We start from the raw sequence: 69,757 nt of genomic DNA on the forward strand, positions 1-69,757 counted from the left end.
GATGGAGAAAGTCAATGGAGATCAGCATCAGCAAACAGGCAAACAGGAATTTGCCAGTGTTGTGTCCAGCCGTCCTTCCTGCGCAGTGGCCGCAGAGGGGCAGGGAGGGCCGCTGCACGGAAGATAACTGCTTGAATTAAGCAAATAAATCCTCGTGCAAACCTGGATCAGAGTCCTAATGCTATGTCTTGGTGCAGTAAATTGTTTCCCAGCCCACTCCATACATGCGTCTCTTTCTTTCACATACACATGCAGATAATTGCCAGACTGGAGTCTCTGACGGCCTTGTCCTTTACCTGGACCTCACACACTGATGTTTCCCCTCCTTCCTTAGGAGTAAGAAAAGGCCTAAACAGAGAGGATCAGTGACAATGGCTATTTTCTCCTTTTCTCTTCTGCCAGCATCCTTTAAGAAGCCCAGAAGGCTACTGGGACTCTTAAAATACCTCCACTCCATTTGCCAAGGCAAGAACTTAAGCCGAGTCTTCCTCTGTGCTTTTCTCATATATATGGGCATTCATGGCAATAACTTAAGTTAGGTGTGTGTGTATGACACTCAAAGCCCTCTGTAGAAAGCATGCTGACAACAAATAAATCAATTCACTACCAGAACAACTAGGAAACTTCATTCCTCCTTTCTGCTCTCTTCAGGTTCAGGTAGGCCAGTTATCCTGTGGTCATTTCTTCAGGCTTTCTGCTCAACTGTGAGCTCTAGAAATAAATTACTGTAAGGGAAAGGTGGAATATGGACAATATCACACCACTGCAGGCAATCTTATTCTAGTCCAGAGCTGCTCAAACAGTGAACTATAGTTAGGACCTCAGCAAAATTGAGCATGGAGAGCAAAAATGAAAGGAGAAGCATGTTGCCTTTGAGGGGCTTGCCAAATAGTCCTCTGGTTCAACCTGAAAGGGAGGATGTTGCTGTGTAGGGGCTGGATACGGAAAGCACTGCACATGCACGTGTGCAGGTTTTTACCTGTGCAGGCAGCTGCAGCACCTTAGTGTGTGCAGCACAGGTGGGAGGATGACATTCAGAAGCCTTCCCCTGTGCTCGAAACAGCAGCGCTGCCTTTGCCCCAACCCCATCCTGCCCATCCCTGCTCATTCGGAAACCACTGTGCTAGGAAGCTACTTCTTCCTAGCCGAGATCCTCATACGATAATGTCCATCTAAGGATTGTTGCTTGTGGTATAGGTCAGTAGTAATGACTCAGACCAGCCCTTCACTTTCCTTCCTCTTGTTGGCTAGACACAAAATCCAGCCCACAAACAAATTAATCTGTCCCATGCACCAATAAAGATGATTCCCTGTTAATTAACATATTGCACACAAAGGTCCCTGGCTTGTATTAAGAGACTTTTGAATGGCTGTGAAATCAAGCACTTCAAAGTTCAGAAATTCAGAATTCTCCCTGCGACCTGGATGTAGGGTTTGGGGGTTTTGTTTTGGCTTTTTTGGTGGATATAATTACGCATAATAGTGTAACTTTTAATGAGATAAACATAGTAATTTTTCATCAGCTTAGTTTTTGCAGAGGAGGACAAACAAAGCTGAAATGTGCCCTCCTCCACGTTCAGTGTCTTTGCATGAGACAAGTCCTCGAGGTGGATATCCAAGGCTCTATATGTAATAACGTAGTGCCCCCTGTTGGGAAGCTGTTCCTGATGCTGACTCCTGGTCCAGGTGAGACAACATTAACACAAATACCATACTGTTATACATGCTCCTGTACATCGGTGAAGTCTGTACACTGTCACACCAGCAGGTTTAAAAAATCAACTTACCTTTTCCTCCCTCAGATTTTTTTTATTAGGCTCGGGCAAGCAGTTGCACTGGATTACTATTAAGGCTTTCTGTGAGAGTGTTCAGGAAAGATCTACCGTTTTATGATAGTTTCAGCTTTTTAAAAATAAAATCTCTTGTGATTTTAGCCACAGAAGGAAAGAAGAACCCCTCAGTCATCTCAAAGCACACGAGTCAAGCTGGCTCACGTCAGCAGGGGGACAGGTGGGGCTGCAGACTGGCTGCTTACTCCAGGTCTATAGATGGTGATCTATCAGCTTTAGCCCAAAGAAACAGTTTCTAGTCTTTGCCCACACAAAGAGGGGTTGTTGGGTACAGGAAGCAAATCCTACTGCCTGGGATACCCTCTCCTGTAGTGCAACAGTTATTTCTCCCATTCCTGACAGCAACAGGAGAAACCCCTCTCCTCTGGGCTTTGCATGATCCCTCTTCCTCCTCTACCCTGCAGCGGCAGGGCCAAGGTTGGCCTTTTACCTCCCACCCCATCCTGCCATCCTCAACATCCAATCCTAACCATACATCAATGAACCCTCACCCTAATTCAAAAACTGCAATGAGATTAATGCTATGGTTCTCCAAAACACCTGCACTGTGTTGGCCCAGGATAACGTAACTTGGCAGGGTCTACTCAGAGAGCACAGCCCTGGTCACAGACATCTTCTGTGGGACCAAACCCTTGCTGTAACCCAACTCTCACCTAGTTTCTGATCCTTAATATCAGTGACCTTGTTAGGTCTTGAAAATGCATGTTCTCTTCTGGCCCATGGTAACACAAGACCAAAACCCAGCTAGGCCACCCATGGTGGCTTTCCTGAAGGCCCTAAACTTAACATGAATCCTATAATGGCCCACAAATTTAATAACAGAAAAGTGAGCACATGTTCCTGAAATCACCTCCGCAATGTTGACCTGTTTTTATACCAGGAGAGGATTCCCCATGCCCATCACTCCCCTCAGTCATGGAAAATGAAGCCTTTCTCATATGATGGGTTGTAAAGATGGATGTGAGCTTGCATAGAAATATGACCATCCACACGGGGGGGGGAAGTATTGTTTGTCTGGAGCTATGATGCTATTGTTGGAAGGGCGGACTGAAGCAGGATTGTTCTGTATGAGCAAAGGCACATTTCTCATGAAGTAAGCTTTTGTCCTTAACACACAAAAAAGGCCTTTTTTGTGATTCACACTGTGTGATATTTTTAGTTTTCTTTGCATTTAATTAAGAATGGCACAAGAATAATACTGCAAGTAAAACATAAAAGCAGACTGACCCTATAAAAAGAGTGTCCTTTCTACCTTAGAAAAAAACCTTGCTACATTACATTGGAGGCTTAGATTGTAAACTGGCTGAGGTAGGGACCACATCCTTGTCCTGTGCTCGCAGTGCATTTGTCACAGTGAGAGTCTCTTCTGTCTCTTCTGAAATTTTCACATATCCTGGGAGAGGTGAGTTGTAGTCCCCAAAGCATCTGAGAGAATGAAGAAACAAAGACCAAAAAGTTGTTTAAAGGTTAGCTTGTTACAACTGTAAGACGGTGGATATAAGATCTAGATGTTTGACTTCTGTCAAGGGACAGAAGGTGAGGGAAACAAACCCTGTAAGGTCTTGCATAGTCTAGGATCTGAAGTACTTACAGTCTACAGCTAACAGTGACTAATGAAGTGTAAATAATGATTCATAATAACTCTAGAATACATTGTACTATGCTTTCTCAGAACAGAACAAGGATAAAGTTACCTTCTTTCTGTTTTGGGCAGGTGCTCCAGGTGCCCAAGTTAACTACCAACCCAGCATCCAGATAGCTCTCCTAACACCCCAAAGATGCCATTTGCTGTCCTGCTGACTCCACTCACCCTGCTTCTTTTTTTGCCTCTTCTTTTTCTCTCTCACCACTTCAAGGTTCCCCCTTCCCTGGACCTCCTCCTCCCTCATTAGTGATTCCCACAAAAACAACATGACCTCCCAAGGCCCATCATCTTAGTAGGGTACTCGCATCCAACCACTGTTACCCCACTGCACTAGAGCATTGTCAGATTGTTCTCTGTAGTGTTTGGGGTTGTGCCTCATATTCCCTGCAAGATTCCCAACAGTGTCTTGGATATCTTTGCCTTTATCCCATCTCTGGTGCAGGAGTGAATGCCTGCCCTGCAGGACTCACAGTGACCATAGTCCATTCAGATGTTGATTTCTTGCTGAGGTGGATTCAGTGATGCTGAGTAAGGGATAAATCCTGGCTCCAGCTCTTCCCACAAGGAGCACAGAGATAAGGCTTCTCTCTGGTGTGAACCAGCTGATGCTGAGTCAGGTCAGAATTCCCACCAAAACCCTTTCCACGCTCATAGCATCTAAAGGGTTTCTTTCCCATCTGGGCTCTCTGTTGCTGAATATAAAGGTCAAAGTGTGTTAATTTTCATACGAATTTTTAGATGATGGGTCTCCTTATTTTCAGCTGGGGCAACATCATCATCAGCTGGAATAGACAGGGGAAAAAAGTCATTAGATATGATTACTCCCCCAAACACCACATGAAGAACACCATTTATGAGAGCGAAAGCCATGAACTGGTTCTTCAGATGAAGGGTTCTGGGGTCAAGAGCTTGCAGCCTGGCATCCATGGGTTCTCATCTTCCATCTGCCACCAGTTCTCTTATAGCCTTCATCATTATATCTCTCTTTTATATAGTGCCTCTTACCACCAGGTGCATGCCACAGTTATACAAGTGGAGAAAACCGAGATGAGGAAGACGGTGGTGGGTGAAGAGACTTGCACAAAGTAGCCCATCAGGCCAGAAGCAGAGCTAAGAACTGGACACATGCTTCCAGAGTCCTTGACCAGTGTGCTTGCCTCTTTCTAGGCTGGTATGTTCATCATAAAACAATGATAAATCTTACTCCCCAGTCTATTTTGCAAAGGTGTGATGTAGATAATAGCTGTATGTGACTTTGACCACTCAAAGTTCTCTTTCAGTGCTGATGAAATGAGCTACCTCAAATGCCTCTAGGTAGTTTATCCAGTTTGTGGATATGCTATCCCTGAAGTTCAGAGGTACCAGAGTTGACTCTGAGAAGGCCCATCTTGTCCTGATAGGAATTATGAGTAGGAATATGTCTAGACTGTTTCAGAGTCAGCTTGGGTCTGGAAGCACATGGTGAAGAGCCCATGCTAATGTGCCCTGATAGAGCCAGAAGTTTTGGGGAACAACTGCAGAGGCACCTGAATGGCTCCCCACAGAGTCAGATCAGACTCGGCAAGGCTTATAAACTGTGGCTCAGCATTGTCACTGCTGACCCTGTGCTGGTCATGAGGGTGGAGCCTCATAGCATTAGCTGGTTGGCTGCCCAAGCTTATCAGCATTATTGGTAGTGGGACCATTTGGTGGTGAAAGGCTGGACTGAACTCAGCATCTGATTAGATGATTAACATTAGACACCCATGCAGTATCTCAGGAAAACCTCCCTAACTCTGTGTCCTTTAGGTAACGGAGTTAAGATGTCCTGATGGACTTAATGTCCCCTGATTGACTGGGAAGGTCTGCATGCCTCAGTATACTCTGTATGTTGGGAGTATTCTGCTCTACGGTGGGTCCCAAAACAACCAGACGATCTGTTTTTTTCCAGTGCCTTGAGGTATCCTATGGTCCCATAACCTCAGATGGTGGAGAGATGACTGTATAATCTTGCTGTGAGATTGGCCCAGCCCGCAAGCATTTCGATAGGAAAAAAAGTGCCCCAAAGAACACAGAAGTGGCCAGCACTTCTCTGCAGGACACAGCCCTGCAGGTCACTACGTGGGAGCTGGAGATAACAGAGGAGAAAGGTTGGTAGCAGGAAGGAGGGGCGATGAGGTAACTTGTATGACAGAAATAGTGCTAAAAGATCTTGTCAGCATTTACCTGCTCAAGAACTGCAAGGCAATTTCTTTGAGAGGAAAGATCAAAGTTTGCTATCATCTAAATGATATTTTGAATTTAAATGCTTGCATTTAATTAAGATTTGTAAAACTATAGTAGTTTTTTCATCCAAATGCTAAACTTTTTATTTATCACTCCCACATTTAACGACCCATATGATATGTATGGATTTTTTCTATTTTATTTTTGAAAAGGTTAGATGGACCTTTACTTTCCAAAGGCTGAGAAATAGCATGGCAGTCCACCCTCTACTGAGAGAGCACGGTGACATTTGCGTAACTTCTTACAGCTTCCAGTGAAGTGGGTTTCACAACCTCCTTAAGTAATCTATTCCAGTGCTGCCTTACTCAGGGAAAGTTTTTGCAACATCTAGAGTTTTTCATTTTTCCTTTCTTTTCTTTCCTGAAAATTAAGCCGATTAGATCTTATCTTTGTCCTTCCAGCAACGTAATCGCTGCCTGTCTTAATAACAACCTCTCATGCACTGCAACTGCGTTATCATGTCCTGCCTTACTTCCAGCCTTGTCCTCTAGACTCAACAAACCCAGTTCCCCTGCTTCTCCCCAGAGACTGTTTTCCAAACCTCTTATTGCTGCATGCGTGCCCATACTCCCTGCCTGGACCAGCCAGGCTGCTTGCTGTTCCCCTGTGTAGCTTCAGTGGTGGCTTCTCGCTTCTCTCCAGCTGCGTGCTGCCGCCCCGCAGCTCCCAGCCTGGGCACCCCCTTCCCCAGCCCCGGCAGCTCGCCTGCGGTGGGGGTTGGCTGGGATGCTTGCCGGGGCCGAGCGAGGGTGCTGCGTGGGCGTGGGGGGCCCTGCTGGGCCAGGTGCTGGGAGCACGGGTGCCAAGCCCCCGGGCCCTGCTGAGCGCAGGAACCGGCATGTGCAGTTCATTCCTCTCACCTCCCAGCCCTGCCAGGAAACTGGCGTCCTTGCTTTTTGGGGTTTGTCCTGAATTCCCAGGTTCAGGAAAATCACCGACTCTCTCCTCAGGTGCTCTCAGATCATAGGATCACAGAATGGTTTGGATCGGAAGGGACCTTCAAAGATCATCTAGTCCAACCCCCCTGCCATGGGCAGGGACATCTACCACTAGATCAGGTTGCTCAAAGCCCCATCCAACCTGACCCTGAACACTGCCAATGATGGGGCATCCACAGCTTCTCTGGGCAACCTGCTCCAGTGTCTCACAACCCTCATCTAACAAATTTCTTCCTTATGTCCAATCTAAATCTACCCTCTTTCAGTTTAAAACCGTTGTCCCTTGTCCTGTCACTACAGGCCTTGGTAAAAAGTCTCTCTCTGTCTTTCTTATATAAGCCCCCTTTAAGTACTGAAAGGCTGCAATAAGGTCTCCCCAGAGCCTTCTCATCTCCAGGCTGAACAACCCCAACTCTCTCAGCCTTTCTTCATAGAAGAAGTTAATTAATTTCCGATTAATTTCTGGTAATCTGCTTTGGAAATTCTCTTAGGAGGCAGAGGTCCCCATGCTCTATGGAATGCGAGCATTTCAGGAACTCCTAGAGAGCAAGGGCTACCAAAAAGCAGGGGTAAATCCTCTCCATCATTTTAGGAGCACCAGCTTCCAGGCTCAGTTCGGGTAATCTAGCCCAATATTTGGCTCTTGACAGTCCTTGTAACAGCTGCTTCAGTGGATGGTGATGGAAATCCTGGTTGTCTGCAGTGTTACAGAACCAAATCCTTAAAGTCTAAATCAAGATCCTGAAAAGCATATAGTTAGCTCATTATTACCAATATTCCCATTAATACTTTACTACAAAAGTGGCACATTCTGCTGTTGGTTATTTCAGCCTGAAGAAAAGAAGCTTATTGGCACGCCCTCTTCCCAGCAGCCCTCTCCCCCCAAATCATCCTTATGTCCCTCCCACATTCCCAACAGATTCAGGGTCCCTAAGCCAAATATTTTGACCTGCAGCCTGGACAAGATATTACATAAACTGCCAAACAACATGGATAAGGGCCGGTCTCTCCCTGCTCATCCTCCCATGGGCATGCCAGTAACAGCTCTCTGTTGTACCCAGCCGCTGATCTCTGGCTACAGGAGCATGATCATCTCTGATTTCTCTACATGCATGTTAAATTTGATTGAAATGAGCCAGTTGGTTCCTAAGTGAAGTCCCAATGGGGGACTTACAGTGTGATTAAAAAAAGTCTTATTTCCTCAAGAAACTACAGAAAAACCTCCCATGAACCTGTCAGAAATATATCAAGAAATTGATCCCTAAATCTGAAAATAATAGTTTTAATAAAGATCACTTAGAGCTTTTGAACTGTCTTCTGATTTTGAAACTTCTGTCCCATTCTGAATATATCTAAGTGGAAAGAAAATTTAGGATGAGCAGACTGACCCTGTATTCACAGGAAAGAGGGGGTAGGAAAACACTTTTTAGTTCTCTTTTCCTGCTTCATCCAAAACCTCTCAGTTCTTGAGGGGAGAAGTGGGAGAGAAGAGCTCTGCCCGCCTGCTGCAGCAGCTCTCATTGAACGCTTTTCTTGAGAAAGCTGGAAAAGGGCAGACAAGCAACCAAAGGCACCAGGCAGAGCTTTTGCTCCCCTTCCAACAAGGGCCTGCTTCTGCGGGGTAGTTCCTGCAGAAGTTGGGGTACATTTGAGGCAGGCAGTCTGGGGGAAGACTGGGGCTGGTGTTTGTCTGCCCGCATCTCAATAGCCACAATATGGGTGTCTCCATCTGAGTTATGGTCTGGGCTCCCTTCACAGTCACTGGAGAGAAATAGACACTGTTAGGCGGTGATTCATCTGACCTATTTTAGATGTCTACATTAGGAGTAGGTGAATCATGCTCTAGAAACGATTCTTGAGTATTTGAATAAGGGGCTTTTCTTGTTTTGTTCAATGACTTATTCTCAGTTTGTTATATGCAAGATTTTTTGCTTTTAAGTAATATTTTTTAACTGTTTTCATTTTTAATACAGAGTTAATCTTTGCTCAAGATGAGGATGAGCTGATAAGACATCTTTCTCTGAGAGCTGGGGTTTCAAAAAATCAGCAGTTTCACTCCTGTGATTTTGTAGTTTGTCTTCTGGAAGGGATGCGTGGAATAGAAATGATGAACTATTAAGACCAAAGAAGACAGAAGCCCAGAGGGGAAAAAGATGAGCAAGTCAGAATCTGAAACAACATAGTCAGGGAACACAGATGATGTGGTTTCTGTAAAAAGCTTGTTTGTTGAGTTAGAGGGGAAGGGAACTTGTGTATGCATAGCTGCAGTTTAATCAACTGTACGAATCACTATGTATATACAAAAAGGCAGATTATTTTACTGGATAGACTATCCAATATCATATTATATTGGATATTATAGGATATAGGGATATACTATTATAGATTTTAGGGGGTGTGTGTATATTGTTGTAGACTCCAAATCTATGTGCGTAAGGTGGCAGAGGAACTTGACAGAGAAGGGTCTGTGTATGAAAAGTGGAAAGTACTGGAATAAATAATTTTTTTATTCCATCCAATGATCCAGCTAGGTTTTTTTCTGAGCCTTCAGTATAGCTAAGAAACACTTGAAGACGGGACCTAGCTTCAGAAATGGTCCCCTAATGTAAAGATATCTGTCTGTAAAAGTTAAGGATGATTTTTTTCAGTAGTCTAAATTTTCCCTCTGGACCCGTTCTGCACCAGGCCAGTATGGGCAACAGGAGATCAGCAGCTGCTGTATTTTGAAATAAGTATGTAGGAATGCTATGCTATTGCTCCTGCCCCTTCAAAGGTGTCAAGAGTTTGGTGTTGCTTTCTCTGTCTTCTTGCTTTTTCTTGCTTCTTGCTTATTCAATCAGCATAGGATCATGCAAGGAGCAATGTGGGAAGTGGTTTAACTCAGTGGGACATAGACCTGAGCTCTAATTCATGTTCCTGTGTAAACATAGTTGTCTCCCAGCCATAGGCCAGGTTTAGAGGTTCTTCATCACAAACATTTTATTCTCTCTATTATATTTGCTTTCCCTCCCGTTGAACCCTTGTCAAGAGCTACTGATGAGCTGCATTCGTTTTTCTTTTTTATATGTGTGTGTACAAAAGCTGTATTTTAAAGTATATGTCCATATAAAATGGGTTTTTATAAAATGTATTTATAAAGTTTACTTATGAAAAGGGTTATAGACTGAGGTATAAAAGACATTTAGTTGGGCAGAAGACAGAACTTCATTTACAATGGATAAATGGATTGTTGTTACTCAAACTAAGCAGCATGCAAGCTATTCATGGAATGGCATTCATTTTTAATACGTTTTATGTAATGCTGACTACTTGGGACTCCCAGGAATTAAAGATTTGATAACAGTGTAGTCTCTCATCTTCTTTTCCTCACTTTTGACCTCAGTACTATAAACGTGGTTGTAAGATTTTTTTCAGTTCCAGACCCCCTGAACATTTCCAGTGTATTGGTCGACTGCTGTATAGTACATGCAAGCCTATTGATAGATCTTTGCTTTTTTCTGTGACCTTTCATAGATTCCTCAGTACTTGTTTTAACGGCCCCCCATGCAAAGTCAAAGGCTCGTAAATGGAAAATTTGCAGTGTATTTGTGATGACTTCTATTTTGGGGGGTATGGGATGCTATTTTAAAACATAATATAATTGGGGGTGCTTTCCTTGTTGCAGTTACTGATGGCAAATCGTCCTGGTCCCTTCACTAGTTCAAACATTAATCTTTGGTAAAAGTGAGTGTCAGAAGCCTGGTTATGAAGCCGTGGGGCCATTTATTGGCTGCGCTGACACTTAGCCTTTGCTGGAGGTAGGTGTGGGGTATAGCAAGCTTTGGCCAGGAGGAGCAGAAGATGTTTTGCATACTGAGTCATGGTATTAAATGTGCTTTTTGCAATTATTTACAGTGAAATTCATTGTAAGAATGAATCAGGTAATTGGTATTTAATCTGAACTAGAGTTGTGAAACCTCAAATGACTACGCAGGAGACAGATAGGTTGCTGCGATGACATGTATCATCCAGGGCTATGTAGCTCTTCTAGGCAAAACATGTCCTTGTGGTTACGCCTTTTCTTGTATTTCTTCTTCCTTATACAGAAAACCTGTATGTGTAATAATCTGAAAAATTTACAGGCTTTTTAAATCATTACAATGTTTTTAAAATATTTGTTCTTAAGGGTTTCTTGCTTTCAGAAAAAAGTCTACATGCTGTTTGTTTGCAAAAGAAAATGTGAGATTTACAGCTGAAATGGATGTTTATGTGCAAGGGCATTTTTTTTTTCTGTTTTATTTGTTTATTATCTGGTTTAGGTAGCATTGCTTTATCTAAATCTTGTACATGATTTATCAGTGAATGTTAACTACTCAATAATCCTAGTAGAGAAAGTATTGGCAGAGGAATTTAGACTCAGTTCTTCAGCTCAGAATATAGTATTATACAGAGTTCACATTGGGTCCTTCTAAAATTAAATTACTTATTATCCTATAGAGCTTCCTAGCCAGTTTTCTTCCTTTTCTATTTAATTTTTTTTGAGTTGTTTTGTTTTTTTTACCCCTTGCTGCTTGTCAAACCTGGATGCAATTCTGAGATCAAAAAAGCCAATATTTGCACAGCTTTTTGATTTCCTAGGACAAACTATAAATATATAAGCAGCGGCTTTGTCCACAGTTTCAGAGATTATGATCATGACTTTGCTGCTGCAGTCATGATCATAATAAAGGAAGGAAAACAGACCCAAATGCACCACACAAACTACGATGGTTTACAGTTGGACTCGATGATCTTAAAGGTCTTTTCCAACCTAAATTATTCTCTGATTCTATGATTCTATGACTGGTTGGGGTTTTTTGGGGGTTTTTATTCCCCTTGGTTTTAAAATATCAAATGCTTCCCATTCCAGTTCTGCTTTTTCCATTACCTGTTGAAATTGGAGTGGTAATCTACACCTGGCAGAATATTCAATTTCCTCTGCCAGGCGCCAGATGATGTTCCAGCTTTTGACCTGCGCAATACTGGAAAAGGCCACACGAGGGATATTGCAGCAAGGTCGTTGAGACGCTTCATCAGAAAGCTGTGTGGTACTGATGGCTGACACTGGGTCTGAAAGAGTCTAGGCAAAAGTCCATAAGCAATTCTAGCTAACTCGTTAGCCTTTAATTTTGTTATATGAGGGCTTAATTAGGTCCCCTGTCATAATTCCAGAACACTCATGAAAAGCTAGAGAATGACCCCACGTAGTCATCAGAAGCCACAAAACACCTGTGTGAGTCAAAAAACCCTACCCAAGGAAGGGAAAACTCTTCATCTACAAGTGATTTCTAAATGACTTCACATGAATGTGAGGAATCACTCATTTGACCTTGGCGATCTCCGAGAAAAGTCATGGGTCTCTGCAGTTTCTCTTAGACTAAGAAAACAGGTGCTGCAGCTGATGGGAGGGTCTCTGCTAGAAGATGACAGGCTGTTGGAAAAGATGGCGAGCAGAACGCTGTGCACACACCAGCACAGCAAGGAAGAAGGCTAGCTGCCACGTATTTCTGGCACCAGTCAATTATTTTTTTTTGTTGGAAGAACAGATACAGCCTTAGGCTAGTAAGATATGTTTTAGGTGTGACTCGTAATCATGATTCTGTTTCAATCGACTTTATTTTAAAATTTTTCAAATTTTAAAATTTTATTTTAAATTGATAGGATAAATCAAGAGTTAAAACAAAACAGGGTTTTATTAGACTCAGTGCATTACCTGGGAAAACATGCAGGATTCAGCCAGCCAGTTTGCTCCTGCAGGTAAACTTGAACTGATGCATCCTCCTCCGTGGCTTTAACAGCACCTGAATGTTTCTGGCTCTCCATGGAGGTGAATGAATGCACTCAATTTCTTTCTCTGGCCTGAAAGTAATTCTGGGCTGCTTTACCTTTGTCACTCAGCCAGCCTGGTTTCTTGGGGACCATTTTTCCACCGTTTCTTTTCAGGATGTGTGACAGGGGCTGTGGCTCCATGTCACAAATTCTTCTGCGGTTTAAGAGGTTCCGTTTTTCAGTTTCACTCCTTTCCTCACATCCCCCTGCCACGTACCACAACTGAATGCCCACTTAGTTACAAACACTCAATCGCCGGTGTAACTAACTGCACTGTCGTAAATAGTTCCCTGTTGAACAACATGAAGGAAAGAATGGAGGCTAATGTGCTGTTGCTCGGAGGTAGGAAGGATTGGTTGGGGTCAGGTAAGGACAGACAGTTTTTAAACTGACTTGCTGCCAGAGCGATTGCGCCATAGAGTTCCACCTTCAGAAACACCAACATATGAAACAAAAAGATGCCTCATGTTTTCCCTTTTAGTCCCATTTTATGCCTGCTAAATCCATAATAAATCACCTAAACAACAGGCGATCACGTTGGATGCCCTTTTGCATTGGTGCCTGCAATCAAAACAGCCCACAAACTATTGCCATGCCAGTTTTCTGCTCTGTCTTTGCTCTGGTTCCCCCATCTATCTGTGACTGTTCTTTTAGCATGACATTTCCCTTCTGGTTCTGCCCAACCAAGCCTCGCAGCAGCCGGTCCCCAGGCAAACAGTAGCATTCCTGCACTCTCAGATATTCCTGTGCTTGCTGCAAGACCACTCTCCCAGGAAACAGGCTGCATTTCTAAAGAGATAACATGCCAGTATTCCTCATAATTTTATCATTATCTTCCTGAGAAACTTTTTTCTTGACAGCAGATGAAATAATGGATTTTTGCATATCCCTTTTTCTGCAGTCTTAAAGTAAATGCTGTAGGAGGTCAGGTGTTTTGCTGAACCGTCATTGCTGTGGCATTTCTTCTTTGGCTGACAACTCTACATGCTATTTTGAGTGGAATCTAGGCAGAAGTCACTGTCACATGAAGTCCTTTCTGTACTTGTGCCTTTAGGTGGAGCAAAGTCTTCGTCTAACAATATGCCCATCATTCCTTGCTTGCAGCAGCAGTTGCTGAGGCACCCTATAGGAGGACCATGTCATATACCCCAGTAAGTGATTTTAATTGACTAAGCAAATTTTTTATTTCTGGATAAATCTCTAGATTGTTAATTATACTTTCCATTCCATCTTTAAATTAAGTTTCAGAATTGCCAACTGTCTTTTGGTAGTGGTCAGTATTTAGCTCTATAAAGTTAGTATTTAACTCTATAAAGTTTTCCTGTGTCAGCACGAGCTGGCTGACTGGAATTTAAGCTTTTTTTGTGGATTTTGATGTAGTACCATTAGACACTACAAAATTAGCATCTTTGTCCACAGAGTCCAGCTCTGGATACATGCTTAGGTTCAGGCAGCTCTTTATTCTTCCCTCAACATTTTGCAGTGGAACATCTTTCCTCCTTTTTTCTTTCAGTCTCTGCCTCTAAGACTGCAGAGATCTCTGTCATCTTCATGAGTTTTCTAGGAAAGCCATGAATTGAAACACATGGTCCATCGCATATGCTCCGTCTGACATGTTTTCACTTGAGTCACTCCTTCACCCGAGGTGCGTGCACTGCAATACTGTACTCCAAACCGAGAGACAGACGCTTCAATCTGGACCACATGGCAAACTGTCTCAAACAGAAGCTAACATTCATGTTTAGAAAACAGGCGAAGTATTGCTAAAGGAAGAAGGAAAGTAATTTCAGTTTCTGCTTTGGGCTGAGGCCTTACCTTTGTTTTGGCTCTTATTATGCTTGATTTTTAATTAAACTTGTAGATAGGTGTCACGGTTTAACCCCAGCCAGCAACTAAGCACCACACAGCCGCTTCCCCCTCCCCCCTCCCAGTGGGGTGGGGAGGAGGAGGGAAAAAAAAAGTAAAACTCGTGGGTTGAGATAAGAACAGTTTAATAACTAAAGTAAAATAAAATATACTACTAAATAATAATAATAATAATAATAATAATATAATTGTAATGAAAAGGAATATAACCAAAAAAAGGAAATAACACCCAAGAAAAGACAAGTGATGCACAATGCAATTGCTCACCACCCGCTGACTGATGCCCCAGCAGTGATCCGCCCCTCCCGGCCAACTCCCCCCAGTTTATATTCTGGGCATGACGTTCCATGGTATGGAATATCCCTTTGGCTAGTTTGGGTCAGCTGCCCCGGCTATGCTCCCTCCCAGCTTCTTGCACACCTGCTTGCTGGCAGAGCATGGGAAACTGAAAAATCCTTGGCTTAAGATAAGCGCTACTTAGCAACCACTAAAATATCAGTGTGTTATCAACAGTATTCTCACACTAAATCCAAAACACAGCACTGTACCAGCTACTAGGAAGAAAATTAACTCTATCCCAGCCGAAACCAGGACAATAGGTCATGTTATTGAAAAACCAGTATCAAATTAAGTTTCCTATATTTGTAAGAAACTTATCCTAAACCATGTTTTTCCCTGGGAAATTACCAGCGCACCAATCCCTCCCATCTCTCTCTTTCTCTTTTCCATGCCCCTGGGATCCCCTGTCCTGCCGCAGCTCTGGCTGCTCTCCCCCGCTGTCTCCTTAGCCAAGCCTGTGCGAGAGGAGGAACTTGCTCCTCCTGCTTCAGATGGTCTTCCTTGCCGGGGAAACCTGGATTCTGCCATCTCGGTCTGCTGCCTGCTCTGCAGCTGGGACAGGAGGCTGCAGGGGACAGATGTCCAGACGCAGGACCTTCCTTTCCCTAATTAAGTCCCCACTTCTAGGTGCTGGAGTATGTACCAGCTCTCTGGTTTTAACCCGCTACTCTAAACACAAAGAGAAGATGCTTTTCCCACAGAAGTCAAGATAATTCCCCATAAACACAGGAGGAAATCAGCCTTGACTCCCCACCCCTTCCCTTGTGCTGTCTGTTGGAGCACACCACTGGGGGAGGACGAAAGGAAATAGGAGCGAGCATCCCAGCAGCAAAAGGCTCAGGGAAGAAGACAACAAAAAACAAAATCGATCCATGTTTCATCAAACCACTTACGACAAGCAAACAAACTTCCAGGTCAGGGCAACAGCAGATGAGACAAAGCCAAGCTGCCACAACTTGGTAAGGACTTTTCTTTGTTTACCCAATCTACAAGCGTGTACTAGATGGAGAAAGGGAGCAGGAAGAGGGGTTGAAGCAGTCAGGGTTACCCTGAGCCCCAGGGTACAAACACGAAAACACCACTGTTTTGCAGAGCAGAGAAGGTGCCACTTGTTTTTTGTGCCACAATACTTACAGCACTTCAAAGCAAGCCACATGTTGCTTTAAAATGCCAGCAGATCATCTCTAGAGCATTTTCTAAACACATTTTGCACACTTCTAGATAACTGCTCATGGCTGGTGTTCAAACTACTAAGGTGGCAAACGTTGATCTCTGCAGGACTCGACATTTAAGTGCACAAGCTGGCAAAACTACAAGCAGGTAAGCAAGCTATGAGGAACCGTCGCTGCTATACATACCAGCAGACTTGTTTAGGCTCCCTGCATTCAGCTTCCCTTGATTCACTGAGAAAGGTGCAGTTAAACCAGGCACAATGCCATTTCGTTTCTGTGGCACAGACTTGTGAAGTTCCCTAGGCCTTGTTTCTTGCATAAGGAGTAAGACAGGTGGCTGTAGAGAAGTTTAAATAATTGCTGCTGGGCATGTAAAGCAATCATTCATGATTGCGGTTTCCCATTCGGTACCAGTGATGATTAAACTCGTCTAAGCCTCTCCTCCCCTTCCCTCAAACATTTTCCGCCTGTCATACTGACACAGCTGTTTGTGTGTCTGTACAGTGGATTGCATCAGGAACTGATCGGGCTAAAAATAACCGAGGGTAGAGTGGGGAACTATTACTCTTCAGCCACTGAAACTTTCCAACCTGCGTCGTGATGCAGTTGCACACACAGCTGCACTGGCACAGTGAGCAGAGCATGGGAGTAAATGACCATGAGGACACGCAGAGAGGGGATGAGGAACGCTCATTTTGCTTTTGAAAGAAATGCAGGTGGAACCACAGCTTCAGTGGGCTGAGCGGGGTAGTACACACCTGGCAGCTCCACTCCTCAAAGGTACTTAGCAAGAGATGAGCACTGATTCCAGCTGTGTAATGTACATTTGGAAAACAAAAGATTCATAAGCTGGTCCTCCTCTGGAAATACTCCTTGTGTGCAAAAAAAGGTACATTTCTGTTTAATGCCTTTGTTCTGCTTTCTCTTAACTCGTTGCTGCTCCCCCAGGGCTGTTGTTTCATGACGTGGATTGCATGGTGGCAATACCAACTTAAGGAACCGCTGAGCTCTTTGGATGTTTGTCACCACCCGCCCCAGACTGCAATTTTCCCTCGCTTGTGCCAACCCTGCTGTTTGTGGAGCTGTGCTGAGTGCTGGATCAGGGAAGCAATCCAGGTTAAAAATAACCCAGTGGGTGGCTGGGGATGGCAAGAGCTTCAGCCATCCGATGTAATCTGCTGTCAGAAGTCAGCGAGAGCTGTTCACAATTGCAGGAAGTCATGAAAGCCCAGCCTCGGCGATACCTATTTGCTACAAGAAATACGAACTTTTCAGCCAGTTGAAGGAGCCTTGTGAATGAGGAGGCAGGAATCCTCTGCCCATGTTCATAAGCGACAAGAGAGCAAACTTCACTGTGCACAGATGCCAGCACAAAACGTCTTCACACAAGCTTTACTTTAACAGTCCTTCACATGACGGTTTTGCAACAAAAGCTAATGGCAGTGTACACTATTCAGTGGATGTAAATTGTTTATTCTGTGGATTAGGGAGAAAGTTACCATGATTTTTAAGTGCTGGAAGGGTACTGCAGATATGGGGGCTGTGCTAGCACCAAGCAAGAGAATAGAAGAGTATCCTTCACAGACATGAATCTAATAGCTTCATGGTACAGAGTGAAGTACCAATTTGTGGACGTATTCCAGAAGAACACCTCTTCTTCGCAGCTCTAGAAGAACAATACCACTGCTGTGATGCACCAGCACTAACCTACATGATCACAGCAGCAGTGACATGATTTTCACCTACTCATAGGCTTGGAGGGGAGCACCTGTAATTATTCATTCTCTCTTGTATTCCAAGCCATATCTGGGTTTCTTCTGGCTTCTCTCTTTAGTTCATGGTTCATGCCTCCTGGGTTGAGTATTTTTAAATACCAGTCTTTTTTTTTTTCTCCCCCTCCTACTTCTAACTTTGCACTTCACTGCTTCCCTCCCAGGGAATGCCCCTGCTGGGACCTGGCTGGCTTGAGCACTGATGGCAAAGAAAGTGAAGCATCAAGAGCCTCAGAGCCTGAGGAATTTCAGGATCTTCTCAGGTTACATTTCTTGAGAAAGAAATTCACCCTTTCTTTACATGCACTAGTGGCTCGGTACACACTGACGTGGAAGATGCAGTTGAAACCCACAGTTACATTAACATTAGCAGCTACATCACATATTAGCCAAATGAAAGCAAGTGCCTGAGGCTTAGGGCAGGACGTAGCTGCCCTAAGGCAAACTCTTAATGCTTTCACACCAATCTCTGTGCTTAGAATAGGCCTGAGACATAACATCACTGTCAACCATGCCAGGTAACTCCTTAGATTTCAAGGGTCCAGAACAAGTACCATCATATTTTGCCATCTTCTTTCACCTTTCTAAGAATATGAGGACTCATGTTCAGTGTCTTTAATTCTTCTCTCTCTAGACACAAGGAAAAATTTTCTGTTCCACCCTCCTGCCCCCTGCATTCCCATTGCTGCTTCCTTTCTTGTGATAACTGTTAAAAGACCTCTTTTTTTTTTTTCCAATAAAGCAGCCTGTGGTTCCTGCTTGACCCTAGGTTCACATAAAGGTTTGATCGTATGTCCAATGAATTGGGAAGATGTCTGCAATCTTTCTAATGCATACTATATGTAAACTCTGTTTTTCCTGTTTTGCTTGGTATTTCTGCCTGCCTGAAGGCATAGAGAGAAATCAAAGGTCAGCTGTTAAAGAAATCAGGCAAGAAAAGCAAGCAGTTGACCAGCAGAGCGGCATCTTCTTAAGCACAACAGCCAGGTGCAGAGCTGTGGGAAGCAATTTCTCAGTCCCTATCCTAGAAAAGAAGATCTGCTAAGGCTGGGAAAAGGCAGATCAAATGACATAGGTCTGTCAAAAGCTCTGCCTTCTGTAAAGGCAGATGCACGTTATATGTGCTTTGGGGTGATTTGGGGTAAGCAAGCAGAGACTGCCCTTTTGTGAGGGAAAACATTGACAGAATAGGGACTGATGCAGAGAAGCCTGCTCTGTGGTTTTGTGCTTAAAGATGGGAAAGCACACCCACCTGAACCATAGCTAGGCAGAGTTTAGCAGTATTTTGGTGAAGGTCAGCTTGAGGTAGAGACGTAGCAGGCAATGGCCCAAAGCAACCTATGACCAGCAGCGGAGAATTGCAAGAGCTCTGGAAAGCAAAAAAAAAGAAGAGGGAGCAATTACTTGGGGGGTCTGGATAATGATGACCCTTCTCCCATGCAGCTGTTACTACCTCCAAATCACTTCGTCTTCCCAGCAGCCTCACGAAATCCAATTCCCCAGTCTTTCTTCCCAGCTGTTCATCCCATTTCAATGTCTTCTGCTTACCCTTTCCCTCACATGGTGGCCTGATTCAAGCATTCACCTTTGAGATGGCAAAATGCCTTGTGATGCCTTTACTTTGGCTTTGTTGCCCTTCCTAATAATGCCATGCCATTACCCTTACCCTTACCCATGCCCAGGGCAGGGAGATAGGCTTGTGCAGGCCAGTTATGCTTGCACTATTACCAGAGAAACCTTTCCGAGGAAGTTTTGTGAGGGGTTAGACCAGCTGCATTTCCAAGCAGAAAAACCTTACTTGGTCTGGCCTCCTGAGGCCGGTTGCGAGTTCTGCAAGTAGCTTTGTTTTTTTTGGATGAAGGTTACTTTTTTCAATTCCTCGAGGCTGTGCAGCCAAGGTTTGCTGTGGCGTGGTAGAGTTATTTTGAACTGCCTGTCCGTAGGGCTGTTCAGACAAGTCTCTTCTAAGCAACGTCAACCTTTACATCCAATGGAGCTGTGCTTTGCACAGAGAGTGCCAAAGGGAAGGAAACAAAGGAGTTCACACATCTTTGCACTCTCTGCATCTGTGAGGATGTTTGGACCTGGTATGGCCTGCTTTAATTGATGGGTGCTTTCACTTACCCTTGAGGGGTTACTGTGCTCTGACCATGTTGTCCCACCCATCCCAATGTGTCCCCCAGGCACAGAGTCAGCTATCTGCAGCTACAGACACCTCCACAGAAAGCCTCAGGGAGAAAGAGGAAAATTCTGCTTCCCCTAAGAAGTCTGGCCCCTATGCTCTCTGGTTCCTAGGCTCTCGCATCTGTTCACGTGAATGGGTGTCCCAAACAGGCCAGGCCTGTGAGAAGAAAACCAGACAGTTGTCAAAGTCCATCAGGACTGCAAAAGCAGTGTTATCAGGTGGATTCATACATTTTCTACTAAGAAAGCCAGCAAGCACTTGAATGAGAAAAGGCAGGGGACAGTTGAGAGGTGGATCAGCTGACTGAGGAGATGTATCACGTTTGGCATGGAAAGGCTAAAGGCCCGTCAGAGCTTGGGACACAAGAGCAAAAGCAGCAAAGCAGACTACCCCAGCAATGCCTCTTTTGGCCTCTGTTTGCTCCATCTCCTTGAAATATCCTGTATTTTCCTTTTTTCAGAGATGGGGGCTCCTGTTGTTGCGTTTCTGGCTATTCAGACCAGTGTTGTTGGGGTAAAGGGGAAACAGGGCCACAAAGAACACAGTTTGCTATGCATGCAAGGACAGTTTTGTTTGTTTGATGTATCTAAAAAATTGCTTTAGAGATTACACATAAAATATTTTTAAAAATGTATTAAACACGCAAAACACACCTCTTGTCCAAGATCAAAAGAAATCTGTTTTCCCAGTGTGTTGGGTTTGTGTAGCAGGGGAGGGGCTACAGGGGTGGCTCCTGTGAGAAGCTGCTAGAAGCTTCCCTGGCTCCAAACTCGGACCCACCTCTGGCGAAGGCCGAGCCCATCAGCAACGGTGGTAGCACCTCTGTGATAGCGTATCCCCTTCCCCACAGAAGGGGAAAAAGGCTCCTGAGAGAGAAAGATGGAGGAGGAGGAAGAAGAAGAGGAGGAAGAAGACGAAGACGAAGACGAAGACGAAGAAGAAGAAGAAGAAGAAGAAGAAGAAGAAGAAGAGCTACCATAAAAAAAGAGGAGAGGAAGAAGATAGCAGAAGAAGAGAAGCTACAGTGAGGAGTGGGATGTGAGAGAAACACCCATGCAGACACCAAGGTCAGTGAAGAAGGCGAGGGAGGAGGTGCGCTGGAGCAGATTCCCCTGCAGCCCGTGGTGAGACGGCAGGCTGTCCCCCGGCAGCCCATGGAGGTTAACGGCGGAGCAGAGATTCCCCTGCAGCCCGTGGAGGACCCCACACCGGAGCAGGTGGCTGGGCCCGGAGAAGGCCATGACTCTGTGGGAGAGCCGACGCTGGAGCAGTTCGTGGAGGACTGCAGCCTGTGGGAAGGACTCACGTTGGAGCAGCTCGTGGAGGACTGTCTCCCGTGGGAGGGACCCCACACTGGAGCAGGGGAAGAGTGTGAGGAGTCCTGCCCCCGAGGAGGAAGCAGCGGCAGAGACGATGTGTGATGAACTGACTGCAACCCCCATTCCCACCCCCCTGTGCTGCTGGGGGGGAGGAGATAGAGGTATTGGGAGCAAAGCTGAGCCCGGGAAGAAGGGAGGGGCGGGGGAAGGTGTGTTTTTAAGATATGGTTCTATTTCTCATCATCCTACTCAGATTTGGTTGTTAACAAATTAAATTGGTTTCTTTTTCCCCAAAATCGAGTCTGTTTTGCCTGTGACCATAACTGCTGAGTGATCCCTCCCTGTCCTTGTCTCGACCCACGAGCTTTTTTTGGTGTATTTTCTCCTCCCCATCCTGCCGTAGGGAGGAGTGAGCGAGCGGCTGCGTGGTGCTTTGTGGCCAGCTGGGCTTAAACCACAACACCCAGTCATAAACAATGAAGCAGAGGAATGTAAAAGAAGCTGTATTTCAGTTATCACTATTACATATGCTTCGTCAGCAGGGGACTGGAAAACTGGATCCCATACGACCCAGGTGACAGAACTAGGAAGATAATCTCCTCAGAGCAGCTGCAGCTCTGCTAGAACCGGGTTCATCTACCAGCAGGATGGTGTGTCACTGCAGAATAAGGTTCTGCCGCTTTCTCTCATAAAGGGATGGTGAGCACTGTGTGCCACCCTCTGGCTTTTCAGATTCATGCAGAAATGTTAGATGAAAATGAAGACCAATTCTAAGAATACCCCTCACCTCTGGATTCTTATTTGCATTCCACAGCAGCTGTGCTAAGTAATAGTCATCCCTCTGTGAAGGATGACACATGTATTTCCAAATCTGGTCCTGCCAGGGGCCAAGAAACTGATGCTCAGGGGGTCAGTCTGGGGAGAAAGAAAGAAAAAAAGATGGGATAACAAAGAACACTAGGGTGAAAAATTTTATTTCAGAGACGTCATTCATCCATTTGTCTATCAGGTATTTCTAAAGTGCCATAGTATCACTGTAGTATCTAAGCACCATTAGCACAACAGGAATTTACAGTATTCTACAGAGCTCCCTCAGCTGGCAGGAGGATCTGGGCACCAGCTGGTGACCATGGGTCTGGGATGGAGTGTGCTACGGATGGTCTGCTGAAATCATAGTAGCTCGTTACCTTTTGCTTTTTCCAGTAGTCTCCCACTATGATCCTGAGGGAGGAGACAGCTGGTAGAGAAGCCAGTGAGCTAGCTGCTGTGAAAGTAAACCTTCTGGTTCTTGATTTTTTGCATGTGCCCATACCTCTGTCTTCTGAATTTGGCTTGTGAGTTTGTGCTGCCCAGAAAGCGATTAAATCCCTGGAAGAAGAGGAACACAGCCTGTAACTTCTGCAATAGCAAAGGGTGGTGCCCAGATTCTCCTCTCCAGCTAGATGATCACAAACAGTAAAGGGCAGACAGGCTAGGGGAAGTGAATTATTTCAGCCAAGTGACACTGAACAGGGAAAACTAACAGTGGCTGTGGAAAGGAACTCCAGAAATGTGCTTACACTGGTGAGCAATCCAATCCTAGCCGCTAAGACTACTGCACTGGCAATGTGCTGTGAACCCTAAGGCCACTTTGATTTGGCATACAGTTTTAAATAAGTTCATAAAGAACTTAGAAATAAATGCATGTCAATCCTTTTAATTTATAGAGCACTGTCAAGTAGACACAGCACTTCACAAAGCATGTAGAAAGGAAAAGAAATGCTCTGAGGACTGCTGCGAAGGCATATTCAGGGGCAGCTGGCTTCTCAAACCAGAATCTCAATGTGAGAGGGTTTCCCTTTGAGTTGAGCTCAGCTATGTGCAGACCTGGGTTGGATTTCATTGATCTGCTACAGCGACTCCATTCAGATTGCCAAAAGAAAAGTTGCATTCACAAGATGCCTTTCCCTGGCAAACCGGGTTTCTCAGCCAAACAGTTTCAGTGCTGTAGATTTCCTTTAGGAAACTTGAACTGGAATGGGACAGACCCACACAAATTGATCAGTTCTACAGCTGGACCGCAGCATAACCTTTGAATTCAGTTAAAAATGAGCCTACGAACTGAGAGCTGTAGTATCCCTTCTGAAAGTCTGCTAGCAAATGAAAACCTTGATGCTTCTGGAACCAATTAGATGACCGTTAGTCACATTTCCAAACCACTTTCCAGAAGTGGAACAGAAATCAAGAAGTCATTGGCTTGAAGCTGTTCATAAAAAAAAAAAACCAAACACAAAGCTAAAAGCAAAAATGTGCATTTGCAAACGAAGGCTTTGGTTCCTGTGTAAACAAAGCCCACCCCATTTCTGAAAGCTCCTTCTACTTCCCTGAGGAGCTGCACATAAAGGTGCCTTGTTCCTCTAGGAGCTGCAAACAATTTCATCCTCCCCCTACAGCTCCTTTTTATTAAACTATATGAAAATAACACTTTATCAGCAGTTGAGTGTCAAGAAGTGGCTTGGGGCTTGCAGAAAGGATCCCTGCAATCCCTTGGAGAGTAGCAAGTTCTGCAGAGCAAGCCATTCACAAGCATCCCTGGCCAGCAGCTGCTCAAATCCATGGATCTTCTTAGCATCTTTATTTCCTTCATCTCTTCCCCACCACAGCTCCAGTCTTTTCACTGGCTTCAGTTCAGTCTGCATTCCTTTTTCCAGAGACCTACTGAAGCCATGGAGCCAGTTGCAGGATTAGTAAGGTACATCGCAAACCCAGAAATTTTTTCTAAGCTCCAGCAGTGCTGGATAAGCACACCAGTCGATATAGTCACTAAAATGATCAGCAGCAAAACAGTAAAAAATATAAACAATGATGTAAAGTGTTGCACTGCAAGTCCTTGTAGTTAAAACCATGATGGGGGTACATCCTACAACTGCCACTGATATGTACCTGTGTAAAACAAGGGGAAAGAGCACTACACTGAGTGACATTTAGAAGTCATTCCTTGCAACCATAGGGGCCACACATTTTTTTAGATATATAAATAAAACAACTCAATTCCAGATCTTATACACACACACACAAAGTAAACAGTGTAAAACCGAATGTCCTGATACGAAAATTCAGATGTTTTGGTACAAAATCTATTTCTCCCAGCTTCTTACTGAGAAATGCTAGTATATACAGTATGTTTAGCGTTTTGAGTACTGATACGGTGTAATGTCGTACAGCTGGCCATTTTGACTACTGCCATGGTGTGTGTGCGCATGATCGGTCACATGTGAGTGTGAAGATACACTTAGTATAAAAGCTAGTTCATACATATGTGAATACATACATATAGATGTTATTTACACACATGCGCACACACACACTGGTCAAAATAGGACTTGAGAAATACTGGTATAGAATCAGGTCAGTCCTAGTACACTGTTGTTCTGTCCCATTTTGCAACACAGTTTACACCAGCCCACTTGAACTGTACCTGTGAACCCAAATTCTGCAGAATGAGGAGGCTACCAGTACAAACTCACAGGCGACCTCCATATACCTGTCAAGTTGCGTACCACAGTCTTAGCAGCAGCAAGTATAATTCTGATTATTTTTTTTTAAGCCTCCAGGTATGATAGTTTTCTACATCAGTTACCCACCAGTTCTGAGATTCCAGAACAGGCTATGCCCCTATCCTGCAGCAACCTTGTTCCTTCCATCCAAGCAGCATTTGCAGAGAACCTTTGCAGGCATGCCCTCCTTCTCTCGTTCACGGTATGCCTACGTGTTCCTTTTACAAGCAGACTCAAGTGGTCTTTGCCTCTGCTTCAAGCTGGCCTGCATGCTGTATATGCATAATGCAGAGTCTCCAGCTTCTCAGCAGGACTTACTTAGCTTTGACCTTCCTGACTGCTGTATGAGACACAGAGCTGGCTTAGATCACAAGCATGGTGAACTTCCATAGACCTGTGCAATATTATATAGGTCACAACATTTCAGCCGTGAGTGGAACAAAGCCCCTTAAGGACCCCATCTCCCATCTTATTTCCCTTGACATGACCACACATGTGTATGTTCCATGACCAAGCAGCTTCTCATTACGTGACCTGACGTTGTGCATTCTCTCCTCAGGCTCCCAGGCAGACACCTCTCACGGGGAGGTGGGAGAAAACATCTGCACCTTGGCCACGTGGCAGATGGCATCCAATTCTAGTACCAGGGAAAGAGGATGACTGGGCCTTGGGATGCAGAACTACGCACTGCAACCACTGCTCATTTCTGTCCATGACCGAGGTGCACTGGGAGGAGGAGGTGACTGAAAAGGGCAACATGGGCCAAAGGCATTACTCTGGCCAGCTGCCTATAATCCAGGGGCCCTGGTGTAGTCACACTCTTGTCCACCCCCTTGTCCCTTAGGCACATTTTGGACAGGCCTGGACCAGGAGCTGCATCCTAGATCACCCCCAGACCACACCTAGTGACGCTGCCTACCACATGTGCACCCGCTGGTGTGAGACTAAGTAGGAGTTGCGACTGAAGCTCTTCCCACAGTGGGAGCACTTGAAAGGTTTCTCCCCAGTGTGGGTACGACGATGACGGATGAGGGTAGAGTTGTCACTGAAGCAGGTCCCACACTCGGCACACTTGTAGGGCTTTTCCCCAGTGTGGGTGCGACGGTGCTGGACAAGGTGCGAGCGCTGGCTGAAACTCTTCCCACAGTCAGGGCACAAATATGGCTTCTCACCTGTATGGACACGCCGGTGGATGACCAGCTTAGAGCTCTCACTGAAGCACTTGTTGCAGTCAGCACACTTGTAGGGCTTCTCGCCCGTGTGGAGCCGCTGGTGGGCAATGAGGTTAGAGCTGTCGCTGAAGCGCTTCCCGCACTGGGGGCACTTGTAGGGTTTCTCGCCCGTGTGAAAGTTGGCGTGGCGGAGCAGGCCTGAGTTCTGGTAGAAGTTTCTCCCACACTTGGCACAGACATAAGGCCTCTCGCCAGTGTGGTTGCGCTGGTGCTGCACTAGGTGGGTGCTCTGGCTGAAGCTCTTCCCACAGTCCTTGCATTGGTACGGCCGCTCACCCGTGTGGACGCGCTGGTGCTGGATGAGGTGGGAGCGGCGGCTGAAGCTCTTGCCGCAGTCAGCACACATGTACGGCTTCTCCCCGGTGTGGATCCTCTGGTGGCGGATCAGGTCGGAGCTGCGGTTGAAGCTCTGCCCGCACTCGATGCAGATGTAGGGCTTCTCTCCCATGAATGCTCGCTGGTGCACCACAGTCTCCTTACGCTTCCGGAAACTACAGCGAGAAGTCTTCTCTGGCCCTGTCTCTGGGGAGAGAAGGTCTGGCCTCAGACGGGGCACTTCCTGGTCGCAGCCCGGAGGAGAAGCTTCCCTCATGAAAATGTCCGAAATGGCCCCACAGGGTTTGGCTGCCTCCGGCCCATCTCGCTGGAGATCCCCCTCATTTTCACTCATGCTCCCATCACCTGCCGGGACAGAAGCAGAGTCCAGACACAACCAACACGTTTAGTCACGGCCCGCCCCCCCTCTTCTCCACCCAGCTTGGCCACCGATGCCGGCCCACACGGCCCCCGGCCAGGTGCTGCGTCCTCCCACCCAGTCCGTCCCGGCTCCGCCGCTTCCAGGGGAGGCGCGAAGGCGTCGGGACCGGCTCCATCCTCCCTCGCTGTCACCCGCCTGCGCGGCCACCCCCGTCACCCGCGACCGACATGGGCGCTGGGGAAGGGGCGCACCCCGCGCCCGCCCCTACCGCCGGTGGCAGCTTCCCCCTGCCGCTCGGTCCCCGCCGGAGGGGGCTGGGCCGGGGCACGGGAGGCCGAGGCGCTGGGCCGGGGGAAGGAGCTGCCGGGAGCAGGGGGAGGAGGCAAAGCGGGGAGGCCGGCAGGCAGCGGCGGGACCCAGCGGCGGCTCCCGGCCGGCCCTCCCGAGCCCCGCCGCCCTCCCCCGGGGGCGGCACCGGCGGCGACGCTGCGGGAAAACCAACCCCCGCCCTAGGCGCGCCCCCGCAGCCCGGCCCCCGGTCCCTCAGCTACCCCCGCCCGGGGCCGGCGACCCCGCCGTGCCCGCCTCACCTCCGCCCGGCGGCACGGCCCCGGCCCGGCCCGGGCGGGGCGGAGGGGGCGCCGGGCGCAGCCCCGGGCTGGGCGCGGCGCGGCCGCCGGCCGCGGGGAGGGGAAGTTCCCCCGCGCGGGGCCCGCCCCGCCGGCACTTCCTGCGGCTCCCGGGAGGCGGCCGGCCGGCCGGCCTCTATGGTTGTAACCCTTACGGCCCCGGCCGGCCCTGCTCTCCGCTCCTCACTGCGGCGGCGGCGGCGCGGGCGGAGGTTGCCCCCTGGCCGGCGGCGAGGCTGCAGGAGGCCCTGGCAGGCGAGGCCCGGCCCGGCGGCTGGCCTGGGCTCGGCCGCCGGCGGAGCCCCTCGCCGCCCGGGGCGTCTGCCGCCGGCCGCTCCCGAGCCGTGGCGCACCTCGCAGCCTCTCCCGCTCTGCCAGGGGCGGCCGCCGCCCTGCCGAGGCCTGCCCCGCCGCCGGCCTCTCCCTGCTGCTCGTCCCTGCCTGCCCCCGGGCGTTGTTCGTGCCTGCCCCCGGGGTGTCGGCCCTGCCCCGTGTCCTGGCCCCATTCAGGGACTTGGAAGGAACGAGGAGAGGCTGGAGCGGGTCTGTGGCCAGGCACCGTGCCGACACGGGTCACATAGCAGGGCCTGGGCATGGCTGGATCTAGCCGTAGGGGCGCAGCCGTGCTCGCTGGAAGCACAGCATCTGCTCTTAGTCGGGGATCAGGGGGCACTAGGAAGCAAAAAGGATGGAGGTTTTGCGGGCCTCCTCAGTTGGCTGTCCTGCTCTCCTGCCCTGCCTGTGCTGTGGGTTCCAGTTCCAGTGCTGTTCCGCAGCCTCTCCTCTGCTGTGCAACCTTCACAAGCTTCCTCACGCTGCCACATTTTTCTGTTGCTTCAGTTGTTTTCTTCACCTAACACCCCCTGGCATGTCTTTGTATCACAACTGTCTGTTTCCTCCCTCACATTTCTTTATTCTGACTGCAGAACAAAGAGAAGGTTCTGGGGAGACCTTATTGTGGCCTTTCAATGTATAAAAGGGGCTTATAAGAAAGACTTTTTACCAAGGCCTGTAGTGACAGGACAAGGGACAACGGTTTTAAATGGAAAGGGTAGGTTTAGACTGGACATAAGGAAGAAATGTGTTACGATGGTGAGACACAACAGGTTGCCCAGAGAAGTTGTAGATGCCCGGTCATTGGAAGTGTTCAAGGTCAGGCTGGATGGGGCTTTGAACAACCTGATCTAGTGAAAGATGCTCTTGCCCATGGCATGACTAGATGATCTTTGAAGGTCCCTTCCAACCTGAACCATTCTGTGATTCGCAAATTCCAGCACCTGACGTGTTCCCAAACTTCTCTATAAATGAGGAAAGGTGGCTTTTTTGATGAAAGGAAACTCGGAGCGCATGGCAAAAAAATAAAAATATTTTGGATTTACCAAAAGGTAAGAAAGAAGCCTGGATTTTCATGAGACTTTCATGCAGTTGAGTCACATCATTTGGAAGTACTGAGTCGACCAAGAGGACAGGACACACCTATTTTTGGCTCAGGATGCAAAGGTTTGCAGAACCTGAACTGACAGTTGTCTCTGTATGCTTAAATACTGACATGAATATTCATTAAAAAATTGACTATGATTGTTAAATAATCGGAGTTAAATGCTAGTGTTTTCCACAGTTATTCAAAGCAGAAGAAGCAAAAGACTTTTTTATGCTTTGGTGCCCTTGAACAAACTTACCACAACTTTTCCTTCTGACCTGATATGGTGGGAAAACAGTTCTGTTGTCCCCACTGTGCATGCGGAATTGTTTTCTGATTTATTCCCAGTCCCTTTTAAACGGCTCTGTTCTGCAGACCTTATACCCAAATGTTGCTTCCTTGAGATAAGTGTTGTTGACCAGGAGATTAGCCATTGCAAGAGAGAAATTAAGTTGTGTAAATAAGAAAACATGTTCCATGAGATGGAAAAACAACAGGAAGGATCAGTGAACTAAATACCCACAGAGTGCCCGGTATAGTCAGCTGGAGGAGGAGAAAGCCTTTGCTAAAGTCTTTCACAGGGGCTGTGAGGAAGCACAGCTTAAAATCTTGAAAAATAAGGAGCAAGTGGTAAACGGGAGAAGCGTGGTAGCGATTGCGTTCAGCCTCTTCTACGCAAGCTGGAGATGTGGTACTCAGGATGTATACCTGGAAAATAATCACAGGTAGGGAAGATGGAACCTGGGATCAAATTGTCAGCAAGGCAGCTGTAGGAGTACAGCACAGAGGAAGGTTACATTAATATTTACATGCCAATGCAAAAGAAGGTGCTGATCCTAGGACAGGACAACATCAGCCTCACAGAGGGTGGAGGCACAAAGAAAGTGGGTATGAAAGACGACCTGTAGTTGTTTGGGAATGTGTTTTTTCTGTTGCTCAGAAAAAGTACTTCCATATCTTTGGAGTGGCATGGCTGAAGGAAATGGAAATGAAGCCAGTCGCTCACTGGGTAAGGAAAAGCTGGGAAGATGGCCAGGGATGCATTGCTAAAAGCTTTGAAACATAATACTCACTGAGGTGAGCATCATCAGAATAACAGCAATAAAAGGCTGGAGGATGACAGCAGGATGGTTTGTTGTGAATAATTTATAGTAGTTTAATTCATACCAAAATAATTTATAATAAGGATTTTAATCATAGTTTAAATCACCAAGTGAGCAAATTTGAATTAAGTAAGCGATGTTAATCATATTTTGTAGGCATACTTTTTAAGGGTTTTCTTCCCTAACGGAAAGATTGATTCTCATTGTTTGCTGAACATTCAGAAATCTTAAATTAAGAGTAATCTTTTCACAAAATAACCCTTTTTTTGTTAGTGAGGAGAATACACTACATATACACACAAGTAGTTCTATAAGTTAACATTCATTTAATTATTTATTTAACCCACATAAATTTTCAATGTCATGATTTTGTAAATTGTTGAATTACACTTTCTATTTATTAAATAATTCCTTTGTTTATTCCAGACTTGACAATATGTTTGTGGAATTGGAATAGTGGAAAAGAAAAAATTAGAATTTTCAATTTGTCTTGTAAGTGAAACATGATGAATAGATCTAAGAAATGCTTTATGTTTAAAGTTGAGATATTTATTAAACAAAGCTTAAGAAACTGAGATGATAGTTGTAATAAATCTCACACCTAATGATTATTTAGATTGGAAGGGGAAACTAAGCCTTCTGGCTTTAATATTGTCAAAGTTTGTGGTTGATTTTCTTTAAGACCTTGGCAACAGGTATGCTGTGCTTCAATTTATTTTTTAATGTAATATAAGCCAAACTATTTTTATAGGTTACTGTAAATCTGGGCTTTAAAATGGATGGCCATCTTTTCATGTGTAATTTAAATAGGTTTAACTGGGGAAAAAAATTACACTCAGATTAAAAAAAAAAAAAAAACATTAAAATATTTCTAGTTAAAAAAACCAGAACCACAAAGGAAATATTTATTAACAACTTGGCTGGCTGCTCGTGCTTTCACACTGTTCCCTTCCCAGACTCTCCCATTTCAAATGCTCCGTGTCCTCCGATACACTGACGAATAACATCCAACCTTCTAGTTCCCAAACCAAACCATTACCATAAAGTCTTACGGAAGGACCAGGTCCACGGACACTGGCTTCTTGATAGCTCCCCAAGTTCTTCCTTCCTCTCGTCCTCCTTTGAAATGCTGTGCGGATTCCTCTGTCTTTCCTTTTAGCAGTTCATACCGTGTCATGTGTACCAGTCTGTGGTGGTTTGCCATGGTTCCCAGGGTATGATCCATCACGGGTTTGTGGCCATCAACTACATTCAGCTGCGGCTCTCCAGGTCTCACAGACTGAAGAAGAATAATGGTCTTCAAACCGTTTCCGTTTTCTTGTTTGTGTTGATGGAGAATTTCCTTCTGCCCACTGCAGTTCTCCTGGTTGTATTGGAAGGTGTCCTGTTGGTTCCCTGTAGGCTTACATGCCTCGTCTCCTTTGGCACTTTGAAGTGAGATGAGGGCTGAGGCTTTTTCAGCACTCTTTTTATTTTGTCATGGCCCTATCTGTCCAGAAGTATTAGCTGGTTACTGCTACTACTTTGCTGTTACCTCCAGTTTTGTTCCGGATTTATACCCACCTCTTGCCCTGTGTTGGTTTGCTGAAACTACTGTGCTTGGTGATTACTGATGTAGCTATTTCATGGTTATATACAGATGTTTCTCATCTGTGCATAGTGTTTTGGGTCTGTTGCTGCAGAAGGCACCCTAGCTGAGAAACCTCTATCCACCTTGTGGTATTAGCCTTTAAATCTGTTTGGATTAGTGATTACTCCTCTTTAAACAAAACAATGTGTCGGACATATAACTTATACTTCACACAGAGGAGCAGGAACGCTTGTTCCTTACCGTAAGGTGGAATGAAAAATGTATCATTTTAGTCAGTATCATCCCGTGCTGTTTGAAATGTGGAGCCTGCCACACAGTAATAATCTCGTCATCTGCAATCTTGATGATTGAGAGTCTGTCTTGTGCCTGGGTTTTCACATCCAGAGTTTAGCGGATACCGTTATGGAGAGATGTAGCTAGTAAATGATTGCCAGCTGTGTGGATGTCTTATGCAGCTCAGGATAACAGAGTTAATTTTTCATCTCACAGGCAATGAACACTTTGCAGCGGATGCATTAGGTCATTTTATTGTTGGTCCTTGTCCTTCTTCTTGCTTCGCTCCACTCTGCTCCTGGAATATGGACCTGGAGCCTTACTGTGCGGAAGGTAAAACACTTCACAGTCTTAGATGAGTTATATTCACAAACTTAGACAAGTTACCTCTTCCCTGGGAGGTAAGGAAATGTGATTTTTACTAATACCTGACTGGGAAACAGAGACTAAGGTCTAGTTGCACCAGTCAACAAATGGCAGGCAGTTAAATATGAGTGGCTCTGGCAAAATGCAGCTTATGCAAGGTACCACTGGCAGGGCAGGGAAATGAAGCTGGCACTCCAGAGCCTGGAGGAAGCATCCCAAAACACTTCTCTCATTTGTGGATATGAATGTTATTATTAGTGTATCAGTCTGTGCCTTTTCTATGTGTGAGACTTGTAGCATCTATCAATAGTGCTATAGTCATGGAGAGCGAGTCCCAGAGCAGTGTCACTGACATTTGCCCATCAGTACGTACTGCTAAATGCCTCAGCTGATTTCTTATCTAAACTGTGAGCAGATCCTAATGTAGCTGAGCATAGGTGGATGGTGTACTGATAGTTCTGTAAGCAGGTCTGTGTGTTCAAATGTATTTGCATGTAACTACTGTAGTGTGTGTTAGCACTTGGATTTATGGGCTTCTGTCTTCATTGGAGAACCTGAGTCTGAATCCTACTCCCCCTTTTTGTTGAATAAATAAAGAGAAGGAATGGGTGGTGAAAGTCAGGCTTCATATAGTGTCCCTAAATACCTGCTTAGAGCAGGAACTCCTCTCTCTCCTGTATTTTCATCCCAATTCAGCCGGAAGAAATTGATTATCTAGGAATGAGCAAACTTTGAGAAACATTATCTGGAGAAGCAGGCATTTTTAGGACTTCAGACATGAAATGGGGATGCATCTGCTGGATTAATGCTAAGAGCACAATGCTATTTTTATATATACATTTTTTTTATATATATGTGTGTGTCATGGCACATATTTATCTTTGCAAGTGAGTTACATGCTCCAGGATGCAGGTGCAAATGAAGATATGTCACTACTTTGGATCAACGCTTTGTTGGGCCAGACCGTGGCTTCAAAACTGCATTATCATCTACTGCATCTGTGATTCTTTGTCTCCTGAGTCATGACAATGGCTACACCAAAATCAGTGGCAGTTTCAAATAATTATCCTTTCAATCACTTTCTTTAAGCACAGAAGAAGATGCCCTTTTGCTTACTCTGACTCTAAATCCATTTATTGGCTTCTTTACTGGGAGGTTGGCAAAGGAGTTGTTTTCTGGTCTTCATACCCCTTTTACTTATGTAGCTTATAAATCAGATTATACCCTGTTCTCAGGACATATGGGGTAAGCGTGGGATGCAAGTGCATCCCTGCTGAGAAGCCGAGGGATTCTAAAGGCTTTAGATCCCCAGGTCCCACTGAGATTTACCTGGGACATGGGACGACTTCTAGATGCCTCTAAAGTGCCTGACTTAATGCTTTCAACACAGGGGAAATCTTACCCAGCTTTTCAGAATTTACCAATGTTTTCAGAACTCTCTGGCTTTTCAGGTGGGACATTTCAGAATTATCCCATGGCTTCGGTGGGTTTTTTTCTGCCAGACCTGGCGAGACTGAGCGCGATGTCTGCCTGCATTTGACGGAAACGCAGTTTCCTAGATTGCCCAGGTGGTGGCAGATTTGGAGGATATTAAATCGGTCTTTTCAACCTGTTTTGCGATGGAACTGAATTGTTTCCTACGAGGGTTAAAGATGCCCTCTTCTGAAATTGTTACTCTTTCATACCTCTGAAGCCATTTAAATGGCTTCCATTTAAAATGTAAAATCTCTGTTTCAAGTGTAATTAGTCCTTAACACAAGTGTTATCTGCTGTTATATTTCTTGTTAAATTTCTGCTAAATCAAAGTTTAATGACTAGACTTGTTGGGGAAGGGCTTTTTATTAATTTGTCTACTTGTTTAAACTAATGAAGTGCTATTGATTTACAGAGTGTGTGTGTGGAATTAACTCCTGCGTCTGTTGTACCATGCAGAAAACCCACAGATTGTCTGTCTCAAAGTTTCTGGTGGGTCAGGACTTGCTCCTAGAAGGAAGTATCTGTCCATTGGTGCTGGGAATGCTCCCTGAGGCTTTTAAATGAGAACCTCCCATGTAGCCACACAATCTCCTGGCCTCACTCCTTGTTTCTTGAAGGCAGAACTTACATCTTTCTGTGTTTTCACCCTCTTCCTGCTACTAAAGTTTATTCAAGCCTGCAATGTTCTGATATCCTTTATTTATTAATATTTCCATAGATTTTAGGGGGCTACCAGCAAATTAAGTGCCACAGGGCTTTGGGAGGGAGGATGGGCAGAAAGGATGACTGTGATAGTTTGACTTCTTGTTTAATACATGCCAAGGAACTTCTTTGCATTAGTTCTTTCTTCAAACCCAGCAGCTAATCTGTTACTGCTGTCGTAATTGCCCGAGTGACAAATACGGGGTGAATATTTTGAGTATCTTTGGTTTTATGCAGTGCTCCCTGGTTTATGCTTGTGTGGGTTAAGTTAGCTGTTTCATCCCAGCATCGCCACTGGAGCTTACGTTCCGCCGATATTCACCATGGCTTTTGAAGTCTTTTCTTGAGTCTGTGCTTCCCATGATAGATTCTCCTATCCTGTAAGCATGATTTACAATCACCAAAAGTCAAATCCTTTGCATTTGAGAAATTCACTTCATTATTCTTCCTTGAAAAACAAGAAAATTCTCAAAACCAGGGAGCCTGCCAAACTCCAAAATGCATCTACCAGATACTACCAAAACCAAAATGCATGGAGTAAAAATAAATGTGGTGAATCATGCTTTAATCCTAATCTTAAACTCCTTTGATGCTTTTCCAATTATTCGTACATTACAGTTTTTCAAGTGTTTTTAAGTAGCGTTCTTGGCATCCTCAGTTATTCAAATAGCCATACTGTATATAGCCATGCTTTGTGTAATTTCTTAGTTTTCTTTGGAATGTGGTGTGCCTTTTTTGTCCTGGATGATTTTGGAAAGCTTAAATTTGGGCCGTATTCAATTACAAAATGGCGAAAACATGCAATAAATCATGCTAGAGTTTATTATATATGAAAGTGCTTTCCATTTGAGCAAATTGCGTTAATGCTACTCTAGACTGCAGGTTGTTTGTGTCAGGAAACACCGTTTCATTTTGTGTTTGTACAATACCAAAGTACAATCGTGTTTTGGTCCAGTACAAGGTCACCACGAAACTATTGTAATATAAATATAGTACAATAGTAGATCTCCACCTGCTGGTTTTTTTCATACATTACAGCTAAAATTAGACTGAACCACTGAATTTTAAGAGGGAAAAATTATTTTGGCAATAACTTCTGTTTCTTCATTTAAGGAAAGAAAGGACTGTACATAGTACTCAAGCTGATAAATTTGTTATCCACTGGCAACCTGACAGATGCCACTGAGATCCTGGGCACCTGCACATTCCAGATAGCTCTGCACTGCTGATACGGAAAAGCAACCAGTTCAGCTTTTCATCAGGGAAGATGAGAAGTTGCAATGCGGTTTTGTCTCTGTTCTCCATTTAAGCTCTGTGTAAGCAAAGAGCAAATACATGGGTCTTTCCCTTGCTGTTGTTTTAGGCTTTATGTGGGTAGAAATATAACAGTTTGTAGGTTGCAGCAGGAGAGTCTGTGGTGGTTGTACTTGGAGGATTATTATGGCCATAATTATTTGCAGGTCACTCTTGGATCGGTTCTCTGACAGGTCACTCATGATCTCTACTTACACGCTGGCTGCTTTATTTCTCCCATAGTAGGTGTTCGCCTTTCAGAAAGAAAGAAGGAGGAACTGTAAGGGAAGAAGAGGCTTCTCCGGAGGAAAGAAGGATTGTCAGTAAGATTTGGTCTTCTCTGAACCTCTGCCTCAAGAGTAAGGTGAACTGGTGCCTCCTGGGAGAATTCCTTAATTTTCCACTGAAGAGGAGCGGAGTAGGAGATGTGGTAGGAAGGGAGTGGCATTTAACTCTTGTGGCCTTTGCAAGCAAATACAATGATATTTTATATTTTAACTTAATTTTTGGATTTATACGATTATATTTGACTCTCAGGTATAATTACAAAGAGAGTTTTTGCAGCAAGTATTTCTTTTTCTAAAAACTGTTTTAGCAAAACTGAAATATTTTTGGAATATATCAGCTTTGAGAGACTTTAACCATCTTTTGGAAAGGAACAGCCATCGAAAGCAAACAGAATATTCTGTTATAATGTGCACGTGGAGAATATTTTGTTTCCACATTCGAATGGAAAGATGCAGCCCACCTTGTTCACTGAGCTCTTGATCTGTGTGCACGTGGTATGGAAATGAAGGTCAGTGAAAAAGAACTGAGGATATCCCTGGATAAAACAGGGAAGCAGAACTATGGGGCAATTTAAGCTGTGGAAAAGGCCAGCTCATGGAAAAACTGCAGGTGAAGCTCAGTACCCAGAGAAGCCGGGAAAGGAAGTAGCAGAGCCACAGAGTCGCTTCTCCTGCCCTTCTCCACTGCAAGCCTGCAGCATTACATTTGCAGCATGTCCAAGTCCATAAAACAGCACCCATCCAGGCATGTTTTGGAGGAAGCGTGTGCTGTTAGGGAGGTGTGACTAATTCATGGAGCTCGCGGGAAGGGTGCGGAGCACAGCACACAGCACAGGGCGGTGATGCCTTCCAGCATGTTTCCTCACCTCACCTTCTACCTGCCGGCGAGGGAGCCCGAGGGCAGGGGAGAGGCGCAGGGGTGCCCTGAGGAGAGGTGCTGCTGCGTGGTTAGTTCTTGAAGCTCCATGTGAAAGGGTGACCACCACGTCCACCTGTCTGTCTGTCATTTCTGAGCTCTTGAGTTTCAGGGCCCTCCCTTTGCCACAGGAGCTGCTGCGTGTTGTCCGTTGCAACAGGGCAGGTTTGCCTTTGCTTTGCCTTCCTTCCTTTCTCGCCTTGCCAAGCTGCACCCCACCAGGCATGAAAGCCCGAGGAGAAAAGCTAGCACTTCTACCAGGGCAACACTGCCCACCCTCAAAGGGGGTGCGGAGCCTCGCTTACGCTCTGTGCCGTGCAGGTGATGAGTGAAACAGTCCCCCTCTCACAGGGACCCCACGGTCAGGGCTGGATGAACCCAACGAGCAAACATGGCCAGAGTGCAAGGTAATGGAACCAACAAAGCCGCCAGAGAGCACTCAGCTCCCACCACGGGACAATTAAGGAAAAGCCCCCGCCGTAATTTGAGGGGGTGTCGATACCGAAGGGCAAACCCGAGGAGTGCCCGGTGCGCAGGTAGCTGCTGGGGCACCTGCCCGGCCGCGCCGAGCGCTGCGGCCGTTACCGCCGGCCCGCGGGGATAGCGGCTCCCCACCTGCCGGCGGCGCCGCCGGGGCAGGGCTCCCCGGGGGCCCGGGGCGGCTCGGCAGGCGCAGGGAGGGGGATCGGCAGCCCTGGCCGGGCGGCAAGCGCCAGGGGAGGCGGCCCCGAGGCTGCCGGGGCCGGGGAGCAGCCCCGCCGCCCCGCGTCTCCCCCACCTCCCCCGGCCTTTCGGCCCCATGGAGGAGGGGTGGGGTGGGGCGCACCGCTTCCCCGGGGCAAGTTGCTGCCTTCCCCTCGCCAGGGAGAGCCAGCAGCAGGCCCAGAGAGGGTCAAAGCCCGAGCCCCTGGCGCAGCAGCCAGCCTGGGAGCCCGCGGCAGGGAAGGTACGGGCCCGGGGCAGCTGCCGGGAGGGGGGCCGGGCTCACCCGGCGGCCCAAAAGCAGGCCTGGGGTAGGCTGAGGTGCTGCTCAGAGGCTTTCGGAGAGGGGTGGAGCGGCTCTGGAGGGAAGGGGGAAGCGGGAAGCTGTTAGCTGGCGGGGGTGTATTAAAGGTTGGGAAAGAAGCATGAGGTGTCGAGGCTGAGAGAAGAGTGGGACCCTGCGCCAGGAGCTGATGCAGCCCTCAGACAGGGCTTGTTGGTGTTACAGGGGAGATTAAGGTTAGATAACATCGCTTTTTATCACACTGGTCTCTTGATTAAGCTCTCCAGCTTGCAAGTCACCAAACTTCAGGTCTTTCTGGCAGACTCATCTCTCTATTTAAGGGCGGTGTTCAATAGCATGTGCAGGTTTGCACCTTTTAGGCAGCCTGTGGGTACTGCCAAAATGCACTGCACCTGTATCTGCCCCCTCCCCTTCTCATGTCTGTGTGGGAAAAGTTTCACATTCCAGGTCTCCTCTCCTCTCTTCTCCTAGATGGAGCCAGTAATAGAGTCCGTATTCTCTCTTCTTCAGGAGCCTGGGAAGAGTGATATCGCAGGATATACAGGTGAGATGTAAACTCTGCTAGTTAAATCCCGGAGGGAAGCTTGAGGCTCCACCAAGTGGTGCTGGGGACATTGTGTTCCTTCTTCAGCTGGCTGCTCTGTCCTGGGTTGCTAGGATGGCATGTGGCACGCTAGGCTGGGGCAAGGCAGTCAGTGGTATTTTGTGTTCCTTTCTGCTGTCAGTTTGTAGCAGCTGTTTTAAAATAAGGCAATACAGTTCATTTGGAGTGAAGGAAAGCCAACACACTTCTCTTTTTCAGGCTTTTTCATGGGTGAGGAAGGTCTGAGGGAATTGCACAGCTGTATCTGAAATGCGTGACTCCCCAGCACTAGCTGTGGATGGGAGTGGAGGGTTGTTCAGTTCCCATTTCACTTAGAGACCTGGGGGTCTCTGCATGCGCCTCTGAGAATAATCAGCTGCTTGGTTGTAGAGTGAGGGGATGACTGCTACTGTGAGAGGGAATCTTCTTCATTCCTCTGGGAGAAAGCTGCCTCTCAGGTGTAATTCCTTGATGTAAGAGATGAGCCCCCTCCCTCAGTAACTGGTTTTTTTTTGTTTTATTGCTGGTATTTAGATCTTGGCGTTGTGGCCATGTAAATAGAGAGCATTTTGTCTCTTCAAGGGCACGTTACTTAAGAATTTTATTCCTTGGTGTCATAGAGGTAGGACTGAAATTGCACTACTGAGTTTTACCTTGAATGTAGAGAGCCTGGTTTTTTTGTTAGTGGAATAATCAAACTTGATGTGTTAAATGGAGGTGTATGTAGTGTGAGTAACTGAGTATTTTAATGCTAGAACAAAGATGCTAATGGCTAAAAGTGCTCTATGTGAATTAATAGTAAACATCTTAAGATGCTTGCAAAAATCAAGCTCAGATAATGTGCGTCAGGTGATACTTATAATTCTATTAATGCTGAACTGATATAAAATTTAGTCAGCAGAGTAAGATAACCAAACCTTACTGTGGGGTGCATGATCATACATACTAATTTGTGAAATACATAGGTTGCATTGTTTAGGAAAGAAAGGGCCATGTTTGAATGTTTCCTGTGAGCTTCCTTGGAATGCAATTTATTTAGCTTGTCACTACAAGAAAAGTAGGCGTCATGCTAGATCTAGATAGGAAAGAGATAGTAATAGGAATTAGTTAATTTTTTTAATCAATAAAGATTTAACTCCATTGACTTCTGATGCATGAATATACGGTATCGCTATAATAATTACAACTGTTCTTGTGATAATTAGGGAAAAAACCTGATGTGCCAACCTGTAAAAGAAATAAGTTAAAATTTTTCAGTAAATATTAACTAACACAAGTGAGAAACAACCAAAACCTCCCTGTTGATTTTGCCTAACGAAGGTTAAGGGGACTTTTTTTGTGTTGAACCATCCCCACCCAAAGGCACAGCTTTGAGACAGAGTTTTAAAACTAATTTAGCAGGCTAGGAGGCTTTTGAGCAAAGTCTGCAGGAACAAATGGCTAAAAGTAGATATTTGTGATGGATAAGATGTTTCAGCATGTTCCTTTTCCTTCCTTCATTTTGGCAGTCTTCCTTTGCCATTCCCTGAGGGGAGGAAGAACAAGGAAATGGGGGGGGGGGGAAGGAAGAGGTTTCTTACCTCTCTCTTCTTCCCTGTGCCACTTTTTCTTTTCCTTGTCTTGTCTCAATCTTCACCATTTCATTTCCTCTTTGGAAAAGGGGAATCCGGTGCAAGTTGACGCTAGGCCTGAGAAATTCAGTTACTTTACAAGGAACAGCTTATCTGTCTTAGGGAAGGAGGAGTGTCAGATTGCTCTCTTACTCCATCAGGGAACTGCATTTTGAGTGACAATGAGGAAGAGAGAGGCATCCCAGAAGACCTTAAGCAAGATGTACTGCCTCAGCTACCTGAAGCCTACAGCCCAGACAGGGGGGCAGCCAGTCGGCAAAGGCAGCAGAGGGCAGCCTGTAATAAACCCCCTCAACAAAAAAGAGGCTGCAAGAAACTCGCCCTCATTGCTGATGGCCAGAAACCGCACACAGAAGAGAAACCCTACAAGTGTGCAGACTGCGGGAAGGGCTTTAAGGGACGCTCCAGGCTTCTGAACCACCTGCAAACCCACATGAGAGAAAAAATGTTTGAGTGTGTAGAATGTGGGAAGAGCTTTAGCAGGAAGGCCAACCTGGTGATGCACCAGAGAATCCATACAGGGGAGAGGCCCTACAAGTGCAAGGAATGTGAGAAAACCTTTAGCCGTACCTCAAACCTTATCGCTCACCGCAAAACCCATGTGAAAAAGAAAGCCTTTTCCTGCACCACGTGCAGGAAAAGCTTCAGTGGAAGCGCAGCTCTCTTCCAGCATCAGAGAGTCCATATAGATGAGAAGCCCTATAGGTGTACCGAGTGTGGAAATAGCTTCCTTCTGTGCTCAAACTTCATCAAGCATCCACGGATTCATTTGAGAGAGAGACTCAGTGAACACACAGCAGGTAACTGAGCTAAAATCTGTTGAGTTTTATTTCAAGCTGTACAGACTCACAGGGGCTGTATCAGATACTCTAGCCTCCATTTGTTCCTAAGCACTTCCCCTTCCTAGCTGTGGATATGAGTGGGGTTTGTTTGTTCCATGTTTGTTTGTTTCCCTTCCTATATAATATATTTACCTCTCTCATTTGAAGAAGTGCCTTGAAAATGCGAAACCTGAATTTAGACTTTGCCATGAAGGCTGCTTGGGACCTTAGACTTTGTAAAGCTCTCAGATCCCACTAATTCCTGCTTCATAGTGTTGCCTGATGTCTAGCCCTAGATCTCCAGAAGCGCTTAGCCAACAAAATACTAAGCTTAGGGAAGTGGAAGGGATTTAGACTGTGAATCAGGGCCTTGGTAATCTCTAGCAGCTAATTTTTGTTACATGTTAATATTAAATGAGCAGCTTTTCGTTGTCTGCAGTGGGAGGTCTCTGCTGGCCATCCCTCTGTAATACTCTTAGCATAGCATAAGCTGTCAGGCAAGCTGATTGTTTAAAGTAGGGAGTTTTCTGGATTTTGCAATATTCCATGTTCCATGACCAGAAGCTCTGGGATAAAAACTGTCATTGTGTGGTTTTTTTTTTTCTGTTGTTGTACCTTTACCTGGGCAGTACCTTTATACTTGGTCAAAAATGTTTTAATTTTTAATCTTGGGTCTTGCCTAGCCACCCATAGAATTGTTCTGAGTGTTGGGGTCTTGGCCACCACATCATGTAACAGCAGGGGAATTACGACATGGGGCCATATGAGAAGAAGGTGTTTTGTGTGTGAGGTTTTTCTGTTTTTTTTTTAATTTGTTTTATTTTGTTTTTCCTCCTGAAAAAAACATCTGAGCAGGAGAGCCTTTCATCTTAACTTCATTATTATTTCCATTGTTAAGATGAAATGGCAAAACTGAATTCCTAAGGTAGGGTTTGAGACCACTCAGTCCACAGATACAGAGAGGTGGCCTAGTAACTCTGCTAATGAGCCCTAAAGATGGGACTTTGCACTCCTAATTCTTTTTCTTTTTTTTTCCCCCTTGAGGGCTTTTAATAGCTTTTTAGATGTAAAAGTTTATAATTCATAAGAAAAAATATAGACTAATTTTTACTCTGGCAGTTTGCCAATAATATATATACACACTATACCTGCTATACTATACCTGCTTCAAAAGAAAGTGTGCAGACTTATTCTGGAGTAACTATAGCTACTGCATCATTGTAATTGAAGCTCCATAATAAAATTGCTTTTATGATCAAACATATGCCACATTGGCCTTGCAATGTATGGATTAGGAATGAAACTTGATTTCTGTATCTGATATGATTTCAAAGAGATTACATATTTTACTTAAGTACATTTTTACTAAATCTCAGCTGTCTATTCCTTAACAGCTCCCTTGCTTCAGCTTTGCTTCCCGGCCCCGCCCCGCGCCTCCCCCCCCCCCCCCCCCCCCCCCCCCCCCCCCCCCCCCCCCCAAAAAAAAAAAGGTACCAGGGAAGCAAGAGGAAGGTATCTTGGCTGTGATAAAACCGAAGTCTGTAATGTTTCAGGGGGCTATATCTGCCTAGTCTTTGTTCTGGTTTGGCTTAGTTTGGGCTAATATGTGACTTGAATGAAGTTTAAAATGTGGGTGAGAGGAAGGGTTGTTACTGAGCTGCCTTTTCCTTGTGTGAAAGCATATTTAAAATGCCGACCTAGCAATTGGTGATGAAGTGGGCTCTTGACTTAACACTGTCTTCCTTTTAGATGCAAACCATTCTGAATTTACATCTCTGCATCATAAAGAAGAGCAAAGGTGTGGTGCAGGGACACGTGAGATGGATCACTCGAATCTTGTTTTTGAAGAGTGTAAGTATAAAAAGGCTTTTAAATTGCCATGCAAAGTATTTTTACATAGCAAGCATTAACATTCTCTTCTCCTTGTACAGTGAAGAAAATGAGGGAAAATATGGATATGCTTCTTCTGAATCAGCAAAGTCAGCTGCAGGTCCTGCAAGAAATTCAGAAACAACTGAATATACTCCTCCCAGGCAATGATCTCATTAATTCAAACGTCTATAGTTTAGGACTTCTGCTAGGACGGCAGGCAGCTGCAGCAGCGTCTCTTTCTTTTCCCCTTCTTAATCCCAGCAGCCTCCTCCCTGAAAATAGCAGTCTCTTATCCCGGTCATCTGCTCCTGGAATTCTGCCTACCACTCACCTCCCAGTCTCTCCATATCCTGCAGCTTCTACAACTTGATCATCTTTGTGCTGTGAATGTATCTAATGTAAACAAATGCGACTACTGTTTTGTACTGTTTTCTCACTCAAACATGTGATCTCTATGTTGTAATGTTGAAATTGTAGTACCTGTGAAGATGCTGACCATACACTCAGACTTGGAAAGATACGTGTCTCAGATGCATCAGCAAACAGCAGTTGATCAAATCCAGTGCCCATTCATTTGTTGCAGCATGCAGATGTTTTGGCCAGTAATGTATTTTGTAGAGGCAGCTCAAGAGATCTTTATCACAGGAGTGTAGTTAAGTGCAACATCCATATATAAGATAATGCATAAAACTTAAGCATATTTTTCTACCTGGTGTGTCTTTAATATGTACTTGGGCAATTGGACCTCTCCTAATGAGGTGAAGCTAATGATAAAATCATCAGGGATGCTTTCAGCAACTCCTATTAAGTCCGATTTATATAGAGGTAAGCAACATGCTTATGTAAAGGTGTTCAATTTAACTGCACCTCTATTCCCAGCATCCATTTGCAAAAGCTTCCTTCATTCAAGAAGGCTTTAAATCAGGTGACCTTAGCTGATTCTTAGGCCGCATCACTACTAAAACTACAAAAAACATTTTCCATTTTTTGTTTAAAACAAGCAACTCCCGCCGTCCCGCCCCAAGCCCCAACAAAATACCACCATTCAGGTCTACCTTGCTTACTAAGAGTTTATGAGGAAAAGCCAAATTGGTTTATAGGACACTTGTTCTTTTCTTCAAAGGTGAACTCACTTGAGTCTGTTTTTTAGATATTCTGTCATATCCTATTTGGATTATTACATGTTGTTGACTGTTACATATTAGTTCATTGGGGGTAGGACTGGGGTAAATAATTACTGTTTGGGGAGGAACACTGAGAAGCTCAGGTGCACCATCTTGCGAAGTCTGCGGGAGGAAAAATTCTGCCCCCGCCCCCCCCCGTTCCTGCAGGACTCTGACATGGGACCTTTTAAGGCTAGTAAGTGCAGAGTTTTAAGAAGTGTTAGTCCTTTCTACCTCCCTGTTTCTATCAGTGACACAGGTTAGTATCAGTGTCATAGCCTTTAAGCTTCAAAAGTGCAAAAAAGCTAACTATGATTTACCTTTGAAGAGCTGCTGGGATAAAGAAACTTTGGGGCTTGTGCCTGTGCCAGACAGTCTTTCTCTTGAACTGACGTTGTGTTTGTGGGTTGTTGGTTTTGTGGGGGTTTTTTTTATGATGTCTTGTTAAAAGGATGCACTGTTAGTAAGTAATAAAATATGATTTAGATTTTAAGAATGGGAAACACCACTTCTCTTAACAAGTTGTCTTGTTGGTGACAGTGCAGTGATGTCAGATTCTGGTCCGAAGGTAAAACTCCGTGGGATCAGGTATGACTCTCTTTCTGTGTGTGTGAATACAGACTGTGAAAATCACACACTGGTTCTTATTACGTAGGATTTTGTATTAGTCTTAACTCAGTAGGATACTCATTTAAGCCAAATTGGGAGGCCTTAAAGGGCATTCCTTCAATGTGAACTTGTACTGAAATGTTTGGGGTTTGTTTTCCATCAGTTGAGCATATTGGAGTTGTGTGGCTCTAGACTTAAGAAGTCCGATAAGAGTTGCTAACATTCTAATGAAACTGGGGTACTATTCATAATTTCTTGGATGTTTAATTTCATTTTGCTTAGAAACAGAATCCTCTCTTCAAAGCAATGGTTAAAGTTTGTATTTTAGTGTGTTTTTAAGATGTTCAATATTAAAAAGTTGCATTTTTGTTAGAAACAAATCTTTGCTGAGCTTCTGTCCTTTATAAAAGAGCACCAGTGCTTAGACTTTGATACCTGAACTGCAGTTCAGTTATGCTAATGTTTGTGCCTTCCCTAGCTCCTTCTGCTTTCCTCCCTCTGCCTTCCCCTTTCCTTGCATTAGGCATCTCTTTACATTTCTGCCTTTGGAAACTCCTGAAAAAGAAAACATAACTAAGTCTGCCACTTCTGCAACTTAGACCAGGTAGGAGGAATCTCTTATTTGAGGACTTAGGTAGGATTTTTGCCTGTCGGGAGGGAGTTTGTATACGATGTTTGTGTTCGTAGGTGGCAGGCTCAGGAGCAGTTTGTAGCAAACCTTAGGTGAGCTACATCCTTTTGTGTTGGTGTTCTCTAATGTGTGTGTTGGGTCCCATCTGAACTCGAGGATAAAGTCCTGAAATCCCTCTGAACTACAGGTGTACTGTACCAACACTGGAGGACGTGTTGATACAGAGGAGCACAAGAAACCATCATACTTCCTATTTTTGGGTTACTTCCCTCTCCTCCTATGTAAGTGAGAGTGGAAGCCAGAGGTCTGTCTCCTCCTATCCTCCCAAGCACTTAAAGTGGTGCTGAAAAGCACCTCTGATGCTAAAAATACGCTTCTTCCTAGGTGAGGTGAGGCTTGGGGGCTTCTCTTCTATGTTGGAAGGTATCTAGAATGCTTCTTGCCTCCTTTTCTTCCTTGCAGTGCTCTGGCAATGATATTAAAGGGTGTGTGGGGTAATATCTGATAGCTTGCCAGGGATACGGGAGAGCTTTGTGGTGTCCAGGAATATGTAAGAGGATGTCACAGATGCTCTCCTGGTGAACTTCAAGTCTGTGGTCTGTGCAGGTGTATTTCATGTTGGGGACTGGACAGTGTGTGGACAAGTGAAAGGTAATCTGGAGGAGATGCAAGCTTCTCTGACAGCTGTCAAGTCCTAGGATTGGAGGTTTAGTATCTTAAATCATGTCCATCTGCTTCTCTAAGGCATGTTAAAAAAAAAAAAAAAAATCTGTATGCAAAGAAAGGCCTGGGCATTCCATGCTCAAAATGTTAGAGTTCTGCAGGCAGGAAAATACAGTCCTTTTTACAGTCTGCTTTCCAAAGGAAAAGTCAATTAAAACATCTTGGGTTTAGCCATGTGAAGGAAGTGAGAGTGTAAGATCACACTTATCTATTTCTATTCCATTTTAAGTTATAGCAGCTCAGGAGCTTGGCACCAGTGAGAAATATATTTGTAAACACAAGTGCTCTCACTGCTTTAGCACTGCTTTTCTGACAAACTGTAAATAGCTTGCTCAAGGCCTGTTAGAGGTGGGGATTTGATATTTTCCTCCACCTCAGTCTTCTGTGATTGACTTGTGTGACTCTGCTCCAATCTTACCGCTCCAGTCCTGCAATGATTTTTTTGTTTTCCCTTAAGCTTTTGGATTTTTTGTGAAAAATACCTGGTAGTTGCACGACATCAAGCAACAAATCAGTACAAATCAAAATTCAATGCCTAGAAGGGGACAGTGCTGTTTCCAGTAAAGTATCAGAGCAGAGCTGCCATGCATGTGAAGTCCTTGGAGAGTCAGTGGGCCCTGAGAAGAAGAGTGTTGTGTTGGAGTTTAGAGACACTCTTCTCTTTTGTCCAGAACTCCTCCTTGGTGAAGTCCACTGCCATACCACCAGTGACCCTAGTACCTGCAAGAAGGAGCATGATCGCTGATCAGGCCTGTGCTGAGTCAGTAATCCCGCTGTTCAGTCACGGGCAGTATGAATAGAGAGCCGTACCTAGCTGACCTAAATGTGTCTCTGGCCCTGTTTTGTGCAGGAAGGTATAAAATAGGTAGAGGAGGTGACAAGAAGAATGAGAGACTGTGGGTAGGGTTGTAACAGATGCAGAGAGATAGGGACAAGAAAAGTACCAAATATTGATACTTTAAAAAAATCCAACTAATTGTGGGAAACAACATCTTTCTATTTGTCTGGTCATGTGGCAGCTTTCTTCACACTGCGGCAGCTCAAGAACAATCTCTGCTCTGTGATGCTTATTCTGGGACTATTGTTGGCCTTTTCGTTATTAAGTCCCATTTGTAGAGTACCAGTAACATATTAATCCTTCAATCCCATTATCAGTTTCCCTACCAGCAAGCGGACTTGCCACACCTCCTGCAATCTTAGCATGTTGTCTTCCTCCAGATATTTGGAAATTGCAGTCACGAGTAAGTAAAAGTGGTAGCAAGATCCTCAAACATCTCTCTCTGGATGCAGAGTTACCTAACAAGGGAAAAAAATAGTAGGTTTAGCCCCAATGGTAACAGTTTTCTGTGATAAATTATTGAGAATTTACTCCACAATTTAACAGCACTCTCACTGATTTAATTCCTATAATCTGTTATTAAGATCAGTGGATAACTTTCACCAGCAATACACAACCCCTTGGTGACTTAGCTTGAAGTCAGAAATAATGTTAACACTAACTTCACATCATTGCATGTCTACATTTTGCTTGTATTATTCACACTGGATATTTTTCACCATACTTAGTATCATGCTCACTAATAGTTTTCTGATGAAAGCAATTTTTTTGATAGGTGACTTTTAGATTTTTGCATCATCTGAAGAAGACAGCTTTGTTAGTCCACGTGAACTATACTCCAAGAAAGACATGCCAAAGTAGGTACCAGATAATCTTGAGGGCCTTCTTCAGTCTTATTTTCTCTAAGATTCCTCAAGAACTGCAACACCTTTGTCTTCATCAGTGTCTGTCTTCAGGGGTTCTTAGAGGGGTTTTGCTGCTGTCCTCAGGGTTTTTCCTTGAGTTACCAGACTTGATTTCGCCTTTATGAATGGGATGCAGGACATGCGTAAAAACTCCACTAAATTTGGCAGAATCTTATCAACATTAAACTATTGCAGGAGGAAGGTGATGCCTGTCTTATGTTATGTAACTTATTATTCTTTATACATATTCTAGCTAGGTGTTATAGTGCTTTACTGCTGTTCCTACTACAGCAAAACTAGCAACTGGTTTGCCCCCTTTTTCTAAACTTTACAATTAATAAAAATAGTAGTTCTTGTTTTGAAGAGAAGAATATTCTTTACGGATTTGTAAAAAATCATGACAAATGAAGCAAATCTGGGAAAACATGCATATTCCCTGTGTGCACAGCAAGGCAAAGAAAGGAAGTGAGGGAAGAAATAGAAGGCAGCATAGGAAGAGCAGCCTCAAGAAGCCTCGGCCATATTGGGAGAAACAGAAGAGGAGGTGTATGTTGCATCCAGACAGCTGAAGAAGGAAAGTATAATGACTATAAAATACTTGCCCAGCCAGTGATATGTACATTATACCTGCACTGATAGCTCTGTGTAGGTAGCCTCTTTTCTTGATTCCTGCAGGAGAGTTCAAGCTATAGGAGGCAGCACTGTAGGAAAGCCCTGGTGCTTTCAGCCTACATCCACTTCCCCTATTGCTGGCAGCCCCTTCCCGGCTCCCTTAGCTGAGCAAACAACCTTAATGCCTGGCCCATCTCTTGGGGTCCCACCAGTCCTCCCACAGTTCACTTGCCTCTCGTGTCCTTCCCCCACGGCATCATAGCCTGGATGGTAGCCCACAGGTACCTCTTCCTATGTTGGGGCTGGCTTGGAAACACACTTCAGTGGGCAAAGCTCTTGATTATGAGAACAGGAACAGCTGGGAAGAGAAATGCTCTGTGTGGGTGCAGAGCTCTGTGGTTTAACCCTGTCTCAGCCTGGGTATTAAAAAGCATGCAGAAAACACTTCCAGTGGAGGACAAGTAATCACAGTTTTCAGTGTTCATTGCAACATGAAAATCGCATCCTTTCTTCCTCAGCACTGTACAGAAAATCCTGAGGATCTAACTTCTGAGGGCTCTAGGCATGAAGCATGCAGAGCTGAGAGTTACTTTAAAAAAAAAAAACCCACAAAATCAGGTGTTATAGCAGGCTATTGGCAAGATTTTATGCATTTAGTTAGTGCTTGGATGCATCTGGTTTTGTTTTTTCCTGCTGACTTGGTTTCTGTACTTGGAGACTTACTGTTCTCTGAACAGACTTCTCTGGCAGCTGAAGAATTATTATTTGTAAATACCAACATGGTGAAGACATCTCTTTTGCCTGCTTTTCTCTCCAGGTGTGTAGATCTTGTTAAAAATACTCTGTAGCTCTTCTTTCAATAATAAGGCTTAATTGTTATTATTAAAGTGTCTTTGAGGGCAGACTTTAAAAATTCTAATTTCACTAATCTGAGGGCAAATATTGAAGAGCTATTTAAAAGACTTCCAAACAGACATATTTTTTTTTTCGTTTTGTTGAAGTATACATGTTCATAGAAATCAAAACTGTTAGAAACAATTTAATTTAAATTAATTCCTGTGGGAATGCCAAGGTTTCAAAATCTGACTGATTTCTTCCAGCGTGTCTCCCTGATGGTTCAGCAATTGTCCTGGGATTTTGAGGCCCTCTAGCTCAGAGATGCATATTTGAATATTCTTGTGTCTTGTGTCGGCCTCTTGCAGTCTGTCCAAATTTGTTTTTAGGTCTTCCTTCCCTGGTTATATCAGCTTTCTTCCCACATCACTCAGATTCCTTTCTTGGCTCCCCAAGGCAACTTTGGGGTCCTTATCTTCACTTACAAGGTAATAAGGAATTTTAATTCTTATTTACTCCTGAAGCCTATGGTTGCAGCAGCTGGAGGGGAGGGAATGTGAACGTGTGCTTGGATACAGATAGAAATCTTAGTCAGTGCAATTATCACAGCATAGAGGCAACAGAAGTGGGTTAATGCATTGGCCTTTCCCTCTTCTAGGAGGCAATTAGGTATCAAATCCCATCTGGAAGGCAGTGAAGGCTAGATGCATCCTTGATTGAGGACCTGTACTTCCTTTCTTATCTAGCTGCCTCTGTGCTTTGGGAGGCTTTGCACCATTTTGTATCAGCACAGCTGAAGTGGTACAGCTTCCTGGAGGAGAAAAGTCTGTACTGAGGCTATGTTTGAGCTGTCAGATGGCCTACGTTGCTATTCAGTTGCTGAACAAGCCCCTTACATCTCTGTTGCTTATTCTGAGAACTTGTCTTGCAAGATTTGTTGACAGGCCTTTTTGTATGAGGCAGCTGAAGTCAGTGCCGGAAGACTTTCATTTTTGCTGGTAGCGTTCACACGGGATCCCAAATGGTGTAAAATATGCTCCATTTTGCCACTTCAGCTCTGCCCTTCAGCAGGGTTGCATGTGCATAGCTGTGGCATGCTCCTAACAAAGCAACTTGGGGTGGTCAAGCTCCTGCTTATTGAGTAAGTGGCTACAGGTTTTGCTTTTGCCCCGTTTCTGGAAGTACTCAGTCCCCGTATTTGTTTATTACTCTGGTTTACCATTAGTTAGCCGATCCCTCTCTTCCATTTCTCATCAGTTCCAGACCCACCTCCTGTGTCATTTGCTTGTTGCTGTGTTTGCCTTGTAGTATTTAGTCTGTAAGGTTCCCAGAACATGTTTAAACAACAGCTCCAAATAAATAATTGTTGACCATAATAACATCCTCCGATAAGGTTTTGGGGACTGTTTTCTTCATCTTTTGTTCATGTGAAATTACTCCTGTTATTTCTCCTTTTTATATATTGTTATGAATCCATGCATGATGAAATCTTTAAAAAGTAATAAGAACTGCAAGATAAAAATTCATTCATTTACAGTAGCCTCTTGGAACCAGGTACAACTGAAAGAAAAGGGAACAAATAAATTAATAATCCAATAGCAAGGATTGTCCCTTGTAGTATTGCCATGAAAGCAAATAGATCTTTTCCCAAAGAGCAAATAATATTTTAGCAACTGAAATTAGCACAGAAGCAGAGCTGAAGGAACTGCAAGCTTCAGTTAGGGAAGTTTGGATAGTCATTGGGAATCTAGAGCCTTAAACAGGCAGAGTAAATATCCCTGATAATAATCTTTTATCTGCAACACATTCCTCTTGCTTGTGCGTGGTGGGGGGTGTTTTGTTTTTGTGGTTTTTGGGGGGTTTTGGGGTTTGTTTTTTGTTTGTTTTTTTTTTTTTTAGTAATAGGTGGACCTTGAGTTTAAGTAGGTCAAATAAAAATCTAATTATCTATCACAGTCAGGTTTCATTTCCTGCACTTCTTTCATCTCTGAAGCCCAGCTGTTTATCAGCATCCATTGACTAAAAAAAAACAGAAAGAAAAAAATCCTTGCTTTCAGGCCTTTTCTAACAATAAAAAAAAAAGCAAAACGGCACACAAATTCTGGTTTTATTCTTTTTCTGCTTATCTTTAAAGATATTTACCATTTCCACCATGTCACTTCACGCAAGTATCATCTTTCAAGAGACTGTTATACTTTGCATCTGTAATTGTGTTTTGTCATCTTTCCTTTCCTATGCAATAATGTTTCTATTTAAATGATCCCAGTACTCATTTCATGGTCAGCGGAGTGCCTGAATACTTAGGGCTCAGCTATTTCAAAAAGCAAAGCTATTTGAAAAACTCATTGTTTTGCCCATGTTTTAACAAGGGCAAATCCTCAAGAACTTCTCCTTGAATGTTTCCAGTGTTCCCATGTTGTGGAGCAGGAGCCTCCAACGTTTCCCTTTCAGCTCTCTGTCCCTGTCTCTTTGTCTAACACATCTGATCTCGGTTTCCTTCCCCATCTACTAGTTCTCTGTCCCCAGTGCCCTTTTTTCTTCTGTCTTGGTCACCCCGTTTCCCTCGCAGGTTCTGAATTTCAGATGTCTCGCCTGACTGCTATCAGTTGTTCAACTTTCAATCACAGTTTATTTCCTTGCTGTCTGAGCTTCACCACATCAGTACTGCCACCTCCAAAGGCTTAAACTGAGAGGTAAGACATGGGCCTTTTGGGAAAGACAGCAGCCTAACTAGGCAGAGATGGTAAGACTGATGGTCAAGAGCAGGAGGGAGGTTAGTGGAGCAGGGGAAACAGTGGGGTGCTGTTTAGACTCAGCTGCAGCAGTGGATAGCCTAGAGGACAGGTTATGATACAGTTATGCTTACCAGCAGCATCTTCAGCCTGAAGGACTGGTGGCACGTGCTGGCAGTCTGGTGGGACTCCCTCATCAAGTCCCCAAAATGACACTGATTTGGGAAGGGGAGGTGGGAGCTGATTTGCTCAAGTGCAAGGCTGCAATTCAGAAGGACCTGGTGAGGCTAGAGGAATAGGTTAATAGGAACATCGTTAAATTAAAAAAATGCAAATGCAAAGTTTTGCACCTGGGGTGGACTAACTCCTTGCAACAGCAGGGCCTGACTGGCTGCATAACAGCTCTGATGATAAGGACTTTGCCAGCCCTGGCAGCAATGACGGATAACAGCTTCCTGGGCCCTTTCAGCACAAATGTAGTCAGCAGATCCAGGGAATTCATTATTCCTTTTTTACTTGGCACTTGTTAGACTGCATCTAGCATGCTGCATCCAGTTTGGGGGCCCCTAGTACAAGTAATATATTAATAAACTTCTGTGAGTACAAGGGAGGTCCAAAAAGGTGCTCAGCAAGTGACCTGTGAGGAGAGGTGGAGGGAACTGGGCTTGTTGAATTGGGGGAAGGGATGGCTTTGGAGAAGGCATAGGAGAGACCTAATAGCAGCCTTCCACTGCCTACAGGGTATTGAGAAGTTTAAGCAAGAGACAATGGTCATAAATTGATACAGGGGATATTCCTACTGTATGTAATGAAAATAATATCTCACTAGGATGATGACAAAGCATAGGAACAGGTTGCCCAGAGAGGTAGTGAAGTCTCCATCCTTCCTGGTTTTCAGGACCTCACTCGACAAAGCTCTGAGCAACTTTGTCTGAATTCAGTGTTGACCCTGCATGGAGTAGGAGTTTGGACTAGAAACCTCCTGAGGTCCCTTCCAACCTGAATGATTTTGTAAGTCTGTGAAACAGAATGGGAGCTCCTCACCTGATAGCTATGGTATATCCATTATCATAGTATCTTGAGAACCTCTGTAAAATAGACTTGGAGAAGACATTGTCCAAACTCTAGGAGAGGAGCTGTTGCAGTAATCTATTAAGTTAGTACTGGCACAGCCATTACTGGTGCTGGGATCCTTATCCCAGAGGGTCATTGCCCAGACCTGGGCAGGGATGTAATAATTCTGGGGCTATTGCTGGAAATGCTGTGGGTTACAGAAAATTCCTGACCGATCCAGCCACCCCAAGGAGAAGCACGTCCCTTCTCTCTTCTCCCGTGTTAGAGGATGGTGCACTGCTAGCCCGAGAGGCTGAACAGGTTTAGGGAACATTAAGTGTCTGGGTAATTCAACAGCACAGATCCTGGGGACACACCTATTCGTAGAGGTAAGAAACTCCTAAGGTGTTCTGAAACGCAATTCAAAAAGACCTCTGGGACAGTGCTTTCTAGCTGGGTCCTTATGGCTCACTGCATTTGTGAAGAAAGGATTGTGGAGGGAGTTCACAGTCCTTATTTCCCAGTCCCACAAGCCCACCTTTGCTGTGACAGCCTTTTTCTGCCCTGTGGAATCATGTCTGAGCCTTGCAGGCTTTTGCTCTGTTTATGTACAAAAGAGTGCCATGATACGGCTATATGACGGGTATATCCTGCAGCGGAGGGAATGGTGCAAAGTCCTTTCTGCTTTTAGTAGTAGCCACTCCTTGGTGCTGGTCTACACTAAGGTTATTGTTTTGTCCAACTTCTGGTTTCAGGGCATTTTCCTTTATGTGTCAGGATTAAGTTTGATTTGGGGAGGATGTGACTTGTTTTATGGCAGTCTTAGGTGCTGCTCATTGTTCCAGCGTTTCCAGGTCCCATTCTGCAGTGGCTAATTCCCTGTGTGCTTTAGAAGATCTAGGTATCCCATTCAGGGTTGCACATACTACTTTGCAATAAAACTGGATTTAAAACTGATTTTCCCTGGACTTCATAGTCTACGATATAGATGTTAATGAGCTTGTTGCATTGGACACTATTGATTGTCAGTAGACCTTTATGCAGCATCCTAATATAGACTCCTAGAGCAGCTCAAATAAATCACATTCTAGAAAGGTCTGTTCTTCCTTGCAGGGAAAAAGGGCAGCCTAGATTAACTAGCTTCAACATGTCTGAAGTTGGTGAAATGATTAATATTCCCAGTCTCTAAATGAATCTGGCCTATAGTTATTGCAGTAATGAGTGTCATAGAAAAACAAATAAAGAAATGAATTATTTTGTTGGCTTAGCAGAATTTGAGCTGCGTGGCACGATAGCTTGTGAGACCACATATAGGTAATAGAGGCACAAAAAAAATCTTGAAGAGTTTTCTCATTCATCCATCAAGGTCACTGAAGAAACCAGTGGTTCTTCATGCAAAAATAGTATGCAAGTAATTAAAGAGCCTGTCATAATACATCAGTTGGATAGAAAACTTTGATATGGCATTTTATAATTTTAAATTCTTGAGTTTGGAAAATTAACAATGTTCATTTATATAAAATCCTTTCAAAACTATCTCTGAAATTAGCATAATAAATTCATACTAGCTATTTGTACAAATGTTTTTAATTTGAAAGACATCTTTTTCACTAACTTAAGTAGGAGGCCTATGTTCCAATTTAACAGGAATATTCTGAGTTCTAATCCTCCCCTCTGCAGTGCTTGCAGCCTTCCCACCTTGTGGTGATCTGCGGTTTTAAAGAACATACTCTGTATCCCATCATTCAAATTATTAACGAATCTGTCAAATTCTTTTGGTCTGGGGTAACACATAATATAATTTGCCAGGTAAGCATTGAATTGCAAATAAGTATTGTGATTTTCTGACAGGTTTTGCATTAATTTTATAGTATTCTCGCCTCAGCTTATTCGCGAGAATAATCACGTGAGATAGTATCAAAAACCTTTTAAAGCATAGACTGTGTGCCATCTTCAACTCCTCTGTTTTTAACAATGTCTCTCACTCTATTGTAAGAGAAAATTTGATATGACATAATTTGGCTTTGGAAATCTATACTGTATTATTCTTTTCCTTTTTAAGTGCTGTGTGACTGCTAAGTCTTGTTTCAGTATTGTTCTTGAATTGAAGTCAGACTCACTAAAAATAATTCCCAGGTTCTTCCTCTTCCTTTCGTATTACCTTCGGTCTATCTTTTACAATCTTGCCCATCTTTCCTGAGCTCTCCATGACATCTACCAGCCTATCTCAGCTTGCAGGTGACATTAAAAAAAAATCTAACTCTTCTCTATCTGCTCTAACTGGAGTTCTTACCCTTTTGTTGCTGATACTGTGTTAATTGTATAATTTCTGGAGTTCTTTCTAGCAAAGACACAAATCTTGATTTCTTCTGTTGATGCTTCCCCCATCTCACTGAACAGAGAGTCAGCTCTTCCTATAGTCTTTGTCTTCCAATCAATAATATTATAGAATGCTTTCACACTATTGTACTTTCTAGTTACATTACCTTTTTTTGCTTGGCTGTACTTGCAGTTGCTTTTTTTTTTTTTTTTTTTTTTAACATTAGCATATGTAATCTGACCTACTTGTCACCTCCTGTGTGGTTCCTGTTCGTGATTTCAGACCAGTGGGGAAATTTCTGTGGCTTGTCAGGTTTATTCTCTTCACCTTTTGTCCTTCCTCTAGTTTGAGGTAGTGCATACTTGTGCACTTAATGTCATTTAAGAAACTGCTAATCTTCCCACTGCCTATTCTCCAAGGATTTACTTGCCTTGGGATCATACTGTCAGTTCTCTGAGACTGCAAACATCTAATTTCTGGAAATACGGTGTCCTTACTTTATTGTTCTCCCTCTTTCCATTGGTTCAGGGACATTTCCAAATATCACCCAGAAGCTTTATAATGGTTATAGTGTAGGCTTAAGAGGGACAAATACTACAATCTTGTTGTGAGGGAAATGCAACTGATTTCATATACCTCGGAAAGTGACAAAAAAAATTCCGGGTAATTTTATGGTACAATGTTTAAAGACAACATACAACTGTCTGTCTAGCAAATACAGCATCCAGTAGCCAACTTCTGAGACTTCACATGAAGATATAAAATCTTTCCTTGCTCTAGTGATTTAGTAATCATTATAGAAAGATGGAAATGAAATAATGTGCATTGGATTCTTTTCTTTAGATATGTTTGTGTTTTAAATATTTACTTAAAATATTTCCTCTGTTATTTCTCTGTATGAAAATACTTGTGTGCTACACCTGCTCTATTTCCCTATATCCTTATTTGTATATTCATTATCATGCAGCCAAGTATTCAAATGACAGCATCTTTAAATACATTCCTCAGGCATTTACACCATGTTATTATATTTAGAGTCACTCTACAGAGCATTTATAACAACATGTATAAAATGTTTTCCTTATATCTGTTTTATAAGAACCTTTTTAAAAATAATACACAGTCTTTTCAGTGGCAATTTTTCCTTCTCCAGGTATCTTTTTCAGTTTGTTTTCTATATGATCTGCAAGTACAAATAAAAATAAAATGTTAGAAAAAAGGGAAGATAGGTGGCAAAGTAACTATTTCTACTGAACATACTTAAATTCTTTTCCATTTTTCCTTGCATTTTAAAGCCACCAAAGCAAGTCAACATAATAATCTCTGGTTATTTTTAGATTAAAATAGACTGTTTATATAATAATGACCAGTACTAGCATTGCCTGATATGTTCACAAACATATACAAAGTCTGTCTTATAAAGGCAAAATATAGCCAGACTAGGAAATACAGAACTGTCACATCTAACTTTTAAAATACTTATTACCACAGATGGACAGAATGAACACCAGCTTGTTAGTAATTTTGCTGCTTCTGCAGCTGCCAGGCTCTGAGCTGTCAACTCTGGGGTGTTCTTGCCTGCTCTCTGCAAAATATACCTTCCTTTTACCATCCCGAACTGGACAAACTAACTTCTCAGAAGGCTGCTTTCTGTCCAGCTCTTCTTAAATGCTTTCAAAATGCTTTGGAGAAAACCAAAAGTAGTCCAGCTGCCTTTTGGTAAGGAAAAGCTGCAGGAAAACAGCCCATCATGATTCATTTCCTTGCCCTTTTTATTTTGGCTTTTCTCAGTGTTCAGATCACTGGCTCACAAGTATAAAAATTGAGATTGGTTTGAATTCCCAAGGTCTAGAACTTTGAATAAGGAAATTACAATTTTTGGAAATGTTTCATGCTTCACCTTCCCACCTCACTTCATAGATTTTTGTTTGGTTTTTTTTTTTTTTTTATGTTAAACACTTTTAAGTCCTTAAAGATATAAAATGGTGCTTCTCATTCTTTAAAAAGTGCTAACTTTTTTTTTTACACAGTGACATAAAGCCTCTGACCTTTAAAAATACCAGAACTAATACTTCCATGGCAGAAATATGTAGTCTTATTTTATTCAAAAAATAGAGCACTTAAGACTAGCGAGTTCAGTGTGTAATCACTACTATACAAGGCAGCATTATCTTTCAGTTAGTATTTACATCAAAATCAAACAAAATGTGAAATATTATCAATTCATTTCTATAATACTGCAAGCTAAGTAACACGTTAATTTCTCCAGAAATAAATATACACCACTTTTTAAAAATCAGTTAAGCCTTTTAAATGATGACCATTGACTATTCTGTTGGCATTGTTCACATTTTTGTGACAACAGTGATTTAGATTTTGTTCACAGAAAACATTTTTGAAAAGCTCCTTCCCACCAGCTATGCACAGCTCATAAAAAGAAGAAAAAGAGAAGAAGGGGGGGGGGAAGGCACAATCACCAAATAAGCCTTGTCACAGACCAAATAAGTCATGCCAAATTTTAAGATTCTGGAAGGCATAAGGACTGTCACATCAAGGACTTGATTCAGTTCACTCATTTCTCCTTTGCAGTAAGACGAGGACAGGGAGCAGCCTCTGCTTTGGTGGATATGCATTTTTGTATAGCACAGAAACATAATCAGTTCATTACTGAAGTTGGTGGGAACTCTGCCATTAAAGTGTAACTGCATTAAGTGTACATGGGCTTCTGATTACTTAGCTGCAATCTGGAGAAAAAACAGCTTAAAAAAAAATTTCTAACTACCTTTCACTGTTTGTGCTCTTTAAAAGTCCTTTCATTATAAAGTTTGGAAGATCATTTTATGTTTGCTTTTTATAGTAATCCCCTCTTCTGCTGAGCAGGCGAATAAGAGAATGTTACTGGGATTAAATACTGAATATTACTGGGATTAAAAGAGGGCTCTTGCTTAACTCACTTTGTAAGAATGATATCCTCTATTCCTTATCCCTCAGTAGTTCTCTGTATCACTAATACTCATCAATCATTCTCTGTGTCAGCTGCTGTCCCTTTTCTACCTTATCACAGGAAAAGACAACATGGCATTTTCCTATTCCATGGCTTTCCTTAGCATGAATTCAGCCACCTTGTCCATTTGCTGTATAGATGAGAGCTAATGTAGGAAATGAGTATAACTCAAGGTGAGAATTTATGGAAATGGGAAGGTGTTTTTCTGTTGGTTTTGTTGTTTTACTTTTTTTAATGAACTCTCTAAGCAATTTGCTTTTACCCATTCACATTAATTCTTGCATGGATTTAATTCACTCATACTCTCACACACATGTACTCACAAACACCAAAATATATGTGTGCAAGTATGACCTGGCCCCAAACATGTTTATGCAGCATGGAGGCAAGGGAATGGCAGATATCAAGTTCTCATCATGTCTCTTGGGTGGTTCTTGAGCAGAAGTGAGGAATGCACTTTTGACTTGCCTTTTGTGCCCTGTGGCAGTGGATGTTGTCTGGGATCTTTTCTCTCTTTATTTCATCTAATTTCTCATAAGTCATAGGCAAAATTGTTGCATTTCACAGTTCTGTTTCTTTATGTGGACATCTGATGGATCCAGTCCTGTTCTCTGTTTTCTTGTTACCTTATCTGTAGGTAAATTTGTTCCTCTTCTTTTTGCTATTTGTCTTTTGCATGAAAGCTCACAGATGGCGCTCTTTATCAAAACATACCAAATGTAAAAGAGAAGGCGTTTTAAGGACATAAATTAAACAAATGCACATAGGTTTTTAAAGTAATTTTTTTCTAGAAGCAGCATCATGGCTTGTTACCATGCATATTTCTTTCTTTTCATGAGATGGTGGCAGTATTGGCATGTAGCCGCAGGAGTGATGGAGTGATGTCAGCACAGAGACTTAAATCTTCTACTAAAGGGAATGACAGGTTTTGATGTAGTGATGAGATGTGCACACTCTTATCTGTTTATCTACATCATGTTGGTCTTGTCTGTGAACCTGACTGGTTCCAACAAGTTCTTTCTTGCAGCTGCTTTGTGGACAATACAATATGATGGTGACTAGACAAGAATATCATCATGTCAAAGCAGGTGGATTTCTTTCTTAACACCATTAAATGGCTGGGTGCTGGAGGCAGGAGAATTGGAGTGAGTCCTGAGACATGTGGGACTCCTCCTTAAGGCATATGATCTGTTAAAATCTTACAGGTGATGGACAAGATAAACATCTACTGTTCTCATTTCACTGGTAACCAAGAAGCTGAGAAAAGCCATGATGTCCTGGCATGTAGGAAGAGTCGTCTTAGTGAGGGACTTCTTAGATTAATGATCATAATGTTCTAGTCGATTTTCTAGGACAGTTCAACTGTGCAGTCTAGGCTCAGCATCCTGAACTGTGGCCTCCTCCGTCAACTTTCTCAGTGCAGAGCCATGTTCTCAATCTGGTCCATTTTTCTTCCAAGGCTTTTCCCTGCCCTGAAGTGTTTGCCAGTTAAAAACTAGACCAACCCCTTTCCACTTCCATGGGCAAGTTGGGTGTCATTTGGATAACCGGAACAGAGCAGAGTGTGGAAGTGTTCCCACTCCCCTCCGTCGCCTCCCTTTCATCATGATAAGCATTTCTGGAGGAGGATAAGAAGATGCAGGTGTCCTGTCTCTGCTACACAGCAATGGCACAAGCCCAGATGGGGAAAGTAGCTGCTTATTCAGGACAGCTATCTAAGAGACTTGGGCTGACCAGCATTTACTGTCTGGTGGAGGAAGCCAGTTACCAAGATCATCTTCAAGACAAAACCTGCTGAGAACTCCACACAGAAAACGTAGACCCTTTGCTGAACCACTGGCAGCAGAAAATGACAGCAGTAGCCACACTGTCATGTATGTCGGGACAGCCAGAAGAGATTGTTGTGGAGGGTTTCCCTGCCACACAGGTTGCTGTGGTCACAAATGGGGGTTAAGTAGGCTCTGTGGCATAGAAGCTTGAAGAGGAGATCTGGAAATTCATGCGTTGCAGTTCCTCTGCTTCCATTCAAGTCTGATGTCTTGGCAGGTCACTATAGGGCTTGAAGCAGGTGATTTTTAGACATGCTGAAATTTAGACATTCAGCTGGCAATCTGACATCCCTGCTCAGCAAATGCCTCATCTGGAAAATGCGGAAACTCTGTAGGAAACCCATTAAGCAGTTACTGAAAAGAATAAATAAGTAATAGCACAGTCTCCTCACTCTGAGGTAGCTGAAGCACTAAACCACCATGTTTTGAACAATACCTCCATTCTTCCTACTTTCCTTCCTTGCTTTTCCTGTGAATCCCTGCTGGTGGCATAATGACACAGCCTTTCTTTAGGAGTGAAATCCTATCCCATCCCATCCCTCATTGTGATCAGTTGACAGGAGGTGGTGTAAAGTGAGTTCATTCTTGAAATGTCATTACAGCGTCTTTCTTTGGGATTAATTCAGTCTTTAAAATAAATAATGACATTGGGTGGTCCTCAGCATTGCTGAACTCCATCAGTTGCTTCTAATGTGCTTTATCAGTCCAGTAGGCATGGAGTAGAAGCAGCAGAGCAAGAAATGACAGCATGTTCTAAGAACAATTAAAACATTGCAAATTTTCTGCCTAGGGGGAGGATAATGAATTATGTACATCCACTTACCATATTTGCCATAATTCAATTCATGATAATTCAGCTTTTTATTAGTGATTAGAGAATAAGAGATGGGCTTTGCCCTGGAGCAGTGTTCTTCTGGCAGTGAACTCGTGTTCTTACTGAGGTTTCCACCTGCAGGTAACAAAAGACTGTTTTCCTTGCACCTTCACTTCACTGATATATGGGCAAGCTTTAATCTCAGCTGGCTGGCCCCCCACTGCTGTTTATTACTATCTTAAAAGGATTTCTGTGTTCAGATTGATTTTTTTTTTTTTTTCTCTTTCTTTTTTCTCCTTTTCCCCCTCCTGGTTTCTTTATAACGTTAAACTATTTCTGTATTTTTTCATGCAATATTTTTATTACATTATTTTGACTTTTCCAGTCAATAATTAGTATTTCTAAGTAATATTGTTTAAAACTTAGTTCTTTGGAATACTTTTATGGTTTTTGGTTTTGTTTGTTTGTTTTTTCCCCTAGAACTTGTTCCTCAGACATCTATGGTTCTGAATTTGTGTCAGTGGATGAATAGAACTAGTGCCCACATAAGGAATATTTGCTTCCAGGTTTGCTAGGGCCAGGACTTTAAGGATTGTTCCCTCTTGTTTAGCTGAATGAGAAATTGTGGACTTCATGGATAAATCATTTAACCGATTCTCTTTGCCAGGAGGAACAGGTAAATATTCTTCATGTTGTAACAAAATGAATTTTTGTTCTCTGTGAGGGAAATGATTCTTCTATATATGAGATGGATTAAATGTAATTTTTACAGTACTAGGCACATTAATTAAATTAATGAAAAAATAATAGTACAACTATGTATACGTGGACACTTAAGGCAGGAAAAGCAGGGAATGTAAGGATCTGTTATATAGAAAATTCTGTGTGTAAAAAAAGGATCCAAGGCATATGACTTTGATGTTTTTATAGTGGTGACTGAACTAAGAGTAATCTTACAGTTTCCATAAGTTTTACCAGAGAAATGTGGGGTTAGAATGGGTAATTTCTGCCAGGGAAATTTGATTTTTTATTTATTTATTTATTTTTATTTGGAATGCTGCAGGCTAAATGATATTATAGAAAGTAATTAACATACAAAGATCTTGCAATTGTGCCATATAAAAAACTAGAAAAGGTTTAGTTTGCCAAAATCGGTGTGCTGAAGTGAATTCCACTGTTGTCTAGGGATAAATTTGTAATTAACTTTTTCATTTTATAATGACACATATGCAGAAATTAATGAAAATATATAACTTAATTGCACAGTTGAAAGGTGCGATTCTGACAATGGCAAAATGCCCGTACAACATGAGATTTAATGCCTGGTTCCCCAGAGTTGTGCCATTCAGCCAGGGCAAGTTTCATGCCCCTAGTCAGGGCTAGCCTGGCAGGAAAGTAAACATTTAGTTTTAGCATCCTCCGTCAGTACTGAGTGTGCAGTTCCATGCTGTCTTGGGTTTGGAGATTGCCCAAGCCATATTAGCTTGTAAGTTGTACTACTTTGCAAATTCCATCTCGTAAGAATGATAAATATGCGCTCCCAACGTGCTGAAAAAAGTATTGTTCAGTCATTTTTTGCTAATGACAGCGATGACTGGATCTTGCAATATTTGTATGTCTCAGAGCCTGGTTAGGAAGATCTGATCTGTCTTCCCATGAGAAGGCTATTTCTGTCTCTCTCTGAATTTACCATGAGATCTAAAACTTTGCTCCGATAATTTAACTGTAACTGGTGTAAAAAGGTGTGGGTAGTGAGTATCTTAACCTCTAACTTATGTTCCTGAATTTTTTTTTTGTAACAATCTTGATTCTTTACTTGATCATGGAAGACTGCCAATGCGCACAGAGTCAGAGGGTTCATGACCATTTTTGTTGCTGAGAAGTAAGTAAAAATTATGTATGTGTCTAGTTTAGTAAAACTGTTCTAACACTTCAGCTCCATATTTGTCATAGAACATAGCACTTCCAAATAAAATGCCGATTGCTATAATAAAACAAATCTTGACAAACAACTTATCAACAGAGAATTCTTGCTTTACATACCAAAACTTATTTGCTATTTTGTATTGCTCGTTGGCTGATTTTATACTGCTTTCTAAGGCTAAAGAGTATCCTGATTAGAAGAAATACTAATAGAAGCTAGTTTTAATGCATATTAGATCTAGTTAATTCTTTTGCTTGCTTTCATGTTCTTTATTTTGAGTCAGTAATCATGCAAATGAAGTCTCGGAAAAATATTTTTAAAAATTTATTTCTAAAAATATTACTCACCTTAATGCCAAATATTAATAAATACATAACAATAATGTAGCTATTGCTTTTATTATATGGTGGTGCTAGTTTGTGCATGGACCACCACCGGAACTGTCTTTCTATCAAACATCTAAGCTCACGTTCTCTCTCCCAGCTTTCTCCTTCCTTTTGCTATTCCTCGATTCATTACAGCTTTTCAGAATCTTCCTGATGGAGGGATTGCTTGGTCATGAATCAGGAGAATACCATCACTTTCTTAGTTTCATCTTGTTATTTCTCCCTTTCACTTTTTTCTAAATAAATCTTAACCTATAGAGCTTTAAGAATTCCCTTTCTTATGGTTTGATTTTTAAACATCAGCTCCTTCCATCCTAATCTTCAGCATCTTTCCATCCTCTTTTGCCCACTGATGTACAGACTATCTGATCGCTTTTAGACCTAACAGGGTGTATTTTGGGCTGTTACCCCTGACCCTCAGAAGTAATATTCATAACTGAAACCTGGTAATGGAATATTCTGTAGTAACAACAAAAAATAAGTAGGAATTTGCTTCTGCTGAAGTTCTGGTTGGAATAAATTAAAACAAAACAATAATAAGCTGTACTAAGTTTGGACGAAGCAACTGGAGTGATTTCTGATAAAATGCCTTGCTTTACCTAATGGTATTGTACTTGTTAATTGCTTGGCTGGTAATTCCACAGGTCTTTTTATTTACCTGGTGGACCTGAACTTTCCCTAGTACTTTGAGAACGGCTATTTATTGTTTCATAGTTATTGTAGTATTAGGCTACCAACCTAGAAGTAAGCTTGTTGTAGTTTGGCTGTACTTGTTTTGTTTTTGTTCTGTTGGGGTTTTTTGGGGGGTTTTGTTTTGTTTTGTTCGTTTGTTTGTATCCTTCTTGCCCCAGTGGTAAGCCAAAACCTGCATGAATTGACTTAGATCAAACAGATTTAAGCAAAATCCAGACTGGCAATTCACTGCCTTATTGATAAGTATTCTCCCAGAGCCTTTAGACTTTGATACTTTTGATCATAGGCTAGAAGTCCTAGCTCAGGGTTCAGTTTTACTTTGTCCATCTCTGCAAACAGTATTTCAGGGCAGGTAAGACTGCAGCTAGTGTAACGTCAGAGAAGTTCTCAGAACTTCTGACGAGCAGGCTTCATCCACTAAGGAGCTAAGCACAGTGTGATATATTGATTTTCAGGCTCTCTGATGAGAACACATTTTCATCCCTCAAACATTGTATCGACATACTATTTTATATCAATAATTACACTGGTAAGGGAGGTACTGGGTCACAAAAAGATAGGTAATAGTATAGAATAAGGTGCCAGAGTAAAAGGATGATGTCTAAAATGTTTTTCTCTCTTTTGTTTACCAAAATAATATAAACAGGACCAAAAACTCTTACAGTATAAATGTAAATGGTTGGAAATGCAGTATTTTGATTTGAGGGGGAGGGTTAGTTATCCCTTGGTTATGCATTATGAGCATATTTTAGAAAATGGGAAGCTTGTATTAAAATCTGAAGGTTGGAAATAATTTTTGATAAAAGGATTTTCCTGCTAAAATTTGAAGTTAAAACCTTCTGAAAGAGAAATTGTGTCAATTACTGAAAAAAAATCCTCTAATGTTTCAGTTCTACCATGTCTTGTGTGAGTTCCTTAACTCAAATTAACATATATTTCAGCAAACTAAAGGGAAAAAAAATTGAGTACATTTTACAAGTGATTCAAAACACAGACTCGGGAAAGATTTTAACCTTATTTCTGATGCCAATTAGGCACATGTTTTGACTCTTACCTTCCATGGACACAGCACAACCTGGGTCTTTTTCTTGAGACGGCTCTAAGTGACTGTGTAAGAGCTCCACAGATGGAGGACCCATGCGTGATGGGTACAAAAGGCACTCCCTGTGAGGCTTTCTCCTAGGGAGGTGAGTGCTGTGCTCCTGGTGGTGTGGGTGGAGGAGATGTGCCATACGGCTCCTGAGCAGATCCTGAGCCCCCCAGGCAGGGGGGCACCAGGTGAGTCTGGAGCTGGAGCAGCATGAGCAGAACAGAGGTCTGGGCAGACCCAACCTGGCGCAGGTGGGGGCTGACTGGGGAGGAAGAAGCCCCTTTGTGTTTTTTGGGACCATTCCTGGGGTCAGCTCCTTATAACAGTGGGAGAAATCCTCAGAGGCTGTGTAGCTGTTGGTCGTGCAGCATGAGGGTGAGCTTCATTTTCTCTGCCTTTCTGTTTCTCCTCTCTGCTGGCTTTTCCCTCTAGTGCCCTGGTTCATCCAGCCTGTCAAACCATTTCCTTGCTCTCTGGTTGAACTGGTCACAAGGAGACTTTTCTGCTTGCAAGGCTTTGCTGTGTGCGCATGTGGTGAGGTGGCTCAGCATCTTGGGCTGAGCCACCATCCTCCCTTGTTGCAAAGGATGTTTAATTGACCTGAACCTGGCAGTCAGGGTATGTCTGTCTGTACATCTCTTTGTGCTTGTGGTTTGAGATGGGACTGGTAGGGCTTCCTCAACCTGCCCCTTCCCTCCAGAGAAAAAAGTTGCCCCCATCTCCTCAGCTACTCCCCACAATGTCCACTACCACTACTGCAGCTGCTCATCTCCATCCCCACCAGCAACTGGATCATAGTCTCAGACAGCGCCATGGTGGAGGGGCCAAAACTGAATGTTACATGTCCTGGTTTCAGCGTGGTCCCCACCTCATGGCTGTGACTTTTGCCACTCTCACAGTTCTCCACTGCATCCCACTTTATTTCCCCAGAAAGAGACCTAACTTCCCTTACAGCTACTTTGCACCCATGTTTTGTCCCTCTCTCCCTTCCCCTTGATGAGTTAAAAATTAGGAAGGCTTCCCTGCCTTTTGTATTTATTATTTATTTTTGAAGTAGTAGCCATGTTCCAACCCTGCTTTGTTTCCCATATTTTTGATAGGCAAATACCACCCGTCTGGCTGCCTTTTGGGAGACTCTCATGTTAGTGGGAAAGGGCAGCTGCTCAGAGGCACATCAGAAGTTCACAAAGCAGTGTCGAGCCATGCGAGGGGAGCTTTAAGCTCACCCTGCCCAAGGCTGGTCACAGCCCCATATCAATGAGTGCAGGCAGTGTTACTTTGGGAAGAGGCTCAATGCCTGTAGGGTGAGTGGTGGCAGGAGGGCTGGGCAGGAGGCAAGGTGGGATGGTGCGTGTGTAGCTGTGCTGGCTGGGGAGGGATGTGTCTGCGGGGGGGGGGGTGTGTTGCTGCTTGCACCCATGAGCGGTTTTGCGGGGTGCTCTCATCTCCTATGGAAGAGAGCAAGGGTTTGTGCTTGGCCCAGAGTGTTGACTATCAGTAGCAGCTGAGCACAAGCTTCCCTATGAAGGATGTGAGGGTAAAAGGGGGAGGATAAGGGCAAAAAGGAGTAGTGTGGGGAAATGAGAGGGTTTGGCACTGCCTAGGAGTTTAATTTGTGATCTAAATGTTAGAGTACAGTGTGTGCTTTTCAACTTCGTAGATGACATCAGGCTGGCAGTGAGAGCCAAAACATCAGAGGATATGATTAGAATTTGAAATGACCTTCATGAATTGGGAAGAATGCCCTGAAGACCTCAGAGATAATTCAATACAGAGATGCTCAGGCTCAGTGCTGAGGTGGAAATAATGAGCTGCACAGCTCCAGGGGGGAGCCAAGGTAAGGAGGCCTTGCAGTGGCTCACGGGGGAGAAAGAGTATGTGACAAAGCTGGGAAGTGAGCGGTGGAAGGAGAGAAAAGAACCTGGAAAGGTGATTACAGTGTTTGGTGACTCAGGGTAACCTGAACTGAACTGAAGCTAACTGCTGTGCTTAGCTTTCATCTTATTTTCAACATGTTGTGACCCCACGAGCTTTATTATGAAGATAAATGGGGTGGTAGATAAACTGAAAATAAACTAAATCCTTTTGCAGTTGTTGTTGAGCCATGGATCAGGTTGTATCATGGAACTCACTTTCATCAGGGTTTGTTAATTCTCACCATATAAAAATCTGACTGGATTTACAAAACAAACAAATTTTTCCCTCACAGCAAAGTAGAAACTTTAAGGCTCTGATGTTTTTTTCCCTGGTAATGTAATTAAAAATATGAATCAAAAACTCAACAAATACAAAACCAGTGCAAGATTACAACATATTTTTCAAGATGGCATACTGGGAATGTATGGCTCAGGCTGCCCAGCAGCAGCCATTTGACCGACTTGTCGGACTAGATACAAATAGATGTAATTTTCTTTAAAGCTGCTGCCTAGCTAGTTACTTATACATGTGAATGTCTGCTAGGTCCCAAAACTGGCTTGTGAGGTTTGTCTAAGGAGCTCCCCATCAGAGGATGCAGCCATATCTATGGAAAGTCACTCTTGCAATGTGATGAGTAACTCTGAGTGCTTTTGTACCAGGGGACTGTGGTATTGGGGAAATGCAACCCTGGCTACTTCCCAGACTACAGTTAGGTGATGTGGAGTAGGGTCACAAAATAAAAAGGGTTGCATGTCCTGCACAGCTCCCTGGAGGTTCCTCACTTCAGCTGCTGAGGCAGGCAGCTGGGTTTCTAAGACCCTAAGAAATCAAAGAGGGTAAGGGCCGGAAGGACAGGCTCCAGGAGTAGAGCAAGGGTTTTGGAGGATGTCTCTTCTGCTTTCCCTCTCTGTGGCACTGCAGGATATAAAGATATCTGGGCCCAAAGGAGAAACGTGTTTTCTAGCTCCCTCCCGTTACTCGGTCAGCTTGGATGGAGGAAGATGTCCAAGTTCCCCAGTAGTTCTGGGAGGAGTTGTTCAGATGTGTTTGGGACATGATGATGCACAAAAATACAAATTGTCCTGTGCTCAGACTTGCTTATAAATGAGTTGGCTTTCATTTGAGAGCATTATACTTGGGTTAGTGCTCTGCCAAGCCAAGGCTGGGATTTACTGCCAACAGGGCTGAGGGCTCTTTTAACACTAGGTGGTATAGCCAGAATCACACAGCGGGGTGGCCCTGTCTCCCATGGGCACTGCGCTTCCTTAATTAACCTGTGTGCTCACGTGAAGCATCGGCAGTGCGACTATGGGGCAGATAAACTGTGTGTATGGGGGTGCACTATGGGTGGCTTCCCAAATTAGTTGTTACTTATCATCACAAAACCCAGAACTTTAAAGGTTTTTTTTATGACACCTTGCTCACAAGTGTCACAGCTAATAAAAAGTCTGTTGTCCAGCAGGGGTTATAAACTGGTGTGTGAAGTCAATCTGTGTTACTTGAGTTTAATAATAAATGGAACTGTAAGTCATAAGTAATATGGTTGTGTATATCTGCTTTCTTTCACTAGCGCAAGATGAAAAAATTGTTTATTTCTCTCTTTTACTTTCTAACTTATCTTATTTGGCCCTGCTTTTATGGAATTGTTCTCCTGACCTGCAGAGTATCAAATCCCTGACTTCATCCTCACTTGCCTTTTCAAGCTAGTTTACCTTATTAGTCTGTTCACTGCTGAATTTGCCCTTGCTGACTTCATTTTTCTTAGTATTTTTCTTGGCGTGTCCTGTCTTGCAGTCCTTTATTTATGAACAAAGTTTCCCCAGAGGTGTTAGGTGGCAGCAAACTTTCCAGAGACCTCCATAGGCAACTGACATTTCTCTTTTCCCAGACCAATTGGCACATCAGCCTCTGCTGGGAGGGGAGCAACAAAATGTGCTGGAATGATCGATAATCATGGATTGTGAAGACAGGACTAACTCAAGGGAAAAATTTTCCCCTTAAACTCAGTGTTGCATAAACAGTCATTGTTGAATAACTTAATGCCATTCACACTTCCAAGTACCCAAACATTTATTACTCTACAATTTCAAACTCTAGGTTTTACTATCTATAGTTGTAAATTTTTCTTTAGTTCCTCAAGTTCCAAAATGTCCTCATTTTTGAAGGCCTGAGGCAAGGAGAAAGAATAAGATACATTTAAATCCACCTTCCTTTCTCTGCAAGATTGTGCCACACAATGGCTTTCTATTACTTTCTTGTGAAGATGTAACTGGCAGAGTCACTGGGGTACTCGCCCATTCTTTTGGGGGCTTTACAGTGTCTTGTACAGCAAATACTGTCAGAAGCAGTGACAAATGACAGTGGCAAAGGACCAGCATTATAACTAGCAAAGCATTTGCCTTGCCTGCCTCAAATCTTACTTCTTCTCTGATTACATTTACTGATCTAGATACAGGCACAACCTCTTCCTACAAACCTTTTTGCTACTTTTGCTGGCATTTTCCCCAGCCCTGTTTTCTCTAACCAGTTTATATACATTTAGTCCAATTAATTATGTTGCACTTTAGCAACAGCTTTCCCCAAGTGGTTCTCAAGGGGTTGTGCTCCTGGGAGTGGTTATGAGCCCAAACACCTCAGTCGGAGAGCAGGAGCTTGCAGTGAGAAGTGAATCAGAAATACAGAAGTTGGGTCACCAGCTGAGGTGGGAATTTCTGTTGAAAGCCCTCTGCAAAGCTCTCTGCATACCCTGTTCAGGGAAAATTGGGGAAGGGTGGATTGTGTTGAGCAGTAGTTTTAAAAGTCACTTTCTTCTGTGGCCCTGAATCCAGTTAGGTGCAGACCGATCTCTGTGCAGGCAGACTGTCACTTGTATCCGTGTGCCTGCAGTCCCTGTCAGCAGACCTTCATCTATGATGTTCTTTTTTCACTCCCTCCTCTTCCTCAGTGGTACCTGAACACATATCGGGACATAGACAAGGCCAGGGGGTAGGGATGCAGAATAACAGTGTTAAGGTGATTTGGTGTGTTTTCCCATGTTGTGTTTTGTTT

The 69,757-nt window shown here is 43.7% G+C and overlaps 2 protein-coding genes across 3 annotated transcripts; one reads left to right on the forward strand and one right to left on the reverse strand.

Annotated features, from left to right (window-relative positions):
• Window positions 1-4,010: 4,010 nt before the first annotated feature.
• LOC127013497 (zinc finger protein 239-like) lies at window positions 4,011-26,643 on the reverse strand. 2 transcript variants are annotated; one of them, XM_050892401.1, is made up of 2 exons: window positions 25,657-26,643; window positions 4,011-4,179 (listed from the first exon to the last, which is right to left on the reverse strand). In XM_050892401.1, the coding sequence occupies exons 1-2, from the start codon at window positions 26,634-26,636 to the stop codon at window positions 4,011-4,013; spliced, it is 1,149 nt and encodes a 382-aa protein (XP_050748358.1). In that variant the 5' UTR covers window positions 26,637-26,643. The 2 variants fall into 2 exon arrangements, with proteins under 2 accessions (XP_050748358.1, XP_050748366.1); XM_050892409.1 differs by lacking the exon at window positions 4,011-4,179 and adding an exon at window positions 21,984-22,113 and having other exon boundaries at window positions 22,386-26,643.
• Window positions 26,644-37,067: 10,424 nt separating this feature from the next.
• On the forward strand, window positions 37,068-44,788 carry LOC127023021 (zinc finger and SCAN domain-containing protein 21-like). Its single transcript, XM_050906911.1, has 5 exons — window positions 37,068-37,126; window positions 38,197-38,269; window positions 40,080-40,739; window positions 42,510-42,611; window positions 42,692-44,788. Exons 2-5 carry the CDS (start codon window positions 38,197-38,199, stop codon window positions 43,000-43,002), a joined length of 1,146 nt encoding a protein of 381 aa, XP_050762868.1. The 5' UTR covers window positions 37,068-37,126; the 3' UTR covers window positions 43,003-44,788.
• Window positions 44,789-69,757: the final 24,969 nt, after the last annotated feature.

This window comes from Gymnogyps californianus, chromosome 1 (genome assembly GCF_018139145.2).
Source record: "Gymnogyps californianus isolate 813 chromosome 1, ASM1813914v2, whole genome shotgun sequence".
NCBI lineage: Eukaryota > Metazoa > Chordata > Aves > Accipitriformes > Cathartidae > Gymnogyps > Gymnogyps californianus.

Excerpts from the sequence above, each read along its gene's own strand:
- LOC127013497 (XM_050892401.1), bottom strand. The coding sequence starts at position 26,636 with ATGAGTGAAAATGAGGGGGATCTCCAGCGAGATGGGCCGGAGGCAGCC. Across the intron at positions 4,180-25,656 it reads TCACACCAGCGGGTGCACAT|AGCCCAGATGGGAAAGAAAC; the intron begins GTGGTAGGCAGC and ends TCAGCAACAGAG.
- LOC127023021 (XM_050906911.1), top strand. The coding sequence starts at position 38,197 with ATGGAGCCAGTAATAGAGTCCGTATTCTCTCTTCTTCAGGAGCCTGGG. Across the intron at positions 40,740-42,509 it reads ACTCAGTGAACACACAGCAG|ATGCAAACCATTCTGAATTT; the intron begins GTAACTGAGCTA and ends TCTTCCTTTTAG. Across the intron at positions 42,612-42,691 it reads GAATCTTGTTTTTGAAGAGT|TGAAGAAAATGAGGGAAAAT; the intron begins GTAAGTATAAAA and ends CTCCTTGTACAG.